General features: G+C 42.1%; 5 protein-coding genes across 5 annotated transcripts; all 5 read left to right on the forward strand.

The window, feature by feature from the left end:
• Positions 1-9,452: 9,452 nt before the first annotated feature.
• On the forward strand, positions 9,453-12,971 carry LOC128060257 (olfactory receptor 52H1-like). Its single transcript, XM_052652611.1, has 2 exons — positions 9,453-9,501; positions 12,022-12,971. The coding sequence occupies exons 1-2, from the start codon at positions 9,453-9,455 to the stop codon at positions 12,969-12,971; spliced, it is 999 nt and encodes a 332-aa protein (XP_052508571.1).
• Positions 12,972-23,993: 11,022 nt separating this feature from the next.
• On the forward strand, positions 23,994-24,953 carry LOC128060226 (olfactory receptor 52H1). The gene has a single exon (XM_052652572.1). The coding sequence runs from the start codon at positions 24,006-24,008 to the stop codon at positions 24,951-24,953; it is 948 nt and encodes a 315-aa protein (XP_052508532.1). The 5' UTR covers positions 23,994-24,005.
• Positions 24,954-38,570: 13,617 nt separating this feature from the next.
• Positions 38,571-39,464, forward strand: LOC128059865 (olfactory receptor 52D1-like). The gene has a single exon (XM_052652137.1). It carries the CDS (start codon positions 38,571-38,573, stop codon positions 39,462-39,464), a length of 894 nt encoding a protein of 297 aa, XP_052508097.1.
• Positions 39,465-51,467: 12,003 nt separating this feature from the next.
• Positions 51,468-53,273, forward strand: UBQLNL (ubiquilin like). Its single transcript, XM_052652138.1, has one exon. The coding sequence runs from the start codon at positions 51,468-51,470 to the stop codon at positions 53,271-53,273; it is 1,806 nt and encodes a 601-aa protein (XP_052508098.1).
• Positions 53,274-57,925: 4,652 nt separating this feature from the next.
• Positions 57,926-59,738, forward strand: UBQLN3 (ubiquilin 3). The gene is given in 2 exon segments (XM_052653231.1): positions 57,926-59,710; positions 59,712-59,738. Coding segments are annotated over 2 exon segments (1,812 nt in total).
• The last annotated feature ends 12,351 nt before the right edge of the window (positions 59,739-72,089 follow it).

Here is a 72,089-nt window from a genome sequence, read left to right on the forward strand (position 1 = left end):
AAATACCACTGGGGGAAGCTCAGAGAACAAGGCACTGTGTTGGTCACTGTTTTAGGGAAAGGGCACAAATTCCTCCCTAGAGACAGGGAGAGATTTCAGTAGGGAGAACAGGGGGGAAATGCAGAGTCAGACAATGAAAATATAGGAAAAAGCTGTCGAAAAAGTTCACTCTAAAAACTCACTTTACCTGCTGTCCATATGGGCAGGCCACAGACACAGAAATGACTTCTTACAATCTAGGTGGTTACAATCACTGCTCTGTGTCTCTGGCCAAGATCCCTGGAAATGTCTCACCTAGTTCACTCAACCCCATCCATTCCCTTGGCCTCGTAAGGGAGATTCCCACTCCACGGAAGGCAGAGTGAAACTGGGATTATTTATTGCTCCTGGAAAGTCCCAAGGGAATGACCTCTGGGCCGTGGTGTCTGCTCTGGCCTTCAGCTAAACAACAGACAAATAAATGAATAAAGAAAATACTTAACTCTTTTCTGCTGAACTGGCAATAATGTTTTGATTGTCCCTGTACTGAGCAGGCAAGCCCTGGAGAGGTGCGCTTGGCAAAAAATCTCAAACCAACACTTAAGACCTTGAGAATGAGCAGCTCCTTAAATTTTGCATTCTAGAGACCGCCAAGCCCTGGAGGGAGCATTATTTAATTCATTCCTGCATCCTCTTAGCAAATATAACTCCTCATCATCTCTGCCTAGACTGCACTGAAAGTTCTCAAACTAATTTTGTTGCCTCTATAGCTTCAATCTAAGTGCATCTTACTTGATTCTAGTAGCAAGTCCACACAAGAGCAAGAATGAACTTTCTAATATGTTAGTTTCATTTTGTCATACTCCCAAGTTAAACCTCCCATCAGCTCCTTTATTCGTTAGCCTATATAATAAGATCCAAGTTCCAAAGCACAAGGAATAGGTTTTTGCTCACCTCCCTAAACTCTTATTCTGACCTCTGCCTTCCTGCTTCTCAGCCTCAGCCACATTCAGTATGTGCCCATATCAAGATTCAGACAGTTCCCCAGATCTCATCATGTTCTCATTTGCTTCTTTGCATTTGAAATAATGTTTTCTCTGCCTAGCATGTTTCTATTCCCATGATTTCCCTTGAAAGCTCCTATTTTTCCTTTAAATCACGGCTGTGATAAAAAATTCTTGACTATCCTGACCTTTCCCCAAATTGTATCAGCACTCTCCTCTGTGTTCTCACAGCTCCCTGTTTTTTTAAGGTCATATCTCTTGTCACTTTGAGTTGGAATTGCCTGCTTCCATGTGTGTTTTCCCTACTAATCTATGACATCCTTGAGGACAGTAAAACATGTCTTAGTCATATCTGCATCCACAGCACCTGTTACATGGTAAAGTAAAATCAAATTTAAAAATAATTGTCAAACAATGTGCAAAGTGCCTTTCAAATAATATCACCATCAATTCTCAAAACTTGTGAGATAGGTAAGAGCTCCATGTACTCATAAGGAAACTGACGATTGGATAATTAAAAAACTTTCCAGTTTCATCCAAAGGGAACTGGTGGAACTGATAAATTGCAGTCAACAGTCAGGATTCACCCATACATCTTTTCACCTTAGTCCCGCTTCTAATCATCCTGTAGATGCCTCAATAAATCGTGGTTGGATGAATATATGAGTGAGTGAACTGTAAACTGGGGCAGGGAATATATTATTAAGCTGAATGTTGTCTTTCAAGATGGTTTCTTGGGAAGGTCAGTTCCTTACCAAAAAAGTCTTCTGAGGCTCATAATTTTTTAAGTATATAAAGAGTTTATATCAACATCTTCCTCCTTCTCACCTAAAGGACTTTGCACATACTTTTCTTTGTATCTAGAATATTCTCCAACTTTTCTTTAGCCTGCTGGAGAGAACATAGTATAATGTGAAGTAGAAGCAGGGTTCAGGAGTCAGACTACCTAAGTTAGAAAATTCTCCACTAAACAGCTGAACAATCTGGATCGACTTTCTACGTATCATTTGTCTCATCTGTAATGTGGAAACAACAAGGATACCTACCTCATTGGAAGAGAGTAAGAACTAAATCTGATAATGTTTTAAGTGTTTGACTCTGTGACACATTGCAAGACCCCAATAAACACTATTTTATTAGCATTTAGTTAGAATTCTTTCAAATATCTTCCTCAGAAAATCTTTTTCTATCTTTCCCAGGCCTGATCAGATATCTTTATTATACTCTATATTCATATCAATTATCAAAAGAAGTGATTATTTTTACACATAGAATTTGTTGGTGATTTGAATAATGTATGCCTTCTTCACTAGAGTGACCAGTCCGTGAGGAGAGGCACTGTGTCTGTTTCCCTTTTCACTGTGTTCTCGATGTCTAGCTTCGTGTCTTGCTGGTACTCCATGTTCAATGTATCTGTATGAAACGGTTGATGGCCTGCATGCATGAATGGAGAAGACCTTTGAGAGTCCTTAGACTGCCAGGAAATCAAACCAGTCAATCTTAAAGGAAATCAACCCTGAATATCCATTGGAAGGGCTGATGCTAAAACTGAAGCTCCAATACTTTGGCCACCTGACGTGAAGAGTTGGCATACTGGAAAAGACCCTGATGCTAGGAAAGATAGAAGGCAAAAGAAGAAGGAGGTGGCAGAGAATGAGATAGTTAGATAGCATCACTGACTCAAGGAACATGAATTAGAGCACACTCTGGGAGACAGTGGAGGACGGAGGAGCCTGGCATGCTGTAGTCCATGGACCACAAAAATTTGGACACAGCTTAGTGACTGAGCAACAACAAAATGCGTGAATGAATGACTGGTTGCCTGCCTACCTCAGCAGTTTCATTTCTCAGCACTTCACTAAATATACCTGGGTCTCCTAAATGACAAACATTTCCAGAACACATCATAACCGCTGACACTGCTGAACCTTTGCACACACTAATCTCTCAGCACCAAATATCTTTTCTGTGTCTTATTCTAATCCTTATTCATCCTCAGGATTTATATTAAGTTACCTTATTTCTCAAGATCCTTCTGATCCCTAGCCTGTGGTATTACCCCTGTACTCAGTTTCCAAGGACTTCTTTGTATTTCCTATAATACTCTCTGTATATTAAAATTTTATTTTACAATATTGACCTTAGTAGTTTCTGTCTGCAAGTAAATGGACTGACATTTATCTCTGAATAGCAGGTGTGATGTGTGTGATGTGATGAAACTGATGTGATGCCTGAGTTTCCAGGACCTGACAGATTATTCCTAGTTTTAGTCAATGGTTCTGGTGTGAAAGAAGTGATTTCAAAATTATTTTACAGATATTCATGATGATTACTGCATTTCACACATATAGAATAGGGGACCTCTTCTGTTGAAGTTTGATAAAATTATAGTGGAATATCTTTAAGCAGCCCAAGTGGCCAAGACCTATATACTCTGCCTTGACCTTCACTTCTTCATCCTTCTGCTACTGCTGCAAAGTCGCTTCAGTCCTGTCTGACGCTATGCGACCCCATAGATGGCAGCCCACCAGGCTCCTCCATCCATGGGATTTTCCAGGCAAGAGTACTGGAGTGGGGTGCCATTGCCTTCTCCTCATCCTTAGGTGGAGCTATATAATGATAACCTGCATTCCTTTTCATAGTAGTCATCTATGCTGTATAATAAATTACATCAGAAATTAACAATTTCTGGACATATAAAATGTCATACAGAATGAAGTAAGTCAGAAAGAGAAAACCAAATATCATATATTAACATATATATGTAGAATCTGGAAACATGGTATAGATGATCTTGTTTGCAAAGCAGAAACATAAGTAGAGAACAAACAAATGGATACCAATGGGGAAAGGGAGGGGTGGGAAGAATCGGGAGACTGGAACTGACATTTAAACACTACTATGTATAAAACAGATAACTAATGAGAACCTATTGAACAGCACAAGGAACTCTACTCGGTCCTCTCTGGTGACCTATATGGGAAAGATGTCAAAAAAAGATATATGTATATGTATGACTGATTCATTTTGCTGCACAGCAGAATCTGACACAGCAATGTAAAGCAGCTATACTCCAATTAAAAAAAAGTTAGCAATTTCAAACAAACAACATTTATGATCACAAACTGTCTGACTGACAAGAATTCAGGAGTGCTCTACCTAGGCATTTCTGTCTTGGGTCTCTTATTAGGTTGAAGTTAAGATGTTATTGGGGTTGTAAGCATCAAAAGGGTTGGCTGGAGCTGAAGGATCTGCTTTCAAGATGGCCACTTTTGTAGTGCTATTTGTTAGTAAGAGGCTTCAGTTTCTCTCTACACAAGATGCTTGTCCTCATGGCCTGTAGGTTGGTTCCTCCCAAATTGGACAATTCAAGAGTGACAGTGAGAAAGAAGCTTCAGTGTCTTTTGTGGCCTAGTTTCAGAAGATACACACAGTTTACATGCACGTGTACTATTTGTTAGAGTCGAGTCACTAAATCCAGGTCATATTCAAGGGAAGGGAATTAACTCCACCTGTTGAGATAGGACTATCACTTTTTAAAGCCACCTTACCTAGTTGTTTATATATATATATAATCTGAATTCTCATCTTTCTGATGTTTTGTCATTGGACCTTAACAATATGCATACTGCTCCAGTATTTTTCTCTGGAAAATTCCATGGACAGAGGAGCCTGATGGGCTACAGTCCACGGGTTGCAAAGAGTGGGACGTGACTAAGTGACTGAGCCCACAGCAGGCATACATACGTGCTAGGCTATCAGCATCACAATGCCCTGAAATCTATATACGAACCACAGAGCTCATATTATCTTTGTCACCATTGATTCTTAACAGAATAACAATAGTTTCTCCCAACATTCTATCTGAATGAATAAAGAATTTACAGAAAACATGGATAAACCCCTCCCTAAAGAAAAAGGTAAATTGAGGACAGGTGTTAGGGTCCTCAATTCTTTGTTATCTTCTTTACTAACCATGCTTGTCATGGAATATGAATTTTTTTCTAAAAATTAGGGTTAGAGGTAGAGTTTGAACTGAGAGAAGACTACAAAAATGTTACAATAAAAATGAGGTTTTAATCTAAGATACACTTTGTCAAATTATCCTAGTTGGATCTGAATTTTTGATATCATAAACTAATAAAGCATTAAGATTTAGGATTAAGAATACCCATGGACAGAGGAGCCTGGCAGGCTACAGAGAGTAGGCTGTACCCACAGAGTTGTACACAGCTGGGCAACTAAGCACAGCACAGCACAGCACAGCACATTGTGCTCTTACTTCAGAAAGTTTTAGGTATTTTTATATCAAATAGTATAAAATTATTTTCTAATTAGACTTTTACTAGTAATTTCAACATGCAAAATATTATATAAACAAATATGATAAAAACAGGTGATGCTCTTTCTAATACTAGTAATAGTTGAGAACACAAATTGAATGCTTAGTTTGTGAACAACAATGGAAAGGCAGTGATGAGCATAAAGAGTGAAGCTTTCCATTAGGGAATTTGTGTTTTGAAACTAAAGACAGAGAACTACACAGATAATTGCAACATGGTGTGATTAGTGCTATGGCGGGAGTAAACACAGGGGTGAGTGAGGGATGACTGTCCAAATGAAATGATGCTAGAGTTTAAGCTGAGTCAGAAAAGAGTAGGAAAGATAGTCTCAAAAGAGAAACAACATTTGTGGAAGGAAGATCCTTGCAAAATTTTGTGTATGTGAAAATACAGAGAGAGTGGTTGGAATTTAGAGTGTTTTAGAGATGCGTTGAAGAAGATGCAATCAAAGAGGATTAACTTCCTCTTCAGCCTGAAATTGCTAGAGTTTCTAAGCTACTTACTTTATCCTAAACGTTTTTCTGCAGAAATAACAATCACATTTCTATTTTAGAAAGATTATTATGGTTTCTTGGTCTTCCTAGGTGGTGCTAGTGGTAAAGAACCCACTGGCCAATGCAGGAGAATTAAGAAATGTGAGTTCTATCCCTGGGTCAGGAAGATTCCCTGGAGGAGAGCATGGCAACCCACTCCAGTATTTTTGCCTAGAGAATCCCACGGACAGAGGAGCCTGATGGGCTACAATCCACAGGGTCGCACAGAGTCGGACACGACTGACTTGACTTAGCACAGCATGTTATGGCTTCAGAGGAGAGGATGGATTGGTGGGGTGGAATTGAATTTTAGATCAATAAGGGCCCAATAACAGAAGCAACGAGAGACAGAAGAGTGGTTATTGAAGGAGGAACATGACTGTAAAGATATTTTGAAGTAGATTTCAAAATCAGCAGGACTGGCAAGTGTATGTGTAAGGAGTTTTATATGAAAGCTCAAGTGTTTGATCAAGATGAATGACTTGTGATAACTCGACCATTTCCTTTTTAAGTATCAGAAAGAAGAATCCATGTATATTCTTTAAATTTATTTACATTTTATGAAAATAACCTTTGAAAATTTATAGCATAAACAAAATATCACTCAAAGACATGCAAGTTCTCTGAAACACAGAACGCACACACACACAAGAAATACAGAGAGTATCTCGATGGCTTTCCCAGCCATTTTGAAAGCCCAAGGAGATTCTGCTCCCTGAGACATTGCTTGTCCAGAAAGATCTGAGCCTGCAAGGACTCAGTCCACCCCAACCGTTGGGACCTCAGAATGTCATGAGCTAGACCATCTGGGAAGAGCTTCACTGTGCCTTCCGCAAGTCAACAATTGGATTAATGCCTGCTGTACCTCAGGGGCTCACCAGCCTGAATGTCTCCTCTGAAATCCCAGGAAGATTGGCCCCTTAAGGGTGCTGTTTCTGTCCATTCTTATGAAGGAGCTGGGGATTGGTGAGTGTTGGTTTGGGGACAGGTCAGGTATGATTAGAAAGCCACAGTCATGACTCAGGCCAGATCCTGGGGTGGGCTGACTGAGGGACACACAGAGGACCTGAGAGGAGGAACAAGAAAAGATAAGGTGGGCTCAGTGCAGCTTTCACCATGAGATAGTCCACAGGCTAGGGAGCCAGATTATAAAGTCTAAGGACTGAAATAAGGATGGAGAAATAAAGGAAGCAAGCAGGACTGGAGCTGTCACGAGGACAATTCAATAGCTGAAACAAAATTGGCTAAGAACTTGGATCAGAACACTGGACCAGCACTCTGTATTTTTTGTGATTTGACACTTTCTGCTTTATCTGTGCATTTTCCTCCATTTGTTGTCATACTAGTTGGTATTACATACTAGTTGCTATTTATTGAGCGCCTACTATTTTCCAGTCATTGAGGTGAGGACGTTTCTCCTGTAGAAAATCTCTTCAGAAAATGCTATGAGGAAACAGGCATTTTAAAGAAATCAAATAACGTGTTAAGTATAGTGAAAAAAGAAGCAGAGGTTAAGTGCAAATTCAGAACACTTGACTCTAAAATCAGAGTTCTTAAGCAGTGTCTGTACTGTGACTTTGTGTGGACTTTCCCTATGTTCCATGTGCTTCTAGGTAGATGTACAAAAATATGTTGTGTGTTTGTTAATTAATTAATTAACCCATTATTTTAGCCATTGATTCATTAACCTGCACTTTAATGAATACAGGGTGACTAGAATAAAGGTAGGATGGAGAATGATGTGGCTGCACATGCACAAAAGACCCATGTCAAACAAGAGCTTGTGTGTGTGTAGTAACGTAAACATTACTCATTTATTCAGTAAAACTTTAAGCTAGAATAAGGAGATAAAGCTATGAACATGACAGTCTTTACCCTCAAGAAAGATGGATGATAGACAAGTAAATGCAATAAATTGTGATGCATCCTTCTAAAAGGCTTACATACATGATCCTCTGTGTGTGAATAAAAGGACTGTCTTGTTTTTTCTCTTACTTTTTAAAATTTATTTATTTAGGGCTGTGCTGTGTCTTCCTTGCTGCATGGACTTTCCACTATACATCATTTTCAGTTATCGGTTCAGTTCAGTCTCTCAGTCATGTCCGACTCTTCACAACCCCATGGACTGCAGCATACCAGGCTTCCCTGTCCATCACCAACTCCTGGAGCTTACTCAAACTCATGTCCATAGAGTCAGTGATGCCATCCAACCATCTCATCCTCTGTTTTCCCCTTCTTCTGCCTTCAGTCTTTCCCAGCATCAGAGTCTTTTCCAGTGAGTCAGTTCTTTGAATTAGGTGGCCAAAGTATTGGAGTTTCAGCTCAGCATCAGTCCTTCCAATGAATATTCAGAACTGATTTCTTTTAGGATGGACTGGTTGGATCTCCTTGCAGTCCAAGGGACTCTCAAGAGTCTTCGCCAACACCACAATACAAAAGTGTCAATTCTTCGGAGCTCAGCTTTCTTTATGGTCCAACTCTCACATCCATACATGACCACTGGAAAAACCATAGCCTTGATGAGATGGACCTTTACTGGCAAAGTAATATCTCTGCTTTTGAATACGCTGTCTAGTGTGTCTATACATGATTTACATGTGAAAGTGTTAGTCGCTCAGTGGTGTCCGACCCTTTGCGATCCCATGGACTATAGACTGCCAGGCTCCCTTGTCTGTGGAGTTCTCTAGGCAAGAATATTGGAGTAGATTGCCATTCCCCTCTCCAGGGGAACTTTTCGACCCAGGGATTGAACCTATATCTCCCGAATTGCACACAGATTCTTTACCATCTGAACCACAAGGGAATACCTAATGGTTCTAATTTCTCTATGAAGTAAAATAAAACATTATCTGTTGAGAAAGAGGAATTTGGGGATGGTGAATGTGCTTAAAAGAGAGTAGGGAAAAAAGCCAGAGAATTCCCTGGTGGTTCAGTGGTTAAGACTCTGTGCTTTTACTACTAATGGCCTGGGTTCAATCCTTTGTCAGGGAGCTAAGATTCCACATAGTGCAGCCAAAAAAAAAAAAAAAAAAAAAAGTCATACAGGAAGATTGAGTTGTACAAGATCATGTTGTTGGACCATTGGATAGCACTGAGGATTAAGTTTAAGGCTGATGATTATAAAATTTGGGGGACACAAATATACTTAACTAAGAAGTACTTTTCCATCATGACCTAGAGTACTTACTAGGTTTTTAAATCTAGGAACTATATTTTGCCATTTATATATCATGGAAGCTCAGTGGAGGGAGGGCAGCAAAATATTTTAAGAGAATAGTTGAAATGATGACTCTTAGATGTTAACCTACATAAAGAGGGATGCAAAGACACATGAATACTGAAGGAATAGTGACAAAGTCAATGCTGTAGAGGCATTGAGGTTCTTGAGGACCAGATTGGCAATAAGTGACTCACATCATAGAACAGATATAAAACCATATTTGTGATTTATGAGGTTAGTCAATCTGGGGTTACAATACTTCAAAGATATGGCCCTGGAATTGGGTGGGCTGATCATCAGTAACAAAATAAAGTCATCCAGCATGATGCTGTGCTACTTTGAGAAGAAAATTTTGGGTAGGTAAAGGGCAAGGATGTTAAACTTGTTGCAGATAATGGCCAGATATATATCTTCAAATAATAAAGGGAATTACAAGGAAGTCTGTGACAGATAATAATAAGAAAATAAAAAGTTGGGTAAATGAATAGGTTATTTCTAACAAACATTATTTATGCTAAATGAGTATAGTGCAAAGTATTTGTTGTTTCATTTAATACATTGAAAGGTAAACTTTACTTTTTCTTATTTTCATTTTATAAGATTTGTGTTGTTTGTCTATAAAGTTGTCTGATGTTCCCTGGTTTATCCTTTTGTTTTACCCTTTGTGGGTACTTTGCTTTAGATCTTTTTCATGTGAGCAACATATAATCAGATTTTATTTTAAAAGACTTCATTGATACCTATGCTTTTAAGTATAGGAATTCAGAAAGCTACATTTACAAAAGTTTTAAATTTCTTTATATTATTTTTGGCTGTGCTGGTCTTCGTTGCCGTGTCAGGTTTTCTCTAGTTGTGGTAAGTGGAGTCTACTCTTGTGTTGTGGAGTACCAGGCTCTAGGGCATGCAGGCGTCCGTAGTTGCAGCACATGAGCTCAGGACTTGTGGCTCGTGGACTCTAGAGCACAGGCTTAACAGGTGGGGTGCAGAGGCTTAGTTACTCCATGGCATGTGAGATCGTCATGGACCAGGGATCGAATGCATGTCTTCTGCATTGGTAGGCAGATTCTTTACCACTGAACCACAAGGGAAGCCCCAGACATCTACATTTTAAATCGTAAGTGATGTGCTCAATATTACACTAATTTGCTATATGCTTCCAGTTTGCTGTTTTCTTTATGTGCCAAAATTTAAATCTTTTGCTGTACAGATGTCATGTATATACAATTTTCCATAGACTGTTTAGAGAATTTTGGTCATATATACAGGAGTCTAGGAAAAGACTCCTAGAGTTTGAGTCCCAGCTCTGCCATTTCCTCATTGTGTGGCAGTGGCAAGTTACTTAACTTCTCTCTGCTTCAGTTGCTACATCTTTAAAATGTGGATAATGCTTTTATCTATGTCATTGTTAAGAGGAGCATAGAAATGATTTCATGTAAAGAGCTTTAGTTTTGTGTAGTATAATGAAAGTTCTCAAAAATTGTTAACTCTTACTATGGTAGTAGTAGTGTCGGTTGCTCAGTTGCATCTGACTCTTTGTGACTCCATGGACTGTAGTCTCCCAGGCTCCTCTGCCCATGGAATTCTCCAGATAAGAATATCGGAGTGGGTTGCCATTTCCTTCTCCAAATGAAAAGAACTCTTACAATAGAGGTTGCTTATTTGCTTTTATCTTGGTTCAGAAATTAGAATATATTAATTCTATATTTCTTTCAGTAGAAATCATCTCTGTCTTTATCCAAAGCACATTTGAAATAACTGCCGTATTAAATCCTAAGGGTGTGTTGGAGGCTGGCTACATATCCTCCGTGGTGAGATATTAAACACAGCCTCAGAGCACATTATGGTCTGCAAATCCCAAGACTTTCTCGAGTCAGGGAAATCATTGCAACTACAATAGGGTTGGTGTGTCAAATTACAGTGACAGGTTTATGTCTTTCCTTAAACTCTACGCCCACTACCTCTTCTCAATTCTTCTCATCTAACGGAGTGTTGAAGAAGTCACCTGAGGTAGAGTGTTGCTGTTTGCGGACTTTAATGTTCTTGGCTCTGCCAGTTACTACAGATGAGATCTTGGGTAAGATAGCTCTCAGAGTTTTAGTTTCTGTTAAAAGAAAATCAAGAGAATAAAAATAATCTCAGAAGATTGTTCTAAATGAGATAATACTTTATGAGACTGGTCTATGGGAGGAGCCTGTAATGATAAGTTGCCTCCTTATTTTTCCGATTGAAATGCCTTACTTTTTTGGACTTTCCTGGTGGCACAATAGATAAGCATCCTCCTGCCAATGCAGAGGACACATGTTCGATCCCTGGTCTGGGAAGATTCCACATGCCCTGGAGCAACTAAGCCCATGCGCCACAACTCTAGAGCCCAGGAACCACAACTACTGAGCCCACATGCTGCAGCTGCCAAAGCCCATGCACCTTAGAGGCCATGCTCCGCAAGAAGAGAAGCCACCGCAATGAGAAGGCCATCCTTAGAGGCCATGCTCCACAAGGAGAGAAGCCACCGCAATGAGAGGCTCATGCATCACAGCTAGGAGTAACCCCCATTTGCCGCAACTAAAGAGAGCCCATGCGCAGCAACGAAGGCCCGGCACAGCCCCAAATAAAAAATAAGTAAATAATTTTTAATAATGCCTTACTTTTCTAATTTTCTTTTTTCTCAGATTATAGTTAGATTATTTTTCTCTATACTCATATCTATACAGCAACATATTACATTAACCTAGGCAAAACTCAGTCATTAAAATGGAAATAACATTTTATGCAGTTTGAAGAAGACTTTGGAGAGACATGGTGCTTAGTATCAGGAGAACTAGTATTTTAGAATCTTTTTAGAGAAGATAAGCATTGCTCTTAATAGCAAAGGGAGGTTTTTTCTTGGCATATGTTAATTATATATAATTTGTTTTAGGACACAGAACCTGTTAATCAGATTTCAATGGCCATATACAACCTAACTGGCTACAACACGGGTGCCTTCACCCTTTTGGGTATCCCTGGACTCGAGCAGTACCACGTCTGGATCAGCGTCCCCTTCTGCCTCATCTATCTTGTGGCCATTGTGGGGAATAGTGTCCTTCTCTACCTCATTGCAGTGGAGCACAGTCTTCATGCACCCATGTTCTTTTTCCTTTCCATGCTGGCTATTACTGATCTTACACTGTCTACCACCTGTGTTCCAAAATCTCTGAGCATCTTCTGGTTTGGTCCCCAGGAAATCAGCTTTCCTGGCTGTCTCACACAATTATTCTTTCTGCACTACAGCTCTGTTCTGGACTCAGCTATACTACTGGCCATGGCATTTGACCGCTACGTGGCCATCTGTTCACCCTTGAGATACACCACTATTCTCACCCCCAGGACCATTGTCAAAATTGCTGTGGGAATCACCTTCAGAAGCTTCTGTGTTTTTGTCCCATGTGTTTTCCTTGTAAATCGTCTACCCTTCTGCAGGACACATAACATCCCTCACACGTACTGTGAGCACATAGGTGTTGCCCGACTAGCTTGTGCTGACATCTCCATCAATATCTGGTATGGGTTTTGTGTTCCCATCATGATAGTGATTATAGATGCGATTCTAATTGCTGTTTCCTACATCCTTATCCTCTGTGCTGTATTTCGCCTCCCTTTTCAGGATGCTCGCCAGAAGGCCCTAGGCACCTGTGGTTCCCACGTCTGTGTCATCCTCATGTTCTATATACCAGCGTTCTTCTCCATCCTTGCACATCGCTTTGGACACAACGTCCCTCAGACCTTTCACATTGTGTTTGCCAACCTCTATGTTGTCATCCCACCTGCCCTCAACCCTATTGTCTATGGAGTAAAGACTAAGCAGGTACAAGAGAAAGTCATTCTTCTGCTCTTACCTAAGAGGTCCTATTGATACATGCCTGAAGTCTAGGGGCAGGGGCAAGTCCCTAGTCCACCTTAAAGACTAAATCTGTCACTTTGACACCAGAGAAGCGAATGATAAAAAAAATTTCTTATTAATCAAAAGTGTGATTTTTTTTTGTTTCTTTATTATTTTAAGCAGAAATCTTCTCTGCCATTCCAGCTACAAAAAAAAAAAAAAAAAAAAAAAAAAAAAACACACAAATTTTTAGTCTAGGAAACTTTTTGATTTTAGGAATCAAAAAATTTTCAATTTCTTTTTATTTCTCCAAGCTGATTATAAAACTTTAAATGAAAACAATAAAATAATCAACATCTTTTTTTCTCTATAAAGAGGTTTCTAAAGAATCTGATTTTTTTAAGATTTATACATCATAGTAGTTTCTACAACTTGCAGAGCAAAGGACTTCTACCATGATGACTCTGTGAGGTTCTGGATTTTTAGCTTGGATACTTCAGTCCATTTCTGGATGGCATCAAGTATGGGTTCTGGCATGTTCTTGGTGTATAAGCAATGTTTATCTAGGAAAAAATGGCAAATAATCATGAATGACTAAATTGAGAGTGCAGATGTTTATTTTAGATCAAGGGAGAAGGTAATAATGAAACCCAAAGCTCATTTTTCACACAATCTCATTAAAAAACCAAACGAGTTGGGGTGGGTACAGTCCTCTAATTAGGAATATACAGAGGAAGCTAAATTCCCATGGCCAATAAGATGAAAAAGTATGTACAGATTAAGATGTGGTTTGAAACTTGACCAGTCATAAATATTGCTAGCTCTGAATCTCTTCTTCATTCTTATATCCCAAAAGACATGTAGTCTGATGCGAAAAATGTATCTCTGTTTACATTATTCATTGTCTTTTCAAATCCAGTATGCTTAAGTTGGTTATAGTGAGTCATTCAGTCACTGAATCCGTCAAGGAATAACTATTTTTGGTGTTTGATGGGTGCCAATGGTAGCTAATGTCTGATATCCTCCCATATTTACTGTGACCTTAAATCCTACTGCTTTTTCTAGGCAACCTCTAGATTCATCAGTCCAGAGTGAGCATTCCCTCCCCTTACTACAGAGGGTCAAACACTCATCACTCTTCATCTGAATCAAAATATCAGAGCTCTACATGGTTTCTCAAATTCTAGATTGTGTTCTCACCTCGATGTTACCCCTTCACTCACATGTCACTAGATTTACATTTTTATATAATTCTCAACATAGAATTTGAGTATGAAAGATACATTCTTTGGACTCAGAGACTCAAGTTTGCATGCTCTTTTTACTGTGGGACACAGGCACATATGTTGTTTCCAAAATTATTTGCAGAATAAAAATACTATGAAGTATAAGTAGCAGAGAAAGTAAAGGTAAAATTAAAAAAAAAGAAAGATATTAAAAAAAAATAAAAAAAGATAGCTAATACAGTTTCCAGATACCATGAATCCCCATTCTCTTATTGCACATGGGTCAAGAATTCAGTTTTGGTTATGTGAGAGTTAAGCATGATTTAGTTCCACAATTCACAGTGTCTATAAATTAGAAGCCAGTCAAGTGTTCTGAGAAGTAAAACTGCTTATTTCTAAAAGGAAGAGCAGAAAATGGTATCTTCAGAAACCTTTTAGAGAAAAGACACCAAGTTATGTAATTAATCACATTCTTTTGGAACAAGTAATTTCATGGAATAATTCAGTCCCTTATTCCAGTACAGGTCATTAGAACACCTTAACTTACCATTTAATAATATCTAACAATTTAGTGAGGAGGTAATATAATGCTAGTCTCTTTAAGCCTGGTTTAGTCCATATATTCTGGGACATTCAGACTACTAAGTGGACACTAGCAATCATTATTCATTTATTCATGTTTAGCAAAATGCTTGACACACAATTCAATATCTGAGACATTGGGCTAGGTATTCTTTCCATCATATTGAACAAAATCGATATGTCCCCCATTTAGTGGAAATTGTAATCCAGTGATGGAAACAGGCCTCGATCATATAAACACCCAAATGAACATGTAATTTCAGATTGCATTAGGTTTTAAAACGGACAGACACAAACCCAAATGTTAAAAGCAGTGCCTTTGGAGAGAGACTATCAAAGGAAAGCAGCTTCAAATTAGGATTTTCGGAAGGCCCTACCTGAAAGAAAGAAAATTTTCTCTAAGAACAATGAGAATTATGAGAAGTCAGGCAAGCAGGGGAAGGTGGATGGCATGATTTAAGCAGAGGAAGTGAAAGATCTGTACACTGAAAACTATAAAATGTTGATAAAAGTAATGAAGACGCAAACACCAGTTTCCCCATTATCCAAAAGTACAGCATTTCTATAAAACTTTGCATAAGCCAAAATGGCTTAAAGCAAAAATTACCTTAAGACACATCTTGCCAAGAGGTGCATAAAATAAATTGAGATACAGCATAGATGCTCACTGACACAGTTCAAAGTTATGATGACTTGATGCTGAGATACTGAGAGAAATTCCTGGGAAATGAAATTGGTAGTACCACTCTTGCTGCTCTGGGCAGGCACTGTTCTATAATATCTGGTTGGAAAACAAAAATGTTGAATATGATTTTCACTTTTTTTTTCACAATATAATGGTTCTCTTCAGATTTCTTTCAGTTAATGAAAATAGTTACTAAAGTAAGTCTTTTGTAAAAGTAAAGGGGTGTGAAGCAAAGTTTCAAAAACTGAGGAATATGAAAGATACCTCATATTCTTGCATGGGGAGAATAATATTGTTATAGTCTTCATACAACCCAAAGCCATCTGTAGATTCAATATAATCTCTATCAAGATTCTAATGGCATTTTTCAGAAATATAGGAAAACTCATCCTAAAATTTGTATGAAACCACAAAAAACCTGAAGAGCCAAAGCAATCTAAAGAAGGAAAAACAAAGCTTAGAGACAACACAATTCCTGATTTCAAACTATAAAGCAATAGTAATCAAAACTGTACAGTGATTATAGAATGGGACAAAAACAGATACATGGATCAACTGAACAGATAAGAAAGCCAAGATATGAGTCCTTGCATATATGGTCCACAAGGGCACCAATAGAGAAAGGATGTTGCCATTATTTTTTAATGGCTAAGTCATGTCCAACTCTTGAGACCCCATGTACTATATAGCCTGCTGGGCTCCTCTGTCCATGGGATTTTCCAGGCAAGAATACTGGAGTGGGTTGCCATTTCCTCCTCCAGAGCATCTTCCTGACCCAGGAATTGAACCTGCCTCTCCTGTGTCTCCTGCATTGGCTGGCAGATTCTTTACAGCTGTGCCGCCAGGGAAAGGATAGTCTATTTAATAAATGGTATTGGAAAAACAATATCCACAAGCAAGATGATAAAACTGGATTCTGATCTTGCATCATTCACAAAATTGAATTCAAAATAGATTGTTTTAAAAGTATGAGCATAAATTATAAAATTCCTAGCACTTGTACATTGATCCTGACCCTGATTTTTTAGATGATAGCCAAAGCACAGGTGAAATCGGCAAAAATCAAAAAGTGAGATTACACTTACACAGTGAAATACTGTTCAGCCACAAAAGGAATAACATTTTACTATTTGTGATCTACACAGATGAAAGGTATCGTGCTAAGTGAAATTAGCCATACAGAAAACAAGAAAAATACTGTGTAATTTCACTTATAGGTGAAATTAAAAAATTTTTTTCTTTAAGTTGAACACATAGAAACAGAGAGTACAATGGGGATTGGGGGGCATGGATCAAAAGGTACAAAGTTTCAGCTATAATCTTGTATATAAATAAGCTCTGGAGATCTAATGTGCAGTATTATGACTGTAGTTAATAATACTGTATTGTATACTTGAATTCTGCTAAGGGAGTAGGCTGTAAATATTTTCACCACACACACACACACACACACACACACACACACACACACACAAATATGTAATATTATGGATGTGTTAATTAACTTGATTGTGGTAAATATTTTATAATGTATATTATATCAAGTTACCATGTTGTACACTTCAAATATATACAGTATTTTTTTTGGCCACATGGCACAGCTTGCTGGATTTTAGTTCCGCAATCAGATTGAACCTGGGCCATGGACCACTAAGGACTTCCCTAAATATGTACAATTTTATTTGTCAGCTATACCTACATAAAACTGGGAAAAAAGGAAAGCAGACATTTATGGATGAATAAATGCTTGTTATTTTTATGTCATACATAAAATGTATGCTTGTTTTTTGAAAACAAACAAACAAACAAAGGGATTAGTATGTACAAAGACACAGTTGGAAAAAGGCTCAGCGTTTTAAAAGAACTGGAAACTGATGGGGATGGGGTGGGCATAGGTAGAGGGAATAACGAAAAGTGAGACTGCAGAAGGTAGAAGAATCCAGAAAATTTCAGAAGTTTGTTTAATATTCTAATAAAAACTTAAAGCTATAGGAATTTTAAGTAACAACAAAGCCACCTTTAATTATAGCCACCACTATAAATTGCATTATAAAACATTATATATAAATCTTTTGTTTTAGTGATGGGGTTTGTGATAGTTTTGAGGGAGGAATGGAGGGGGAGGTCACTGGATAAAACAACCACGCATTCTCACGCACTGTAACCCTGTATGAGGGCATCGTTTGTGACCAAAGAAAAACCTACCCCCTTCAGTAGCCTGATGAAAAGGCACAGCCAATGTCAATTAGAAACGACCCAATAGAATGCCTGTCTCTGGGGCTGAGTCCTTATGAAATAACTCAGATTCACAGAGTTATTTTGTTGTACAAAATAGCTAAGTGGGAGTCCAAGTAATCGATAGGGGCCAAAATTAACATGTAAAAAATAATAAGACAGGATAAGGAAATTTCCACTTTCATTTAATTGCTTAATCTCTTAATCATTAAAAAAAAGTAACACAATTTCAAGTTAAGGAAATTGTTAATGTATGATAGTAATTGAATTTTGGAGCCTTTGATTTTAAAATAGTTGGTTTGTACTCCTGCATGTAGCAGGACCAGCTCTCTATTCAGGCAGCTCTCCTAGATCATGCTAACAGAACCATAAGATTTGTATGTAAAATAATAGTAGGTGTGTTACTGTTGTTTAAGTTGAGATGAAGGATGGGATGTAATTCAAATTTTTAGGGTGTGAATTAAAAATAAGGAGGGCAGAGACACCAGAGTGCTTTTAATAATATAAAATATAATATTTTAATTTTAATAATATTAAAGGTATTTAATAGTTTTAATAATATTAAAATATATTCCTATTTTAATTCAGTAGAAATCAATAACTGATTCACCATAAAATTCTTTTTATTACATCAGGTTATGGAAACATTAAGTTGAAAGTTCTACATAACCTTTTGTAAGGACTAAGTGTTCATATAAGACTCACTTAATCTACCTATAACCAGTTCTTTTGCACCTAATGAATAGCCAGAAATGACAGATAGATGTCTTGATAAAGGGACAGATGACTCCAAAGGTAAGATTTGGAATTTTCTGTGACTTAAATGTACATGCTTTTCTTATATGAATTCTGGTTCAAGAAAATTTAACTTACAGTACCTCAGAGAAAACTCTGGTAGGCATTTGACTGATGTTTTCAATGGTCTTTCAATGTTATATATAAAAAAATAGCCATTGAAAATGGAATTATTTGTACTCAGTGTCCAACCAGAAGGAAACCTGCCTAGGGATAAGATAAAAACAAAAATATGAGCAATTTTAAAGCTCACTTTGAGAGTTATTGCTGAATGTCTTTGTAAACTTAAGACAGAAAGACTAGATTTACCAAACTCAGGAAAATTGATCTGTCCCTTAGAGTTATAGGAGAAATGCTTCTTAGTTCCAAATTGAGATCTGAGCCCCCAGAATGCCTGACAGTATCAACAGGCAGATCGAAGGAAGACAGAGTGAGAATGGATTCAGAAGATGTTTAAGAGGAAACAATATTATACAGTAATTTGGTTAAAAAATTCATGTAAGTGGAGAGGTATGACATTCGCAGAGCTTAGGAACATTGAAAGGAATAGGTTTGGGGTGTTATGAATGCAGTCTGGGACACAATAGTTTTGAATCTAAAGTGGGATATTTAGCCAAAGATGTTCCAAATAGGATGCCCTCTTTGATACTCAAAAACCACCCTCATGTTGTCCTCATGTTGGAGTTCCAACCAACTTTCCTGTTTTCCAGTTTTTATGCTCTCATCTACATATATATGGGTCCTCTGGGGGAAAATAAAAGGCTCAAAAATTCACTAGAGAGTTTAGGGATGCAGATCCTGGGGCCTCACTATGGAAAGCAGTGATAGTTTACCTGAAGTGAGCCATCTCATCCTTCCAGCAGGTCCACTGTGTGTCCACCACTGTGCTAAGCATTTTTACAAGCACTGTCCCACTTTTTAGTCCTAACTTGTGAATCCTTACATAATCTTGAGATCTTTGGATCTTGGATCTCCTCGCCAAGATCTTAGAGGCCATGCATGCTCAGCTGGGGACTCTTTGTGACCCCATGGACTGTATGTAGCCTGCTGAGCCCCTCTGTTCGTGAGATTTCCTAGGCAACAGTACTGGAGTGGGTTGCCATTTCCTTCTCCAGGGGATCTTTCCAAACCAGGGATTGAACCTGCGTCTCCTGCATTGGCACTGGCAAGCAGATTCTTTATCACTGAGCCACCAAGGAAGCCATAATCTTGAGAAGTGGGGACTATATTATAGATGTTAATTTCCTGTTCAAAGTCGTTTGTATGGTAAGGGCATGACCTTGAAACCTAGGTGGTCTGATAGGTGGGCACATGTGGCCACATACCCATAGGCACAGAGCTCACATGAAAATGTAAAAACAAAAATGTACCCTGAGGCAGTGTCAGTTCACAGACCCAGGCAGGGTTAATATAGTTTTCTTTATACTCTTCCCTTGAGAGTGAGAAGAGAAGGTGTTAGAGTCCCTCAGGCCCTGACTTTTTACCTCTTCGCCTCATTGAACAATGACCAGGAAAAAATAAATAAATAAGGAGATCAATCTGTCTATCAGTCCTTTCCTTCCTCCTTCACTTATTACTTTGGCTGGTGTGTCTGGTCCTCTTGCAGATTTTCTGTTTGTCTATCACCATAATATTTCTTCTCTCCATTTGACCCAATAACCAAACTTGGTGAGTGCTGGTTATTTAAAGAGGGTTGGTTGGAATTAGGAGAGAAAGAGAGATTGAATGAAAAGCTCAGGATTCCATTTTCTAGGAGTCACAGACCAAGCACTACAAATTTCTTTCCCGAGAAACTCAGGTTTTTAAGCTGAGTTTATGGTCTCCTGTACTTGGATATATGCTTCAAATGATTAGAAAGATAAACAGCTGGGTTAAGGATGGCCAAGGTAACTGTTGTTCAGGCACTTCTGTTAGATTTGTGGCAAGGACCCACAGCCCTAACTTGAGTAGTTTTAAGTGTTTGGATACTCTTGTTAGCTTTTATGCCTCTGTCTATTTCTGTTTTCTTCTTCACTGTGTGATTTGACTGTTGAGGATCACCCAGATGATATAAAATATAATCCAATAAAAAAGTAAATCTTATTGTGTGCTTACTATGTATCAGACACTGGACTAAAGCATAGTTTGAGGGGCATGTCTTGTTTTGTCCTAAAAGTAACAAAGAATTAGATATTAGGCCCTTTTCAAAAATGAAGAATCCAAGGATTATATAGTTCAACTAAGTTTGCCCAAGTTCACACAGCTAGAAAATTATGGAATTGAGATTAAAACCATCTGGTTCTACTGCCACTTTGTGCCAATATGCTATTAAAATAATTTGGGTACATGTATGTGTGTGTATCTATCATAATTACATTTAACCAAATCAATACTGTTTATATCTTCTAATGCCTAGTTTGAGTTTAAATTTCACCAGTTATATGTTATCTTCTATTTCTGGTTTATTTAACTAGAATTCAATCAAGAACTGCATTTGCTTGTGCGTCCTCTAAAATTTATTTTACTTTAGAAAAGTATTTTCCTCATCCAAGTACCCTACCCTTTTAATGGCATTGACATTTTGAGAAGACCAGGCTGTTTGGTAGATTGCCCCACATTGTAGATTTGTCTGAGCTGTAAAATGACAAGCCTCAGAACTAACTTTGTGTGCCCATGTGTGTCTGTAAATGTTTCTGAATGACTGTAGAAACATGACTGTTGTGTTTGAGTGCATGAAAATATAAAAACTAGAGAAGACCTTTCCTCAGACATGTCTGAAGAAAAGATGATTTCAGACCAGCTGGAAGAGCTGTGATTCAGAGTATATGGTTTCCAGGTGCTGGTGCCATGTATTGTTTGAGTATGTGAGCAGCACAGAAGAGGGATTTTCAACACAAAGGCTGCATAACCTAATTAAATCTCTACCATGGCCATGGGTGAGTTCTAGGCCTCCGGTGGATAAGAGAACTGAGTGAAGGTGTTGACAGAAGATGCACAGACTAAGCATGCAAGGGGTTGGTCTGTGGGCCGCTGTCTGAACTCTGCACTGTGTTCCCAGAACCCAGAACATATGAATTCCGGAGACACTAGAGGAGAGTTTGAGTTTCTGTAAGAAATGAGATTTTGCTTATAGATAAAGGAAGGTCAGAAAGAACAGAGCACCTGATTTTTCTTTGGCAAAAGCAGAAGAGTGACGACACTAAGTGCTGGCTTGGGAGATGGAAGGCATGGTGAACTGGGCCTAAGAATGTGGTAAAAAGTGCCTGTAGGGATAAAGCTGAGCATTAGTTTAGACCTTGTCAGGTTAGGAGTCTGAGGCATGTAGCTATCACAAGCTTTCTCTTAGTGCTGATCCTGGAAGTCCCTGGCCTTGTTGTGGTTAGTTATCCCTAGAATAGAAATCATTTTCTACGTAGATGCATTACTGTATCAGGAAGGTTGAAGAACCTAGCATTATTTTTGTGCATAATGTCCATTTGTTCATTAAGGATAATTTGAGCAGCTGAGTCACAAACATCTTTGTCCTGCAAACAGTGAGAGTCTACAGCTGCCCCACTACCTTCACTGCTCTCCTCTCCTGGCCTCAAGGGAACAGCTCATCTTTATTCCCACCTGGGAAGTGAATCAATTTTTATACTATCTTTAAAGATTACAATTCACTTTCAGTTATTACAAAATATTGGCTATATGGGGACTTCCCTGTTGGTCCAGTGGCTAAGACTTCTCCTTCCAATGCAGTGAGTGTGGGTTTGATCCCTGGTCCAGAATTAAGATCCCACATGCCTCTCAGCCAAAAAACCAAAACATAGAACAGAAGCAATATTGTAACAAACTAAAAACTTTAAAAATGGTCCATGTAAGAAAAAATATTGGTTATTTTCCCACGTTGTACAATATATCCTTGTAACCTCTTATACCCAATAGCTTGTACCTCCCACTCCCCAACCATCATATTGCCCCTTCCCCTACTTCTCCACACTGGTAACCATTGGCTTATTCTCTATATATGTGAGCCTGCTTTACTTTTATTATATTCACAGCTTTGTTGTATTTTTCAAACTCCACATATAAGTGATATCATACAGTATTTGTCTTTCTCTGTCTGACTTATTTCACTTAGCTTAACACCTTCCAAGTCCATCCATGTTGCGTCAAATAGGAAAATTTCAAGGACCTAGTCTTTAAAAGATTTATTCCCAGAGTAAAGATTTTGGTAATTTACAAAGAAAATGGCAATGATCCAATCCCATCATGCAGTATTTTTTATATTATCATTGGTGTTTGTTATAGGTGTGTACGATGTGTGCATATGAGTATATATGTGTAGTAATGTGTAGATATGAGTATGTTTGTGTGAGAGAAAGGAGGGAAGAGGGATTTCAGGTTTGTGTAAAATTGTGTGTGGGTAAATATATGATGGTAAAACATATGAAAGAATGAGTATAGATCAAAGCATTCTTGAAATTTTAAGTACTACGTATGTGTGCATCTAAGAGAGTATATATCCTGCAGTGGACATGTATATCAAATAGAATATGCATTTACAAAGAAATAATTCTTTTGGATAGAAACCTTGTTTCTATTTTTATTCAAAATTGTTATTAAGTCCAAAGCATTAGGATAGTATAAAGCTGTAGAATTTACTGAGTTCTGAAAAACAGTATTTTTGGAGGAACAAGAATCCATGAGCTCAAGTGTGTGGGATTTTAAAATTTAAATTTAAGTTGCACCTGTTTTTCAGCATAGTCTAGGAACTCAGACAGTGTTGGCTAAACTGAATTAGGATTTTGAATCTAAAAAAGTGATGTGGACTTCACAAATTGAAGAAGCACAGTCACCATGAAGCTTGAAAAGAGTGAATAATTGCTTGGGACAATGACAGAAGGAATTGATATTAACTAATGATAACTATGCATGCTTGCTAAGTCACAATCTTCAGTTGTGTCTGACTCTGTGTGACCCTATGGACTGTAGGCCACCAGGCTCCTCTGTCCATGGGATTCACCAGGCCAGGATACTGGAGTGGATTGCCATGCACTCCTCTAGGGGATCTTCCCGGCTTAGGGATCAAACCCGCATCTCTTAAGTCTCTTGCACTGACAGTCAAATTCTTTACAACTAGTGCCACCTGGGAATCCCTTAATGATGTCCATAAAGTCATGTAACCTATAATCCACCAACTCATGGAAAAATATGTCCTGTAAATTGGTAGTTTGTAATAGAGGTACACTGCATAATCAAAAGAATGATGGATGCCAATATGGAAAACTGCCTGGAAAAGCTGTATAAATCATCAGCGATGGCCAGAATAAATAAGATAGTCTCTTTAGGTAAAGTAACTGTATGTTCTATTATATATGAGACTGTGTGGCTTAAGCATGTTACCTGCCAACTTCCTAACAATCTTTCTTCACTACAAAGGATCTCACTTTGAATTATAATTAGACAGCCACTTTATTTTTTGGGATATATAATGAGCTGTTGGAAGTGAGGGTGACTCAAGTGAGCCTAACATTTACCACCCTCTGTCCTCAGGAACTGGGACTTGTGCCATCCTGGTCTGCCATGGTCCTTTTGAACCTGAGCAGTGACAACGCAGGACCCTTCATTCTGGTGGGGATCCCAGGCCTGGAGCAAGCCCATGTGTGGATTGGAATTCCCTTCTGTGTCATCTATATTGTAGCCATTGTGGGAAACTGCATCCTTCTCTACCTAATCTTAGTGAAGCGTAGCCTTCACGAACCCATGTTCTTCTTTCTCTCCATGCTGGCCATGACTGACCTCACCTTGTCCACAGCTGGTGTTCCTAAAACACTCAGTATCTTTTGGCTTGGGGCTCGAGAGATCACATTCCCAGGGTGCCTCACACAAATGTTCTTCCTCCACTACAGCTTTGTCCTGGATTCAGCCATCCTGACGGCCATGGCATTTGACCGCTATGTGGCCATCTGTTCTCCCTTGAGATACAACACTATCTTGACCCCCAAGACCATCATCAAGATTGTGGTGGGAACCTCCTTTCGTAGTTTTTGCATCATCCTGCCTGATGTGTTCTTGCTCACACGACTGCCTTTCTGTAGGACACGCGTCATACCGCACACATACTGTGAGCACATAGGTGTTGCCCGGCTCGCCTGTGCGGACATCTCCATCAACATCTGGTATGGCTTTTGCGTTCCCATCATGACAGTCATCTCAGATGTGATCCTCATTGCTGTTTCTTACACACTCATCCTCTGTGCTGTCTTCCGCCTCCCCTCCCAAGAAGCCCGCGAGAAGGCCCTGGGCACCTGTGGTTCCCATGTCTGTGTCATCCTCATGTTTTATACACCTGCCTTTTTCTCCATCCTTGCCCACCGCTTTGGACACAATGTCTCCCACACTTTCCACATCATGTTTGCCAACCTCTACATTGTTATCCCACCTGCACTCAACCCCATTGTTTATGGAGTGAAGACCAAACAGATCAGAGAAAAGATCATCATTTTATTTTCCATCAAGGGTACATTATAATGTTCCACTGTGCAATGGAAAAGTTAGGAGAAGTTTTTAACATATATTAATGTATAAGAATTTGTTTTAAAGGGAAATGTTATTTAAAGTAAGAACAGTCTACAAGTGATTTAGTGTTTTATGAATATGTCATGATTTATATGAAAGAAAGATTTTTATGTATTAAAATACTCCTTGATGACCTGATTGTTTTTGGAATATGAAACTGTGCAGGATACAACCTGAAATAAGGAAGGGAAAACAGAGTGCTGAGTTAGTCTAAATAGAAAATAGCAATAACAATTTAGAAACTGAATTTTGCAGTTATAGAGAGAGAAAAATATGTGAAATCGGACAAAGACTCTGAAGAAAAGGATTAAAACTGAAAATATAAAATTGAAATTTTTCACTCAGAGGATTATTAGATGGATTTAGGACATTTTTAATAATATATATTCTAATTATTTTCTATGTTATGTTATGTAGTTCACTTTAAATGTTCAATCCTTAGACACAAAAGACCTTCTAGTACAAGTCTGTTATAAATAATGAGTTCTATCTGCATTGCTATAATAGGAATAAGAGAATATACTTATCAATGGCATGGTTTTTGGGAAGGGAGAGTAGCTTTTAAGCTCCAAGACATACTGGTAAAGTGAACTTCAGAGATAGTGCTCAGGAGAAATGACCCCCTAAAATAGCTGGAGATCTGAGAAGAGGGCTGGACTTCCTACAACCTTCCTACAATACATAGGTGAGAACTCAAGCCAATATGAAAGTAAAACAAAACAAAACAACAACAACATTGGCTGGAAGACTTGTGGAGTTCTTATCTACAGAGTCTATTTCCTTGATTAAAAGACTCAATTGCAAAATACATTTCTTCGGTGAGGTATGGGGATGAAAATGGGAAAACTACAGTAAAGTAATACATTCAAGGTAAGATGCACCCAATGTCATAAGCATTAGAATTGAGAAGATACATGTTGTAATCAAAGAAAGATGTGGAGTTCTTTCAATATATATATATTTTTTGAAAATTGTCTATTCAACCGGGAATTGCTTATTTAGTACTAATATATTTCAAGTTTTGTCTTAAGCATTCAGGATTAATAATATGGAAGAGGCTCTGCTTTGCTTCTCTGGAGCTCATTTTCCAGGGAGAGTAACAAATAAGGAGCAAGAAAATAAATGTGTTACCTTCAAATAGTGATATAATCAATAGAAAAACAAAACCAAATAGAATGATGGACTAAAACTTGATGAGAAAGACAATGGCAGAGAGAACAGCACTTGCAAAGGCCATGGGGCTGGAAACAGCTTGACATGAGCTGAGGCCAAAAACAAGGTCTGTGTGGTCACAAGAGAGTGGGGTGGGCTAGGAGGTGAGGGATTAGGGGCAGGACCAGATCCTGGGGGACTGGAATCATCCAGACCTCATTTTTGGAAGAGGAAACTCAAACTCTTAGAGTGAAATGACTTTTCCAAGGCACATGGCAAGAAGGTCATAAATGTGGACTTAGAAAAGAATCTGCTAAGTCCTATTGATATTCCCACTGAACAAAACATAACCTTACTCATGTGAAAACAGACTCCAGAGGAAGGGGAAAAAAAAATATCTATGAGAATCAGAGCCGGTCTTTATTGTTTTTGTATGCTAAGCTGTGTTCGACTCTTTGAGACTCCATGGACCGCAGCCCTGCCAGGTTCTTTTGTTCATAGGACTTCCCAGGCAAGAATACTGGACTGGGTTGCCATTTCCTTCTCTCAAGGATCGAGCCCTGGTCTCCTGCATTATCAGGCAGATTCTTTACCACTGAGCTGCCTGGGAAGCCCATTATTGTTTTTGTGAACTGTATTTATCTTCAATTAAGCCATAGTTGACTGGGTATTCTGTATTTTTGTGCCAGTTTGCTTAAAATGCTGTTGGATATCAAAAGAGATGATCTCTTGTTCTTCTGGTTATTTACATCTCACTGAGAACATGGATTTTTCCAAGAGATGATATTTTTAAAAGTTTACTGATGGAAAAGTAAATAAATAGAGACTGAGCTGGGATCATTTAAAAATACATACTTCTTCCATCCTGTCAGGAACTGGAATCTGTGGTTATTCACTGACATGCACGAATGGCTCCCTTGGAAGCTTAATGACCCAGAAAAAACAACAAAGGAAGTGACTGTCTCCCTTTCCTTCTCCAGCCCTCCATCTTTGGGATAGTTATCTATTATAACTTTTCTAGCTTTCTCAGGAGAGTTTCTTTATTTCTATGACTTTATAGCCTCTTTGCTGATAACTCTATATCTTAGTTTTCATATGTAATCTTTCTGATAAATTTCAGCACTTTCTTACCTCATAGGGTCAGTACCAATATTAAAAGCAAAATATAAGTGAGTGTGGGTTGCAGATTGTAAAACATCATTCTAATGTTAGCTGTTATGCTAATATTTTCACTAATTACCACTAACATTCTCATGTCAGACTCATCCTATTCAAACCCAAGCTCATCATCGTTATTTAAAATCCTCCCCTTTACTGTTTATAAGAAGAGAAAACTGGTTAAACTCTGATTTGCTCTTCCTTTAAGTTTAAATTTACTCTCCTAGCTGCTAATGTCTCTTTCTGGTGAGGTGAGGTTGGTTATAAATATTCTATTCCATGTCAGACCATGAATGACATTACATGTTCCGGTTTGGATGAAAAAAGAATACTTATACAAAAATTATCAGGTGACTGTCTCACACATAAGTTGCCTTGTCCTGTATCCATTCCTTTTTGCAAATTCCCATCTCTTATATTAAAGATATCTGAAACTAGCACAACATTGTAATGCAACTATACTCCAATAAAAATATTTTTAAATGACATTACCAATAGAGGCATTAGTTCTTTTATCTTCCTACACTCAGAATTTAGAACTGGACTCTACAGATTGTTTAGTTGCTAGGCTATCCAACTCTTTGGTGACCCCATGGACTGTAGCCCAACAAAACTCCTTGTCCGTGGGATATTCCAGGCAAGAATACTGGAGTGAGTTACCAATGCCCTCCTCCTGGGGATCTTCCTGATCCAGGCATCAAACCCACAGTTCCTGCATTAGCAGACAGATTCTTTACAGCTGAGCTACCAAGGAAGCACGCTCCGCAAATAGTAGGAATTGATAAATGTGTCCCTGACACCTTTAGTAACTTAGATTATTAAATAAATTTACAAATGGTTTATGTCATATTTTCAATATCATTCACAAAGTACATGTTATGTGAAAGGAAATACATATAAACTGGGAGTAGAGACACTGAGCAAGTACACAACCTGCTAAAATCAAGAGGCTTATAATTTAGTAAAAGGAGTAAATCATATAAATTGGTAATTTACTCAGATAATCTTATGTATCACAAGGTACCACAATGATTAGGTTAAAGTGCTAGGGAAGCATAAAGAAGCAAACTCAGTTAATTGGAGTCAAAGACAGCTTCCTGGAAGATTTCTGTAACTGTCTTAAAGGAGAGTTCATTTCTGTGATTGCCTTAAAGAACACAAAGAAGGTGGACCACAAGAATAAGGAGAATTGGATGTGCCTGACAGAAGGGATGGTCTAAGCCTGCTTGGGAAACGATGTGTTCCAAAGGTCTGCAAGTGTAAATTGATGGAGGCATCATCCCTGGTGGTGGTGCATTGCTCAGGGGCTGTAGGGGCTGTGCAGTGAGAAATATGGGAGCTTATAAACTAGTCTTCAGTGGACATAGGGAACTTACTGGAGTATCAGCAAATGAAGAACAGTCCTGTAGATTGATGCTATAATTGGTATTTGAAAATTAAAAATCAGTCATACATTTGCTACTTCCTTTTGCAACCTAGTTGAGTTAAGCATAGGACTCAGATGGATATAGAAATGTGAGCTTTATCTTTGGTAGTGTTGGATTTAAGAATATGGTATGACTATATATTCAAATTGGCTTTTACTGTTTTATCTCCAAGTCTAAACTTGGGAAGAAACAACAAGAATGAGTCAGAATTCAGAGAACAATAATTCTAGCTCAGTTGGCTGTAGAATCACAAATGTGGATGTACATATATGAAGACACATATAGAGAAAGACCTCTAGATCAGCTCTTCTCAAAATGTCAGTGAGGAGTCACCACTTTTTTAATGCCCCCAAACTGTAGATTAATACTTTTGTTAAGTACAATAAAATTAATTAGTAGAAAAAATTTAAATGTGTTGAATATACAAGCCTTGTTTTTATTATTATATTCAAAAGGCATAAGATATATTACAATGCATAAAACCAGAACAGACAGAGGAAGAAAATAAAGAACTTACAGAAATTGTACATACTATTTCTTGAAGAATGTATACAGGTGACTAATGTAGAGGACTTAAATTATTTCATTAGATTTTGCCATTCTGCAACTATAGTTAAATGAACGTTATAAGTGAAAACTGAAAGCCTTATATTAAAAGCTGATATATACCTTTTGAAGCAATGCCAGGTATATCAGTATTTAAATTCTAAATGTATCAAATGAGCTTACATTGATTTTGTTAATTTAACAGGTTTGATTGATGACAATACTGCTTCTAGGAAATAATTTCTGTTTAAATCATATTTTGTGTGTTGGTTTGATTAGTTTTTTTGCTAATGTGAGTAGTCAGAAAACCTATGTGACAAAAGTTTATTAAGTAAAATGGCAGAGATAATTTTAAAGCAATGACACCACTATAATTACATTTGCTTATCTTTTATTTATTTATTCCAGCAAAGCTATGCTTTCATTATTTTACCTTCAGTTTTATTAGTAGACAGTTTCAATAATTTATCCTATACTTTACAGTTGAATTCAAATGATCTTTCAGTAGAAAGAGTAAATTCTGAATCCTGGAATTTCCTATGTTCCTGGAGTTTCCTATGTTGGATTTTGTTTTGATAAAAAAATGAAATTCAAAACATTCTATTAAATGTGTAAGGTATTCAGTGATAGTCTTTGTAGATGTGCAATATATAGCTCATAATTTATTGTAAATTAGTTTTCCTTTAAGGATTATGTCACAACATTCTGGAGACACTTTGACTTCCCAAATTTCTAACTTCCATATTTGCCTCTAAAACTTACCTACTATTGGAAAGTATGTTGCATAAAAGTATTAGGATGTTAATATTGCCATAGAGAGTCAAGTTAAAACAATCTGTCTGACCAATTTAATTCCTTAAGAAGTGGGACCAAAAGGTCATCTTATGGTAACGACGATCCTATATGCGAGACAGCAAAAGAAGCGCGGATATAAAGAACAGACTTTTGGACTCTGTGGGGAAAGGCAAGGGTAGAATGATTTGAAAGAATAGCATTGAAACATGTATATTACCATATGTGAAATAGATCACCAGTCCAAGTTCGATGCATGAGGCAGGGCACTCAAAGCTGGTGCACTGGGACAACCCAGAGGGATGGGATGGGGAGGGAGATGGGAGGGGGTTTGGGATGGGGGACACATGTACACTCGTGGCTGATTCATGTCAATGTACGGCAAAAATTACCACAATATTGTAAAGTAATTAGCCTCTAATTAAAATAAATATATATATATTTTTGAAAAGGTCACCTTCTTTTGCGGAAACAATGAAAGTTCATTCCATAGTTCAAACATCTCAACAGAGCTTTTCACTACAATAACCATCATTCCTCATAGGTAGAAGCTTGTTTTTGATCAGCTTCCATACTATCACACAATAAAGAGAATAACCTTGAATTTAACACAGTAAGTTTTATACAGTTCCCTGTTTAATTATCTAAGCACATCATTCAGTTTAGCTTTTATTATCCCTAGCAAGCCTTTAGGTTTACATTCTGATATAATTAAGCTCATTAATCTTGCTAGCTACTCCAGTGTATTTACCCATAACTATCACTGTTTCTATCAGTCAGTTCAGTCTCTCAGTCGTATCTGACTCTTTGTGGCCACATGGACTGCAGCATGCCAGGTTTCTCCGTCCATCACCAACTCCTGGAGCTTGCCCAAATTCATGTCCTCCCAACTCAGTGATGCCATCCAACCATCTCATCCTCTGTCGTTCCCTTCTCCTCCCACCTTCAATCTTCCCCAGCAGCAGGGTCTTTTCCAGTGAGTTGGTTCTTTGCATCAGGTGGCCAAAGAATTGGAGTTTCAGCTTCAACATCAGTCCTTCTAATGAATATTCAGACTGATTTACTTTAGGATGGACTGGTTGGATCTCCTTGCAGTCCAAGGGCCTCTCAAGAGTCTTCTCCAACACCACAGTTCAAAATCATCAATTCTTCAGTGCTCAGCTTTCTTTATAGTCCAACTCTCACATCCAACATGACTACTGGAAAAACATAGACAGACCTTTGTTGGCAAAGTAATGTCTCTTCTTTTTAATATGCTGGCTGTCTAGGTTGGTCATAGCTTTTCTTCCAAGGAGCAAGCGTCTTTTAATTTCACGGCTGCAATCACCATCTGCAGTGATTTTGGAGCCCCCCAGAATAAAGTCTCTCACTGTTTCCACTCTTTCCCCATCTATTTGCCTTGAAGTGATGGGGCCGAATGCCATGATCTTAGTTTTCTGAATGCTAATTTTTTTTTTTTTTAAGCCAAGTTTTTTACTCTTGTCTTTCACTTTTATCGAGAGGCTCTTTAGTTCTTCACTTTCTGCCATAAGGGTGGTGTCATCTGCATATCTGAGGTTCTTGATATTTCTCCCGGCAAGCTTGATTCCAGCTTGTACTTCATCCAGCCTGGCATTTTGCATGATGTACTCTGCACATAAGTTAAATAAGCAGGGTGACAATGTATAGCCTTGATGTACTCCTTTCCCAATTTGGAATCAGTCTGTTGTACCATGTCCAGTTCTAACTGTTGCTTCTTGACCTGCATACAGATTTCTCAGGAGGCAGGTTTCTATTAGGACATATTTTTATACCAAGCTTAAACCCTAAACTACATATTGTATCCTTTGTTCATAGCTTTACATATAGGTCTAAGTTGGTTGTATTTGTCAGCAAGAATGCTAAAAGAATGATTATTCCTTCATATCAGTTCAGTTCAGTTCAGTCATTCAATCGTGTCCAACTCTTTGCGACCCCATGAACCGAAGAACACCAGGCCTCCCTGTCCATCACCAACTCCCGGAGTCCACCCAAACCATGTCCATCTAGTCAATCATGCCATCCAACCATCTCATCCTCTGTCGTCCCCTTCTCCTCCTGCCCTCAATTTTTCCCAGCATCAGGGTCTTTTCCAATGAGTCAGCTCTTTGCATCAGGTGGCCAAAGTATTGAAGTTTCAGCTACAACATCAGTCCTTCCAATGAACACCCAAGACTGATCTCCTTTAGGATGGACTGGTTGGATCTCCTTACAATCCAAGGGACCCTCAAGAATCTTCTCCAACACCACACTTCAAAAGCATCAATTCTTCGGCTCTCAGCTTTCTTCATATTCCAACTCTCACATCCGTACATGACCACTGGAAAAACCATAGCCTTGACTAGATGGACCTTTGTTGACAAAGAAATGTCTCTGCTTTTTAATATGCTATCTAGGTTGGTCATAACTTTCCTTCACATCACTTTTATATTTAAATCACACATAAAATAATTATCATGTTGGTAATATCTGTATATTCAAGTTGCAATTATAAAAGAAAAATTTGCCAGCTTTACTTGTCCTGTGATTTGGACTTCCATATCATTAAACTCTTAAATATATGAGATTATGTTGTGTTGACAAAAGGGGAGCCTGCTTAGAGCAGGTGCTCTCACAAGAAGTAGTGAAGTTTGGATTCCTCACTCAGAAGTCCAGTCTCCTTTGCACAGTGGGCTTGTTGTTTATGGTTTCTGGGCCATAACTTAGTAACTGCTTTCAGACACTTCAGGTTGGAATGTGTATTAACATGCTCCACAAGGAAAAGACCTAACATGAAATGACTTTTCTGGAATAACAAAAAACACAACTACAATAGTATATAATATTTTTTATTTTTGATAAACTATGAATTTTTTCTGTAATGGTATAAACACAAAATAATTTTATGTAAACTAAAAGCAAATATAAACTGTACATGAGATATTGTGAAATACCTCTCATTACTACATTCTATTAGGGTTTCCTAGGTGGAGTTAGTGGTAAAGAACCCTCCTGCCCATGCAGGAGACATGAGAGACACTGGTTCCATCCCTGGGTTGGGAAGATCCCCTAGAGGAGGGCATGACAACCCACTCAAGTATTCTTGCCTGGAAAATTCCATGGACAGAGGATCCTGTACAATCCACAGGGTCACAAAGAGCTGGACACAACTGAAGTGACTTGGCAAGTACTACAGTCTATTATGTACCTCTGAATGGAAAGATGTGTTTTTTTGAGGAGGGAAATGTTATGAAACTAATAATGTTTATTATTAGAGTCCAAAAGTGATGTGGATCCAACAGTTTTTCCTCAGGATGACTCTAAGCCACACAGCCTTGAGTAATGCTGTATTAATTCTCCTTAATTAAGTCACCCTACCAGGTGATTTACTCCTGTTACGGTTATCTTCACGAGCTTCCCTGGTGGCTCAGATGGTAAGGCGTCTGCCTGCAATGCGGGAGACCCGGGTTTGATTCCTGGGTGGGGAAGATCTCCTGGAGAAGGAAATGGACGGAGGAGCCTGGTAGGCTACAGTCCATGGGGTCGCAAAGAGTCGGGCACAACTGAGCGACTTCACTTTCACTGTTATCTTCACAACCATTTCTTTGGGAAGATATACCAACCACCACAGCACAAAAGAAAAAAAATCAGGATCAGAAGATCTAAGAAACTTGTTTAAGGCTACTTAGCAGTGGAATTTTATTCAAACCAGGTCTGCCTGATTCAAAAGCCCAGGCTCTTTCTACCCAGCTGGTTTGTCTGTTTATAGGGGTAAGGCAGAAACAATGCTAAATCAAAATGACTGTCCTTGTCCATTTCTAGATAACAACTAGGCTTGTCATTTTTGTAGAGCATAGCTCATCTCCATCTGAGTTTGCTGCTGCCCATCCAATGGGTTTTCAGAGACCTCTCTGCTCAGTCTGTACCTTTGCCCAGGTTCTGAATGTGTGGGGCATATAAACCTGGGAACCAGGAAAGTCAGCGGAGATGATTACAAATCTCTGCTAATTCCTCATTAACACCTCACAGCTTCGACTAGCAGGTTCTCAATCCCTGTAGGGGCTCAGGGTCCATGGCCCTCTGAGGGGCACAGAGAAGAAATTCATAAATTCTTCTCATCCCCACCTGCTTTCTCCCAGGCTGACCATAGGAGCATCTTTGGAATCTCCTAGGTTCTGGGTGTGCTGACTGCCGAATGGATAAGCTAGAGCAGCAGGGACTGAAGAAGTGTTGGATAGAGGGAGGCTGGATGCCTGTTTCTCATCTTTAACCTCTCTTTCACAGCAAAGAGGTAATAGAGTCCTGTTCCATCAGTAGCATGAATTCATCAGCCAAGACCAGTCACATCCTAGAAAGAGTTTGAGGGCTCTTGAAAAGGTGTCTTTATCCCCTACCCAGATTTACTACATATTAAGCCCAATACTATGGGGAAACAGTGGAAACAGTGTCAGACTTTATTTTTTTGGGCTCCAAAATCACTGCAGATGGTGACTGCAGCCATGAAATTAAAAGACGCTTACTCCTTGGAAGAAAAGTTATGACCAACCTAGATAGCATATTCAAAAGCAGAGACATTACTTTGCTGACTAAGGTTCATCTAGTCAAGGCTATGATTTTTCCAGTGGTCATGTATGGATGTGAGAGTTGGTCTGTGAAGAAGGCTGAGCGCCAAAGAATTGATGCTTTTGGACTGTGGTGTTGGAGAAGACTCTTGAGAGTCCCTTGGACTGCAAGGAGATGCAACCAGTCCATTCTGAAGGAGATCAGTCCTGGGATTTCTTTGGAAGGAATGATGCTAAAGCTGAAATCCAGTACTTCGGCCACCTCATGCGAAGAGTTGACTCATTGGAAAAGACTCTGATGCTGGGAGGGACTGGGGGCAGGAGGAGAAGGGGACGACAGAGGATGAGATGGCCTGATGGCGTCACTGACTCGATGGACGTGAGTCTGAGTGAACTCCGGAGTTGGTGATGGACAGGGAGGCCTGGCGTGCTGCGATTCATGGGGTCGCAAAGGGTCAAACATGACTGAACGACTGAGCTGAGCTGAAGCCCAATACTGAAAAGTCCCACTAAACTGCCCATATTGGAGGAGATGCTCCCAGAAGCCCCTCAGCTTTGGTGGAAATGAGGTGTTCAGACTTCTTCTCAGAGGACAACTTCGGGATGCACAGGAGAGTACCATGCAGTGGAAGTCCAGTGTGGACGTCAAGTTTGAGAACTGGGACTAAGGCGCCACCACTCCCTTTCTCCTGCTCACCATTCCTGAGCCAGAATAAAGTGAGAATGTGGAGGTGATGGACTAGGAGTTGGATTAGAAGACAATGCTGTCATATTCCTCATTTTCTTTAGAAATGGTCTTGTATTCAATCTCCTTTGCCTGGATCTGCTATCGGCAAAGGAAATTTTGTTTTCCTTTGGTCTAATCAGATCTAATCTGAATCTTTCAGTCTCCTTTTAGCCGCACCACCCACCACCTACCCTCTGCCCCATCGCCTTTTTTTCTAGCCTTAAGACCATTCTACTTTTAAATAGCCTTAGTTCAGTCCCTGCCCACCTTATTTTTTTAAGATTTGATAAAGGACTTTTTGTCAGATTGTGAAATTAAGAACTAAGAATGCAGTAGAAAGGAACACGAGAAGAATGGATTCCAAGAGTTACAAGAGGGTTAAGGATAAAAATATCAGTAGTGCCTAATTTATGCTGGGCATTTACTGTTTCAACTACTACTGTACCTTATGTTATTGCTTTATATATGCTAATTATTATCCCTGATTTAGAAACAAAGAAACTGAAGCATAGAGAAGTTGAGTATTTGATTTAAAGTCAGAGAGCTTTTGTGTGGCAGTACAAGGATTGGAGACTGGGTAATCTGGCCTCAGGGTAATTAATCACTGTGCTCAAGTGGGAATAAAGAGAAGCAAGGATGTGTTTTTCTCTTACTCTTATCTCCTCATAAATCAGGAAGGGGATCACAAACTGTTTAAAGGAAGTTGCAAAGTGATTAATCAATTCACTCCCAAATCATATAAGAAAACTGAGACTCTATACATGTTGTTTGAGATCATTTCTTGAACTGTTTTGCACTCTGCCTTCTTTTTTTCTTAATGCTTCCTGCTACATTTTATATATTTTTTGATGTTCTACCCTTTGCTGGAGGGAATACCTTGTTATAAGTTGGAGATGAGGAGCAGGACTTGGCAGGCAAAGTAGAGCAGGCAGATGGAGGATAAGAAGGGTGCAGCTGTGCCTGCAGAGAACCCGACACAGAGCAGAGGCTGAGGCTAGAGGGTGGGAGGAGGGGGAGTGCCCGGCTTCCTCCTCTTCCCCTTCACTTAGCCCATGAAAGGACATTAAAAGGGTAGAAGTGTGGGCTGTAGACGTAGAGGGAATGGTGTCTTTGGGGTTTTTTCCAAGAGGAAGTGGGCTAGTAGGGCCCACAGATCCTAAGTATAGGACTTTCTTATAGGCCCCATCTGGGAATGGATTGTGCTTGCTCTGTGGTTTTCTGAGAGATGTTCTCAAGCCCTGAGGGAGTTGGCATCCTCCTTCCCCTGTCAAGGGTGAGAATGCCCTGTGGGTCCTGGCAGAAGTTTTCCAGGATCTAAAGGAGCCGTCGTGTCAGTTCAGTTCAATTCAGCTTGGAGTTTCAGCTTCAACATCATCAGTCTTTCCAATGAACACCCAGGACTGATCTCCTTTAGGATGGACTGGTTGGATCTCCTTGCAGTCCAAGGGACTCTCAAGAGTCTTCTCCAACACAGTTCAACAGTCTCCAGCACCACAGTTCAGAAGCATGAATTCTTCGGCGCTCAGCTTTCTTTATAGTCCAACTCTCACATCCATACATGACCACTGGAAAAAGCAGAGCTTTGACTAGACAGACCTTTGTTGGCACAGTAATGTCTCTGCTTTTTCATATGCTGTCTAGGTTGGTCATGGCTTTTCTTCCAGGGAGCAAGTGTCTTTTAATTTCATGGCTGCAGTCACCATCTGCATGGGTTTGGGAGCCCCTCAAAATAAAGTATGTCACTGTTTCCATTGTTTCCCCATCTATTTGCCACGAAGTAATGGGCCTGCCCCATGGTAAGAAGTAAAATGAGTCCCCGTGACTTGGCAAAGCCTTATCTTTCGGGAGAAATCTCTGGTTTATACACAGCCAAGAGTTCCATGTGGGAAAGTCTAGCCTGGTTTCTCACCTGCCTCTAATCTGCAGGAGTCAGTGTGGGGATGTGAGAGAATGTCCAAAAGGCATATTGCAGAGAAAGCTAGAGCAAACGCAAATGGTGTGGAGCTTGACAGCTTCGCCCAGGGTCAAACCTTATTCTCTGCTAACCTGACTGTGCTCCTCAGTCCCAGGACCAGGTTAAGATACTAGTCACTATGTCTCATAAAATTCAAGGGTATAAATTGGCCTCAGTCAGAACACGCAAAACCCGAGCTTGGCTCCTTCTTCCAGATTGTTCTTTACCCACTTAAACCCAAGCAAGTAAAATCCTCCTCCCTCCACTATTTTAACGTGACTACTAGTTGCCTTGTGGCATCTGATCCCGGTCCCTTCCACTGCAACCCGACCTTGATGCTCTGCCGTGTCCTCAGTGAGATCAGAACTTCCTCAGACTGAGTTTCTGTAGAACCAGAGGATGTCCCTCTGGACAAGGGACAGAAGAAAGAAGAACCCCACAGCAGAATCAGGGGATGAATATCTGCCCTGGACAAAGAAGAAATTAAGTTCCATGAGCCAGGTATATAAGTTATGGTACATCAGAGCTGGGAGTTGGGGGAGGGATGCCACAGGCCTTGGGCAGCTCGGGAAAAGTACTGGACAGACTGGGAGGACTGTGATGTTGGGAGAGTGGGTCTGAGCTAATTAAGTGTCCTCTGGAAAGGGATCTAGGAAGATGAGTTTTATCTAAGCACTTGTCACTGAATGGAGTAGAAAATGGCCATTCCATATTTCCTTCCTTCTGACTGATATCTCCCCCAGGGTGGAGGGAGCATGGATGCTTAATCCCATTAACATCAGTTAATATTAAAGGGATTAGGGTTAGATAACAGGAATGACTTTTTCTGGGACATGTGATCAGGAAAAGCATATTCCAACATCTGTGAGCCTGGGCTGATGAAGAGACTTTTGATCCGGAGAAGACTGTTGGAAGAGCATCATCTTTAGTCAGATGAGTTTTGATTCAAATTTCACTTCCTTTATGTACCAGATGTATGACTTGGAGTAAGTTTTTTAGCTTCTCAGAAACCAGTTCCTTGATCTGTCACACAGAGGGGAACATTGACAAAGTCACAGACAATTAGGGAATTGTAGGTCAGTGTATGCCAAAGCCCTGTAACAGTGCCTGACACAATGATAGCTCTCAGCAAATGCTGTAGCGTCCTCAGTCCCCATCCTCACCTCCACCTGTCTAAAATCTCTGTAGACCTGGCGATTACCCCAGAAAGATCTCTTTTGTTTCTGCAGTGACAGAGCCAAGTGCAACCAGGAAATGGGACTGGATCCCACACTGTCTGCTCTCAACCAGACCTGGGTTAGCTTGGGGCCTGGGACCTTTGTCCTGCTGGGGGAACCTGGAATGGACGCCTTGCATGCCTGGCTTTCTGTGCCTGTGTGCCTGCTGTACCTGGCAGCTCTGGTGGGGAACACCCTTCTACTGGGGCTGGTGGCAGCTGATAAGGCACTTCAGAGACCCATGTACCAGTTACTGGGGCTTCTGGCAGCAGCTGACTTGGTTCTGGCTACATCCACAGTGCCCAAAGCGCTGGCCTTGCTGCAGGGCCTGTCAGGTGAGATCTCCTTCCAGGCCAGCCTAGCCCAGCTCTTCGTTGCCCACGTGGCCTTCATTGCCGAGTCCTCGGTGCTGTGGGCCATGGCTGTGGACTGCTACATGGCCATACCCCAGCCTCTGCGCTATGGGGCACTGCGGGCTCAGCGCGTGGTAGGCATCGTGGCTGTAGCTGCTGTGACCCCTGGGGCCTGTGTCATGGCGCCCCCGGTGGCCCTGCTCCGGAGACTGCCTTACTGTGGGCAGCGGGCCCTGCCCCACACCTACTGCGAGCACCTGGGCGCGGCTCGATTGGCCTGTAGCTACACGCGCCCCACCGTCTGGTACGGGCTGGCCACCACGCTGCTCTCTCCAGTCCTGGACCTAGGGCTCACAGGTGCTTCCTATGCCCTCATCCTCCGCACGGTCTGTCACCTGCCCTCCCACAGCACCCAGCGCAAGGCCCTGGGCACCTGCGGGGCCCCACCAGTGTCATCACCCTCTTCTGCCCACCCGCCGTCTTCTCCTTCCTGGCTCACCGTTTCGGCCGCCACACGGTGCCCGGCCACGTCCACATCCCCCTGGCTAACCTCTACGTGGTGGTGCCCCCTGCCCTGAACCCCGTGGTCTACGGAGTGCGGATCCAGCAGATCGCTCAGAGTCTCAGGCGCTTGTTTTTGGCTCTGCTGGGCAGGACCAGTGAGGGGTGTGGGCCCTGGGAGGGCCTCCCCCAGGATCAAATGAGCACCCTGTTTTCTGCCGCGTTTTCCCTCAGTTGGTCAAGCTGGCCGCTCTAACCAAGGCATCGCCATCATCTGCCACTAGGTGGCGCTATGCTCACCCCAGCTCTCTTCCCATAAAGGGAGAGCGTCTGGTACTGAGGGCACATTGAACTGACCTCTCCCTGCCTGAGTCTATCATGCCAAGACTGTTCCTCCTCTTTCTAACTCTGTATGATCTCCATAGATGCACGGCACACACTGGGCCTGGGCTGGGGCAGACAGGGATGCCCAGGACTCAGGCTGGTCATCAGGGTCTTGTCTTTTTCTATCACTCTGTCCAGCCAGATCCAGATGAATGAAAGAAAGGTGGCTCTGAATGGGGCCTGTGTACAAGGTGTGACACTGAGCAGGAGCTCTGTGTTGGCTGAAGGGATGAAGACAGGGGAAGCTGGGGAAATGCCACAATAGGAATAACAGAGAGCTCAGCTCTGGAAACTGACACGGTTTCTGACCTGTTTGATTCATATCTAAATATTGAGAGATATTGTCTCTGGGAGCAGAAGGGAATGGACAATACTGTGGCTGTCTCCCTAAGGTGTTTCCCAGCTTTACTCAGAGGCTTCTCCTGCTTTTCTGTCTAGTACCACACATCAGCTTTAGTTGACTAAATATAGGGAGATGACCCAGCGGCACAAGTTGTCCTGTTCACACTCGAGTTCTTCTTCCACTTTTCCTTGCTCCCCAAAGCTCTACTAACATCTGCCTAGACACTGATTCTGGATAGGTTTCCCACTCCGTGCAACTTAGGGCTTTCAACTCATTCCTCTTTTATCTCCCTAACCTCTATGGTCCCTTTGGACCCCATGGTTATAGCAAGGCCCAGCCAGGGGAGTGGATGGGAGATGGATCCCTGGCCTTGACCAGAGAGCCAGAGGATGATAATCTGTAAGTAAGATTTGAGGGTATGATCCATCATTGAAGATTTCCCAACAAAGCCCTGGGCATGTCTTTCTGGAGTTATACATTCACCTAAGCTCTTGGATCCTTTCCTTAAAAAGGGAAGTGGTTCCTCCATAAGCTAAAGCAGTCTTCCCAGACATGCAGCTTGGCTCTCATCCAAGAGTGCTGCTGCTGCTAAGTCACTTCAGTCATGTCCAACTCTGTGCGACCCCATAGACCGCAGCCCACCAGGCTCCTCCATCCCTGGGATTCTCCAGGCAAGAACACTGGAGTGCATGGCTAAGTAAATGAAGTCAATAGGAAGACCATAATCTCCTCTGAAAAGAACTCATCTCAAGGTCCACACAGTATGTCTCAGGTTTGCCTTAATCTTTTTGAGCAGGGGGCCCAGCAGGACTGGTCAGATCTCAGCTTGGAACGGATGAGAAAGACCATGTTTTTAGTGAGAAGCTCACTCCCACCCCATCTTTGGAGGCACATGTCTGGCTGTCACAGCCCTTTTCTTCCACACTGTACCCCCAGATCCTCTGCACACCCTCACTTACTCTCAGTGCCTTCAGATGCCCAAACCTGGACTCCTCCTTCTGGGACTGTTTACTCTGACCAGAGATAGAGCCTAGGGATGTTCCAAGGTCTTACTTCACTTCTACAGCTAGTGCAAGAGGCAGCCTATCCCAGCCCTCCCGACCATGATGCTGTGGCTGCCCCAGGTGTCCCGAGGACAGCCTCAGGTATAGGTGGAAGGGAGAAATGTCATGAGCAAGTAGAAACAAGGCTCTGTGCTTTGGGATTGCTTTCTCCATTGCCCTAATCCTTTTCAAGAAGCTACAGGTTGTGGGAGAAAGTGAAGGTGGAGAGACCTAGGGACATATGGAAGGGGTATGAGATACCCTGCCTGCTCTGACTATCCTTTGGCTTGGGTGGGCATAGGGTGAGAGAGGGAAACAAGGAGGGAGGGACAGAGAGAAGGATTCTCCTTTGTGCCCCTGCCATTTTCTGAGGCCTTGTCTTTTGCAGAGGTCTTCCGCCCCTTCCCTGAGCTCAGGATGCTGGACATAAAGGAGGCTCCCTGGGCTATTGTAGGCTATGTAACCTCTGCTTCATTATCTGAAAAAGCCAAGCTACTGGGCTAGGGTTATAAGCTGAAGACATAGCCAGATTAACTACCAGGGCCATAGAAGCTTTGGGTGTGACTATCCAGAGAGCAGTGGCCACACATATTTTTAAAGGTTCTGTAAGGAAGCGCCAGCTGGCAACACAGGACTAACCAACAGTTTGGGAAGGAGTCTTCCATCTAGTGCTGGTCCATCTAGCTTCAAAGTGGGACTGGAGAGATGAGCATAGGGAATTATAATAAATAACATAAGTGACTCCAGTCTTTTTAAAATTGGAGTATACTTGCTTTACACTGCTATGTTAGATTCTGCTGTACAACAAAGTGGGTCAGCTATATATATATATACATGTATTCTCTCCATCTTAGATGCCCCCCTCCCCATCCCACCCTTCTAGATCATCACAGAGCACAGAGCTCAGCTCTTCGGGCTATGTAGCAGGTTCCCACTAGCTATCTATCTTACACATGGTAGTGTATTTACTCAATCCCAATCTCTTAATTCATCCCACCCTCCCCTTCCCCTATTGTCTCCACATGTCTACCTCTCTATTCTTGCCCTGGAAATAGGTTCATCTGTACCATTCTTCTAAATTCCATATAGTACGTCAAGGCTGTATATTGTCACCCTGCTTATTTAACTTCTATGCAGAGGACATCATGAGAAACGCTGGACTGGAAGAAACACAAGCTGGAATCAAGCTTGCCGGGAGAAATATCAAGAACCTCAGATATGCAGATGACACCACCCTAATGGCAGAAAGTGAAGAGGAACTAAAAAGCCTCTTGATGAAAGTGAAAGAGGAGAATGAAAAAGTTGGCTTAAAGCTCAGCATTCAGAAAATGAAGATCATGGCATCTGGTCCCACCACTTCGTGGGAAATAGATGGAGAAACAGTGGAAACAGTGTCAGACTTTATTTTGGGGGGCTCCAAAATCACTGCAGATGGTGACTGCAGCCATGAAATTAAAAGATGCTTACTCCTTGGAAGAAAAGTTATGACCAACCTAGGTAGCATATTCAAAAGCAGACACATTACTTTGCCAACAAAGGTCCATCTAGTCAAGGCTATGGTTTTTCCTGTGGTCATGTATGGATGTGAGATTTGGACTGTGAAGAAAGCTGAGTGCCGAAGAACTGATGCTTTTGAACTGTGGTGTTGGAGAAGACTGTTGAGAGTCCCTTGGACTGCAAGGAGATCCAACCAGTCCATTCTGAAGGAGATCAGTCCTGGGTGTTCTTTGGAAAGAATGATGCTAAAGCTGAAACTCCAGTACTTTGGCCACCTTATGCGAAAAGTTGACTCATTGGAAAAGACTCTGATGCTGGGAGGGATTGGCAGCAGGAGGAAAAGGGGACGACAGAGGATGAGATGGCTGGATGGCATCACTGACTCGATGGATGTGAGTCTGAGTGAACTCCGGGAGTTGATGATGGACAGGGAGGCCTGGCGTGCTGCGATTCATGGGGTCGCAAAGAGTTGGACATGACTGAGCGACTGAACTGAACTGAACTGGTGTGTCAATATATGATACTTGTTTTCCTCTTTCTGACTTACTTCATTCTGTATGACAGTCTCTAGGTCCATCCATGTCTCTGCAAATGGCACAATTTTGTTCCTTTTTATGGCTGAGTAGTATTGATTGTATATAGGTACCATACCTTCTGTGTCCATTCATCTGTCAGTGGACATTTAGGGTGGTTCTATGTCCTGGCTACTGCAAATAGTGCTGCCGTGAACATTGGAGTAAATGTGTCCTTTGGCGTAATGGTTTTCTCAGTAGTGAACCTGAGAAATGGTATGGTATATGCTCAGTAGTGAAACTGCTGGGTCCTATGGTAGTTCAACAAACATAGTCTTTACATACATTTATAATTCTTAAAATAAAACTGATCATCCTCATTTACACACAAGGACACTGGAGCACAGAGAAACTAAGTGATTCACACAGTGTCATGGAGCCGGATGTAGAACCCAATTGAACTGGCTCTGGAGTCAGTGGGTTTGGACTCTGAGTGACAGTGTAAGTAAGATGATAGGCAAGGGAGAGAAGACCTCTAGATATGCATCTCTCATCTCTAGAAAATTCTCCTCTCTCCCTATTCTGCTGAGGCAAGAGAGCTGCCTCCCACAATCACCATGCCTGCTACATCACACTCCTCCCTTAACAGAGCTCGGAGCTCTGCTCCTCAGGAGTGAAAGTACAGGGCCTAGACCTGGGGGCACTTGTAGCCTGGTCACCTACTAGTCATGTGGTTTAGTAAAGCTGTTTTTTAGATTCTCAGCACCTCAGTTCATTCAGCTATAAAATGTCAATTACAAGTCATACCTTGTCACTTTCTTGTGAATTCTAAGTGTTGCACAGACCCTGGTGCCCCATGGTGCTTTCCTTCTTTGACAATAGAGAACTCCTGCCATCTTCAAGACAAAGTGAAGTTGTGGGAATGTACTAAAAGTCTATAATGGGGTTGCTGACGCCGTTACACTAGCTAACTTTCGGTGAACGGTGTCGGATTCATGATCTTTGAAGAAGATTTAGCTTTAGGACCAGGGACCAGACTTGGTCACTCAAGAGCTTTTGTGCAGCAGAGTTTTATTAAAGTATGAAAAGAGAGAAAGCTTCTGACACAGGCATAAAAAGGGGGCCAGAGAGTGCCCCCCTTGCTAGTCTTAGCAAGGCAGCTAGATATTTTTTTAACTGGTTATTACAATAAATTGAAAGAATGGCTCAAGGTTTTAAAGGTTTTATGAGACCCACTCCCACAATATACATTTTAAGATAATGGGATTACAACTAACAATAGCAAGATCTTACCAGAGCCCCTCCTGCAACATACATTTTAAGATGACAGGATTATTCAGAAGGTTCTTAAGAAGAAAAATGTCCTCAAACAGGATACACTGTCATATAATCCTTGATACAGAGTTTAAGGGAAAACACATCCTTGAGCAAGATGAGTTGTTTATTGTGCAGTTATCAGCTCGGGACTTATTTGTCTCTTTCTCCTCCTTGAGAACTCCAAACCCCTATCTCCTCTTCAAGAGCCCCAGACCCCTTTCTCCACCTTGGGGACCCCGGACTTCTTATCAACCTGTCTAGGAATTGATTCTCTCATACTGGTCCCCTAAAACGTTTCTTTAGATCAGTTTTCCACTCAACTACAGAGCATCAGGAAAAAGTCTACTTCCATTATGTGAAGATCCAACCAGTACATGAAGTAAGGTGAGGGTGGCCCTACCAATAAGCTGGAAAGGAACTGCACTTTAATTCCAAGAAATCACGCAAAGGATCTCTCAGACCCATGGCAGAAAGATGCCTGGATAGTCAAGAGCAATTTCCTATGGTCTCAGGCACTTCAGAGCAGGGTCAGGCTTCTCTCCCACTTTTTTTATGTTTAATGTACTAGTGGCCACGTTTTACAATGGCTGAGTAGTATACCAGTCTGTGTGGATAAGGATGGCTTATGCCATGGTGTGGTTTACCTGCCGAACTACCTCATCCCCCTGCAGCGGCTGGAGCAGCTACAAAGTACAGCCCAGGAGCTTATGGGCATGTATGAGAAGCAGCTGTCCAAGGTGAGTGCTGGAGCCTCGAGCTGGGGCAGCCAAACTGTAAGTTATACAAGCACAGCCTCTCCTGGACCCAGCATGGGTATGAGTCTGGATTATAGAGGAAGAGCTGAGCATGGATCCTGAGTACAGTTTTGGGATCCTCACTGGTCATATTTTATAGAAACGCTTATGCAAGAAGTACTTTCTATGCTAATAAATAAATTAATGGCTAGAATCCACTGGGAAATGGAAAAAGCATACAGAACAAGAGGAGGCTTGGAAATGGAAGGACCGCTTCCCTGGTGGCTCAGATGGTAAAGAATCTGCCTGTAATGCAAGAGACCTGGGAGAGAGGAAAGTTTGATCCGAAAAGTTAAAATAGGGGCAATGTGTCAAGAGACTTGTGAACCAGGCCAGTGAGCTCGGAATTGATGCTTTGAGGATGAGTGAATAAAAATATTGCATCAGCAGTGTGATATGGGCAGTTGCTTTCTGTAATGGTTACTCGTGGACCTTCTGGAAAAGGCTGCTGAAATAAGATCACATTGCAAGCTACAAGTCAGTGCATTCATTAAGAGAGTGGGGCTATAACCAGATAAAAGAAGGGAGAATGTGGGTGGTGCAGGAGCAAGAGCTTTTTTTTTTTTTCCCCAGTGAAAAGAATATGAGTGTTCTCAGCTATGAGATGGGAGCAAATTAGGTGGCAGATAAGAGGGTGTTTTGTAGACTGTGCGGCACCAGAAGGAAGAGCCGCAGTGTTCATCTCCCCATGTCCAGGTCAGTGAGCATGCATTCGCCACTGAAGATCAGAGTAACCAAGTCTTGGAGATGAACCACATCCTAGAACCCAGGAATCCTGCTGCCCTTGCTGCCTGCTGTGAGACTCCAGCTTTCACTCTGCTGTGCCTGGAGCTGGAGGGAGCCGAGGAGTTGGTGATCCAGCTTAAAGTCAGGGGAGAAGAGGGTGGGACTAGGGGCCTCCTCTATCAACTGGAGAGCCAAGTGTGTGGATGGATGAATAAATTTTTGTTGTCTCTACAGCCTTCCGTTTTATCTAATCTCAAGAGTCCGACAATTTCCAAAATCTCTTCTTTCTAGGGAAGAAAACCCTGGAGCTGAGAAATAAGGGAAACTGAGTTCAGTTCTGAGTAACACTCTGTGACCCACCTCCCTGGCTTTGCATTTCCATAGGTAGCTAATGTCAAGCTCACACTCAGGCTTCTGGCTGACTCTGACCAGTGCAGCTTTCATGCTGTCCGCCAAGATGTGGATGTCCTTGAGAACCAGCTACGGGAGTGTGAGAGTGAGAAGGAACAAGAAAAGACCTCCAGACACCTTGGTTCACCCCTGCACCCTAGTGAGGCCTCAGACTGAATTTCCCAAGGTCTCCTCTTCCCAAGGGCAGAGTTGGGGATATAGGGTTCACTATGACGTACTGAGGGGACTGAAAGGTGGGCAGTAAAGGTCCTGATGGAGAATAAAGCTTTCATTTCCTTGTTGGTATGTCTCAAAGGGATGCAGACTGAGACAGATGCACTCTTGAATGTAGCACACCTAGCTCATACCTTACCTGAACTCTTCTCTAGGTTCCTGTGCCCACAGAGGCCTCCAGAAAGCCAGCAAACCCCTTGTGGTGGTGGTTTAGTCACCAAGTTGTGTCTGACTCTTGTGACCCCCTGGACCTTAATCTGCCAGGCTCCTCTGCCCATGGGATTCTTCAGGCAAAAATAGTGGAGTGGGTTGCCATTTCCTTCTCACGGGGATCTTCCCAACCCAGGAATTGAACCCAGGTCTCCTGCATTGCAGGCATATTCTTTACCAACTGAGCTATGAGGGAAGTCTGTCAAACCCCTTGTGGTACAGCTTAATTGGAGAGACTTCTTGTATACGCCAAGTGCCTGGGGCCAAGACTCGACACCCAACCCAAACTCTTCCCTCTACTGGGTGGCCCCTCTGCCTGCAGATGCCAGGTGAGTCCAGGATAATTTCTCTTCTGCACCCAGGTTTATTCCAAAGGAGCCCTACTGTACCCTAAATGCAGGTTTCTTTGGGGCCCCAGCTCAGCTTCCTCTATTTTAAGCATGCCCCTGGATAATCTTAGCCAAGACCTGACAGGTCATCTCCTAATGATCCTTTCATGAATTAAGGATGGTGTAAACTGCCCCAAGCTTCCTTCATAAACCCACTGTCTAGAATTTCTAATCCCATCATAATCCAAAGCAGTTGTATCCCCAGCCTGGTCTTATCTCAAGAACAAATTCTTCTATACCCAGGGCTCTTTAAACTTTACTTACAGTGCTTTTACTATAATTAAATGAGATAATGCATGTATAGTGCCCACTGGGCATCATTGCAGTTGATTTTAATATTATTACTGTTAGCACTTTTTTTTTTTTACAGATATGTGTTGTCATAATATATTATAAGTAAAAGAAAAGAGATTACAAGTCAATTCTGGTTGACTCCCAAAGCCCCGACTGTTAGGACACTCACTTGGTCTTTTTATTTTTAGTATTTTATTTATTTATTTATTTGGTTGCATCAAGCCTTATTTGGGATCTTTCGTTGTGGCGCTTGTGCTCAGAAGTTGTGGTGCACAGGCTTAGCTTCCTCGGGCCATGTGGAATCATAGCTCCCTGACCAGGGATCAAACCCATATCCCCTGCATTAAAAGGCAGATTCTTAACCACTGGACCACCAGGGAAGTCCCAGGCTTCTCTTTCTCTCTCTTTTTTTTTTTTAGCTTTTTTTAACCCTGATGATCTTGGTGTGAGGCTTGGCCTAGGTACTTTGACTACTACTGGCTATACAAATCCTATGAAGATCCGGTACTGCTGCAGAACTCTGAGGAGAGGAAAATGGGCTACGGCGATGGTGGTGGCAATACTTTACAAGAACTTCATGTGCTTTAACTCAGTTGGCACAGCCTCCATGGCCAGGTAGGCCTTTCTTCTAACACCCTGGTGCTACTGTGTCTGCTGTCCAGTGCCACCTACAACTGCTGCTCCCATGCTGGTGTGCCCTGGAAAGATTTATATTTTGCTAGTGATGATAGGGGCTGTGGGTGCCCTGTGCCACTCAAGTGGCCAAGGTTTACCTGGTGTGAGTCATTTCAATGCCAGCACTCTACAGGTAGAGGAAACCTGGCACACCAGCCAGTGCAAGCCAGCCGTGTCAGGGACCTGCGTGGCCTGCAGGGTGCTATATGCCTTACGCCCCCTGAGCATCGGCCAAGAGGAGAGTTTTTATGCTTTTGATACCACTGGGAGTGCTGTTTCAGCATCATGCTGGATAAGATGCTGGAAACACCATAAGGCATTAGTTACTAACCTTCTGATCACAGGTTCTGTGTCTACAGTGATGGTTTCCTGATTATTTATGCTTCTTGGCTTCCTGGAACTGAAGCATAGGTTACCAAGACCACTATCCAAAAGGCCCTTTGGGGCTTGGGAACCTCCCAAAACTGTCAAACTGAAAAAACCCTCTAGACCCTGAGACCTCAAGGTAGAGGATTTATAGAAGTGTGGCCTTTTCCTCATCCTCCAGGTGGACCATTCCTCAAAATAGCCATCAGCTCTAATGATTGGGATTATTGATTATATCTAGTTAGTTCTTGACAATAAATATCTCAATCTGCACATTAAAGTTCTCTTTAATAGACTATTGATCTGATTGAAGTTTCATTTGGAAATGAAACATTAGCTGGGCAATGTTACCCCCTCTTTACCAGAAACCTAGTGTAGGAGCTGGATTCATAGTTTTTAAAGAAATCTCATCTGTGTTTTGAAAACTGTGATTCCAACTCTTCCATTTGTAGGAGTCTGTTGAGCTAGGTTTAGAATTCTCTGTGTCTGAGGCTGAGATCCTCTGGTTCCAGTGCTGAAGATACAAGGGAGTTGATCATTAAAGTGAGACGTGGAAGTTTCTTATCTTATCCCCAACCTCCTATGCTGTACTTGGGGAGAATAGAGGCAGTATCTTTGTGTGAAAATTCATGCTTCACTGTCCTGATCAATTTCACTTTGAATGCAGTTGAGAGAAGGTCTTAGACCTGAATCCTGTTCTAGGAATTAAGCAATGGAAGGCTGAGACATGAAGAACGTTGACATGGACGGGGCTAAAGATCCAGACCTTCTATAAAAGGAATCATTTGATATGATAGCAGAAAGTCTGCTGGCTGACTGTCATTAGTTTCTTTGCTCAGGCCAAGACTATCTGCTTGTACTTATCTGATGTATGTATCTGATGATGATACAGTGTACTTTCTGTCCATGCAGGTACATGGAATGTTCAAGATTTCAGACCCTAAAGTCTTCTCAATCACACAGAGGACACCAGAGCACTTCACACACACTGTCTTATGCTTACACTTTCACATATACTTACATTTACAAATATTGTATCCAAATCAGACATGCATTCCAACTGTTACATATACAATATTCCCATCCATACCCAAATATCAATAAACGTAAAAATGTTTTAATATGTCCTTTAACAGAAAATTCACCTGCTAGTCAAATAAAAAGTAAACGATGTTGGCTTTTAGATGCCTAATGCTGCCCTGTTAGGAATTTCACTGCTAAGTCAACTAACTCTATGCTCACCTCTTGATTTACAGACAAATTTCCCCCTTAATGCTTCAACGCGAAGGTATGCAACTCAGGACTGGGCTAGGACATGGCAAGGAATTATTTTAAAAGTTCTGCTGTAGTACTGTGTAGAAAAGACCAAGTGATAAGCAAATAAAAATACTTAGCAAGGAAGGTTTCATTCACCTTCAGTTTGTTGTGCCTCTAGGAGGATTTTCCCTGTTTAGCCCTACTCCTGATTCCAGGATAGAGGAAATCTTTTCCCACTGCATGGGAACACTCTCAGTTAAGTCTAGAATCCAAGAATCTCAACCCAGAGAAAAACAAGCTTTCTCTTCCACTTAAGAAACTTTTGTCTTGCTCCACTTTCCTTGCTATGTGCTAAGTCGCTTCAGTCATGTCCAACTTTTTGCGACTCCATGGACCAGGCTCCTCTATCCATGAGATTCTCCAGGCAAGAATACTGAAGTGGGTTGCCATGCCCTCCTCCAGGGAATCTTCCCAACCCAGAAATCAAACTCACATCTCTAACATCTCCTTCATTGGCAGGCAGGTTCTTTACCACTAGTGCCACCTTTCCTTTCTAAGGCCTCACTTTTTCCAGACCCCTAAAAAAGGAATAAACTCCTTCTTGTGGAAGAAATTTCTTTCTTACCTATAGGTATGTGGTTTTGCTTATGATTTTAATAGACTCAGCTTTTCATGGAGAAGGCAATGGCACCCCACTCCAGTATTCTTGCCTGGAAAATCCCATGGATGGAGGAGCCTGGTGGTCTGCAGTCCATGGGGTCACTAACAGTCGGATACGACTGAGCGACTTCATTTTCACTTTTCACTTTCATGCGTTGGAGAAGGAAATGGCAACCCACTCCAGTATTCTTGCCTGGAGAATCCCAGGGATGGGGGAGCCTGGTGGGCTGCTGTCTATGGGGCTGCACAGAGTCGGACACGACTGAAGCAACTTAGCAGCAGCAGTAGCAGCAGCTTTTCATTCACAAGCCTGATATCCCCACAAGGGACTCACACACAGCACCACAGAGAAACATATGGACTTCGTAAGCAGTTTGTTGGAGAAGAAAATGGCACCCCATTCCAGTATTCTTGCCTGGAGAATAGCGTGGGCACAGGAGCCTACAGTCTACAGGGTTGCAAAGAGTCGGACAGGACTGAGCGACCACAACTAAGCAGTCTGTACTTTTAATAGTTGTACTCTGAGAACTTTGCCCTCTATTTCCTGTAAAAGTGTCTTATTTTCTTTTAGTATGAAGACCCAGACTCCCCAAATAGGTTTCCTTTCCCAACTAGTTCAGCCAGAAACTGTGAGGCTTGGGTTGACATCACAATATCCCTTTTCTCAAGAGCTGTGCTTTCGGTGGGTGGGGCCGGGGGAGGGGTGGCCCTGGCAGGAGTCATCTCCACTTAGCCTACTTTATATCAAGAATGAATTAGTAGCCACAACAGGCCTCAGCTGGGCCATATCTGGAGAACTGGGGTGGGGGTACAACATCACAAAATACCTGGCCCCAGTCTGGTCACTCATCCCCTTTGGGGCAACAAGAAAACCAGCCTGTGGCCTGAGAACGCAACGCCTGAAACAGAGGCCAGAGGAAGTATTTGCCCGCCCTCACCCCTCTGCCCCTGCTTCCACCTGCTCCCCATCTGCCCACCCACTAAGGTCCATGCCGCATGTCATCGCTCAAACATCCAGGATGGCCCAGTGTGGGCGTCATTCAGGGCTGCCTGCAGAGAAGAAGATCTCTCTGGGTGTCACTAGGGTGATAGTGAAGACACCAGGCAAGCAGGAAGACTTTGTGATAGCCAGTGATACCTCGGTGAGGCAGTTCAAGGAGAAGCTATCGGCTCACTTTAAGTGCCAAATGGACCAACTAGTGCTTGTCTTCATGGGCTGCCTTCTCAAAGACCATGACGTGCTGAGCCAGAGGGGCATCCTGGACGGTCACACCATCCACGTGGTTATCAAGTCCAAAAATGGCTCCAGATCCCTAGCCCATCCCTGGCACCAGGACAAAAACACCAAAGGAAACAGCAGTGGGGTATACCAATCTGCTGGTATGGGTTACACCCCAGTGGAGTCAGCTCTTTCAGAGGATGTGCCCAACGTGCATACCCAGGACTTGAAAGTGGGTAGTCCAGAGCATGTAGCACAGACACTGGAGAATCCTAGCATCCAGCAACTCCTGTCCAACACAGACTTCATGAGACAGTTCATCTCAGAACACCTAGACACGCAGCAATCGATGCAGCAGAACCCAGAGGTCTCACACATCCTTGACAATTCTGAGATCCTGTGGCAGACTCTGGAGCTGGCCAGGAACCTGGCAGTGATTCAAGAGATAATGCAGATCCAGCAACCTGCACAGAATCTTGAGAGTCCACCGAACCCACAGTCATATGTAGGCTTAGAGAATATCCCAGGATGGGACAATGCCTCGGGTCAGAGTTCTGCTGATTTCAACGATCAGATGCTCAACAACACACAAGATCCATTTGGGGGCAACATTTTCACAGCTCTCCTGGGAGGACAAGTGCCAGAGCAAGTACAGTTTTCATTCCCATCACCACCACCATCCCAGGAACAACAGGAACATCTCCCACAGCCCCCTACAGCCCGAGTCATCTATGCTAGTTCTCGAGGTGTATCTTCAATCACTTCAGCCAGTTCTACCCCCAGCATGGCAAATCATACTTCCAGAGCCAGTACTTCTAACTCCACTAATGGTCAGAGTCATGCTTGTGCAGTGGAGCAGCCAATTGGGATACCAGCCTTACCTGGCAGAGAGCTCAACCAGCTGCCCCAGACAGAAGACAAAGATGCCACCATTTCTCTAGATAGCTCTAACCAGAAACCAGATGATCTCCAGCAGTCAAATGAGCAGACCAGCTCCCAGATCACAGGAAACATGATGCAACTGCTTTTGAACAACCCTTCCCTGGCAGCCCAGATGATGTTGTTCATGAGTGTGCCCCAGCTGAGTGAACAGTGGAGGCAGCAACTGCCTGCATTTCTGCAGCAGACTCAGTTTTCTGATATACTTATAGCTCTAGCCAACCCTAAAGCATCACAAGCAATACTTCAGATTGAGCAGAGCCTGCAGCTGTTGGCCACTGAGGCTCCTGTTCTTCTACCCTGGGTTGCGCCCTACCTATGGGGCCTGGGCTGGCTTGCTGCACCCAGCTGCAGCTACCCTGACACAGTGCCCTGGACCTGGGATGTGTCCAATATGGCTGAGCCTAAAGGACCTGAGTCCTGTCCCAAATCGAGAACAGTCCTACAGAGGCTACAGTCCCTAGCTGGAGACCCTTCCCACCCTCTACAAGCCCCTGAGACTCTTTTCAGCAAGCAAATGGAATATCTCCAGGCCATGGGATTTGCAAACCATCATGCCAATCTGCAGGCCCTCATTGCTACCGAGGGAGACACCAGCGCTGCCATCCAGAAGCTCAGAAGATCCCAGGGATCCTAACCACTGGGCCTACCTATCTGCTTTGCTACCTGCCTGCCAACCCATTTGACTACCTCATCTGCCTTCATCTTTTCTGGTGCTTCTGGTTAGCAGAAGTCCTAGAATGGGAAAAACCAAACAGTGCTTTCCTTACTGAATTGGCCATAGCTGAGAGATCTGTCAATAAAATGGCTACATCAACTCGATCCCATCTGAAGTTTGGCCATTTTTTTTTCACAAAAAAGTCAGCTGTCAATGTGTAATAACCCTACCTCATGTACCATACATGCATGAGCACACACAGACACAACTGCATGCATGTATTAAAATAGAAAAGCATATTTGCACCCACAGAATTACATATACAGACATCATGGCATTCTCACATATCCAAGAACATGCACATATAACCTCAAACACATATGCACACATGGCTAACAGCCAAAGATTCACATATATAGGCATATAAAGTCACCACACAGTGCACATAATAATGTGTATAGACAGCTGCACACAAATGCTTAGAGACCCAAATTAGACCCACATGTAGGGAAGACAGTCATAAGATACTCATATGAAAGAGGGAATTACATGCATGTGTGTTCAGTGGTGTCCAACTCTTTGCAACCTCATGGACCACAAATTGCCAGGCTCCTTTGTCCATGGAATTCTCAAGGTAAGAATACTGGAGTGGGTTGCCATTTCCTACTCTAGGAAATTCAGCTGAATGTATAGCTACATGAGGTGTTTATAAGTGCTATAAAAAAATGCAGTGGATAAGCTGTTCTAAATGGGGGGATCATCAAGGAAGGCCTCTCTGACAGGAGACAGTTGAACAGAAATCACAAGGACTTGGGAGAGCAAAACTTACAATTCCAGGCATTGCTCCAGGCAGAGGAGGCTGCATAAGAGGAAAAGCTGTGAGATAAGAGTACTCTTGTTGTGTTTGAAGAATAACAAGGGACAGTGGAGCTGGAGAGGAGTGAACTAAAAAATGAGGGGGAAAAGAGAATTATTAGAAATCATGAAGAGCTTTGTAGATCTGGTGATCACTTTGGATTTTACTATGAATACAAAACAAAATTATTGCTAGATTTTAGCAAAGGAATAGGGTAGTTCAATATGTCAGTCTGGTTGCTGAGAGGGGAATACTGTTGTAGAAGAGAAAGCTGGAAGCAGAAACACTCTTTCTAGCACGTGAGAGACAGTGGTGTCTGGGACTAGGGCAGGAGCAGTGGAGGAGGTGAGGGATATTCAGATTTGTGTGGTCTTTACAGGTCACCCATCCTTCAGCCCTGATGTGACCATCAGCAAGAGTAAAGGAAGCTCCATTAAGCTCCCAGTGCTTCAGTAAATCTGCTGCCAAAGGTCCCACTCCACCACCATGACCTATCAAAAATAAACAGGTCAAAGAAATGAAGTGAAGTGATAGTCACTCAGTCATGTCCGACTCTTTGTGACCCATGGACTGTAGCCGGCCAGGCTCCTCTGTTCATAGAATTCTCCAGGAAAGAATACTGGAGCGGGTAGCCATTCCCCTTTCCAGGGGGTCTTGTTGACCCAGGGTGTCCATCATTGCAGGAGGATTCTTTAACTATCTGGGCCATCAGGGAAACCTGACTCAGTGGGTAAGGAAGCTACCTGCAGTGGAAGAGATACAGGAGATGCAGGTTCAATCCATGGGTAGGGAAGATTCCCCTGGAGAAGGAAATGGCAACCCACTCCAGTATCCTTGCTTGAAAAATCCCCTGGACAGAGGAACCTAGTGGACTATAGTCCAAAGGGTCACAAAGAGTCAGACACAACTGCGTGACAAAGACTCAGCGTTGGAGAAATGCAGGGCAAATTCCAATCTAACTGAGAATACTGGAGCGGATTGCCATTCCTTCTCCCAGAGATCAAACCCGGGTCTCCTGCATTGCAGGCAGATTCTTTACCATTTGCGCCACAGGGAAGCCCCCTCAAGAAAGAAAATTATAGCTAGAAACAGATTTTTCACCTCCCCATTAAGATATCTCTATTAATCCAGTTATATCTTTTATCCTCAGTTTACATAAGGAGCCCAAATTCTCCAGATTATCTTCCTGATTCTCTCAATATGCTCTGAAATTCCCTCATGTGACTCAGTTTCCACTCGTCGGTTTTTCCCACCCTACCTTTCAGGATGCAGTTTAGCAACAGTGAAACTCATACCTACAACCTTACCTCTCAATGTTCCCTCAGCTTTTTGCTGTGACTAATATCTGGGTGTTCACTGAGAAGACTGCTTCTCCAGCAGTGATGACTGTTTCTTTCATTCTCTGTGGACTTAGAAGTGGGGTACATGTTCTCCATGTACCTACTTTAGGTTCCCAAACATAGTTTTCTAGCTTCAACACTACTCAATCTATTATAATTATTCTGATATAATACCCACCTAGCAAATTCACAATGGTTATAACAGTTATATCCAACCCTGCCTAATCTCTGTGTAGGCACAGAAAATCATATAACTGTGCTGACTAGTCTTATTTAAATTTATTACCAAGGCTTTAGTTGGTCTGTTTGTATGCCTAATACATTTTCTTATTTTAATGCTTTTTGTCTAGAATTTGCATCAGAAATCACCTGGAGGGTGTATTAAAACCCCCAGATTTCTGAGCTTCATTCCAAGGGTTTCCAATTCTTTGGAACTACAGGAAGGGCCCAAATTCTGCATAGCTGACAATTTCCAGGTGATGCTGATGATACTGATCGAAGGATCACACTTGGAGATCCAATGCTCTAGCCATATTCTTTGAGATGATTATTTCATACCTTTTATGCTCTCCTAAAACTTTCAACAGCCTTTTAATATCTATTCTCAGTCTCAGATGATATTTTCCTTATTCCAACAAGAAGACAAAATTGATCAAAAGTGACTTTCACCTTTGTCTGCCACTAATTCAACCAACTATCTTGCATCTATACCTGTATACTCCACCTTGCACCCTGTTTTAATGAGTAAACTGTCCATGATCCTAAATCAAGCTCTTCACTTGGGCATTTGATTCCAATCCCTCTATCTTTTCAACAATTTGCTCTTGGCAATTGTTTTCTCTTTCTCCTGCATCACTGTGCTCTTCCTCATTGGATTGTTTCCATTTGAATAAAAGTATATTATAATTGTCTCATCTTAATAAAACAAAAAAACAAAACCAAAAAATATTTATTCCCCATCTCTGTGCAGCCATCAGCCTTTTTTCCATTTACTCTTATTGGATCCACTTCCTTTTCAATCCATTTACTTTTAAACCCACTCCAATCAGGTTTTCTGGCCTCACCACTCTTCCAGACTTGGTCTCATCGTGGCCCTCAGTCTAACTGGTCTCTCTTGTTCAAATGCAGGAGCCAATTCTCACTTACTTACCTACCAGAATCATTTGACACATTTGTTTACTTTCTCTTCTTTTGAAACTTTGTCCTTTGACTCCTTTCTCTCTCTAGTTTCCTTTTCTGACTTAATGTTTTATTTCTTCTAAATTTCCTTTGCTGAATTCATCCAATCTTTCAGACTTCTAAATATCATACTGTCCATAATTCAGTCTTTTTACCTCTGTCCTTTTACTATATACACACACACACCGCTCCACATACTCTGTTGATGCTGATGAAGTCAGCCTCACAGTGTAGAACTACTGTCTTAACATTTTCATTTGGATATGAAATAGACTGAACTTAATTTTCTATTTAACAACCTTATTTCCTGGTCTTTTTGCCTTAACAAACAGCCAATCCATTCTTTGAATTTTTCTGGGGGATAATAATAATAGGGAAAAAAAAAGGTAAAATGAAAGTTTATTTCATCTTGAACCTCTCTTTCATACTCTACATCTTACTCATCAGAAAGTCCATATGTTGACTGATATATTGTGGCTAATGTTGAATCAGAGAGGACATAGGAATATAACAATGCCAAGAAGAGGCCCAACTAGCAAGTAGCTGAATTAGGGTCTTCGTAGGGACATAAGGGCTCAAGAAGCCTTTCTTAATTGTCCAACCCCTGTCTGAATATCCACATACCACCTACCAGGTTGTGTGAAAACAGAAAACTTGGCTTGAGAAGGAAGGGTCAGCCCAGAACCCTCATTATGAAGAAGGCAATTGAGATAAAGGAAGTAGAAGAGTTGAAGGGTGGGGGGAGATGAAGCCCCCAAGAATCCCAAGTACCTTGGAGAAGTCTCAGGAATCCATTGTATGAGGCCATGATGTCAGTGCTGAGGTCACAGAGGTGACCTGGTGGAGTGGGTTCTGGTGGAGAAGGCTTCAGGGGTGGCTGTTCAGCAAGATGAGGGCAGTTTGGAGTCCTATTTAAGAGGAAGGACGGGGCCACGGCTGCTTGGTATGTATTCCCCAAACCAAGTCCTTCAGGCTGCCCTTGCCCTTCATTCATCAACAATCAACCTCTTTCCTAGGGCCTCAGATTTCCCCTCCTATGATCATCACCATCTCTCCAACCCCAAATCCTCCTAAGGCATCCTATCCCATGCCCTCAGAGCCCCTTCTATGTGGACTCTCTAGTTCCCCCACCCTGAGACCTCAAATCCTCCCCCTGCTCACTTTTCCTTTCACCACTGCCCAAAAGGATGATTTCGGTCTCCCATCCCCCTCCCCCCAGCTGTGTCCCCACAGACCTGGGCCTCCTGCTGCCCACTATGGCCAAAAGTGGAGAGGCCCTGCCACAGGGCAGCCCAGCGCTGGTCCAGGATCCCCACCTCATCAAGGTGACAGTGAAGACGCCTAAGGACAAGGAGGATTTCTCAGTTACAGACACTTGCACCATCCAGCAGCTGAAGGAAGAGATATCCCAGCGCTTTAAGGCCCACCCTGATCAGCTGATCCTAATCTTTGCTGGCAAAATCCTCAAGGACCCTGACTCACTGGCACAGTGTGGGGTCCGAGATGGCCTCACCGTCCACCTGGTCATCAAGATGCAGCGTCGCACCATGGGCAACGAGTGCCCAGCTGCTTCAGTCGCTACCCCAGCCCCGAGCCCTGGGTCACTCCCTCAGCCAAGCTCCACTTACCCAGCGGATGGGCCACCTACCTTTAGCTTGGGTGTCCTCACAGGCCTCAATGGGCTAAGTCTGACCTCGGGTGATTTCCCTGACCAGCCAAGCTCACTGGTGTGGCAGCATGTATCTGTGCCTGAATTTGTGGCTCAGATCATTGATGACCCCTTCATCCAGGGTCTGCTGTCCAACACAGGCCTGGTGCGCCAGTTGGTTCTTGACAATCCCCGTATGCAGCAACTGATCCAGCACAACCCTGAGATTGGGCACATCCTCAACAATCCTGAAATCATGCGGCAGACACTGGAGTTTCTACGTAACCCTGCCATGATGCAAGAGATGATGCGCAGCCAGGACCGGGCGCTTAGCAACCTGGAGAGCATCCCGGGTGGCTACAATGTGCTCCGAACCATGTATACAGATATTATGGACCCCATGCTTAATGCCGTCCAGGAGCAGTTTGGTGGCAATCCCTTTGCCACCACTAATACTGCTAATGCTACCACCACCAGCAGCCAACCCTCAAGGACAGAGAATTGTGAGCCTCTCCCCAATCCCTGGACTTCCACATATGCAGGCTCAGCTGGCAGGAGGGGCAGGAGGCCTGGGGACCAGGATATATCTGAACTTAGAAATAGGGTACCCAATATTCTAGGGAATATAGGGCTCTATGACTATCTCCAACAATTGCATGAGACCCCCCAGTCCCTGGGAACCTATTTACAGGGGATGGCATCTACCCTCAGTTCAAGCCAAGAACAACCACCTTCACCACCAGGAAACCAAATTCCTCCAGCTTCACCCTCATCCCAGGAACCTGAGTCAGGCCAGGCTCTCCCCAAGGAGTCAGTTGCAATCAAGGGAAAGCCCTCCTGCTCAGCCTTCCTGAGGTATCCCACGGAGAGCAGTGCTAGAAAAGATGGAGGTCAAGATGGTGCAGGGAATGGTTCCGCTGGCCATAGCACCCACATGCCTGATCTTGTCTCCGGGCTGGGGCCTGCTGCCAATAGGACCCCACTCGTTCCTTCCCCACCTTTGCCCACAGCAGCTACTGCTGGAATCCCTGAGCATGTCTGGCTGCCACCACCGGCTTATCCAAGATCTCTGAGGCCAAACAGCATGAATCAGGCCCCACAGCTGCAGGACGAGATGCGCTGGCAACTGCCACTGCTGCTGCACCTTCAGGCATCCATGGCAAATCCGCGTGCCATGCATGCCCTGCTGCAGATTGAGCAGGGTCTGCAGATCCTGGCTACTGAGGCCCCTCGCCTCTTCCTCTGGTTCATGCCTTGTCTAACAGGGCTGGGAAGTATGGCGGGAGATACAGAGCCTCGAGAGAGTCCCCTTGTGCCTGAGGATACTTCGCCTCCCCTAGCTCCTGAGGTTCCCTCAGCACAGGGCTCTATGGAGCTGGGCCTCCATTCCACCCCCTTCCTCCAGATGTTGCAAGCCTTGACTGGCTCCAATCCCCAGCAGCCGACGCTCGAGACTCACTTCCGGGTGCAGCTGGAGCAATTGCGGGCCATGGGCTTCCTGAATCTGGAAGCCAATCTCCAGGCCCTCATTGCCACAGGAGGTGACGTGGATGCTGCTGTGGAGAAGCTGAGGCAGTTGTAGGAGCCGTAGTTGTTCAGACTGTATCTTTCCCTCTGTGCCTTTCCCCCCATAGCCCCCGTCCCTAACTCCCCTCACCCCAGCCATTCTTGAATGCAGCTGCACTATGAAGCAAATTTACTATGATACTCTTTACTGCAGAGACAATGTTGTTCCAGAGTCAATGAGGAAGAATGACAGCCAGAGCAGGGTGGGGGTGCTATAAGTGACCCAACCACCCCTGTCACTGTACCATCATGGGGTCACGGTCTGAGTTCTGCTAATGCCTATCGTGAGATGTAATTACATCCGATCTCCAGTGTCGTCTGCTGCCTGAGTCTGATTATTTGTGGGCTATGGGAAAAGAGGGACTGTATAGGAGGAAAGGTGGTGATAAGAGCTATCTCTGCATGGATGGGAGGGCTTGGAGGGGAAACTGAAAGGTATGAGGTTAGAAGGAAAAGAGGCACAGGGAACACAGGAGGGTGAGCTGAGAACTGCAGCCTTCCATGTGTCCTTCCAAAGGTTCCCTAGATTTGGTGTCCTGCTGGAGCTGCCACCACATACTCTGGGTTCTTTGGGGCTCTCTACCCCCAGCCAGACTGAAAAGTGGGCACAGCTTCTTATTTTTATTGTCCCTGAACTCTATCCCATAGTCGGCTCTCCATTTTTGGATTTGATCCTGATCCCTGAGACAGCAATAGAGCAGGAATCAGGCTGAGTTCCAAGATTCCCTGATCTTATCGAGTTTACAAAGCTACTGTTCTTGGTAGCCAGATTTGTAGTTGATTCCACTGCCATGGATCCAGATTTGTCTTTCTTATACTATCACACTCAGAAATTGATTACCTAACCTGCGCTAGGCATTCTGCTAGGGGTTGGGAATTCAATGTGAGTAAAAGAGCCATGATACTGCCTTCATGAATTTATGACGGTAGCTGGAACTGTTCAAACAGTACTCATTATATATAATCACAAGCTATGATAAGTGTGATAAAAGATGGGGATCTGTAAAATAGCAAAACAGAGGCTTGATCTACTCTATAGAGACAGGCAAGGCTTGTGAGTGTGAACTCTAAGCTAAAAATCTAAAAAAGTGGTAAGAGTTAAGTAGGTAAAGTCTTGAGGGAGGAGGGAAGAGTATTCCAGTAAAGAAGTCGTCATGTACAAAGGCGCTGAGAGAGGGTGCGCATAGCACACAGGAGGTGCTTTCAGCCTCTCAGACCCATTTGCACTCAGGGATGCTTCCCAATACCCACATGCATCTGGGGCAGAAGTGTTACAATTCACTTATCAAGTGAGTGAACCATGGCTTCCAGCCCATAAATGTGCCCGTGGGTTCACATGGGTAAATATATCATGGAGTAATGCACTAACACAAAATACATATTCACACTTTCACATGGTCAAACTTTTGTGCGTGTGTCTGAGCATACACACAAAACACAGTCTGTTACAGTTTTATCATAGATGTGCTAAAAAAAAAAAAAGATAATGCTATATTCCTGTCAGGGCTTACTAGGTGGTGCTAGTGGTAAAGAACCCTCCTGCCAATGCAGGAGACAGAGAGGCAGGTTCCATCCCCACATCAGGAGTATGTCCTGGAGGAGGGCTTGGGCATGGCAAACCACTCCAGTACTCTTGCCTGAAGAATCCTATGGACAGAGGAGCCTGGCAGGCTACAGTCCATAGTGTCTCAAAGAGTTGGACACGACTGAGCGATTTAGCAAGCACGCATGCATAATACAGTCAAGGAAAGAAAAGAGTCTTTGAAAGAGAATATCATTATAGTAGAAAGTGGCCATGGTGTGTATATGTGTTTAAATGTCAGAGACTCAGTATTGGGAGTCCTTTTAGGGAGAAACAAAAACTCTGCCTGGAACCTAGGATACTTGGATCAAGCTGTCTTTACCTGTGAGCTACCATCATGTGCCTTAGAGATAAAATGAGCTTTGAGGGCAACTTTCTCCCATTGTTTTAGGTTTTAATCTCCAGTGGAGCATGAGGCTTCAAGACTCCTTTCTACTCCCTCTGCAATTCCCATCAGTGAGGGGTTCTTGTCCACATCCAATGAACTGTTGTTTATGGTGGTGCTAGGTGAAAGGCAGAGGAAAGTCTTATTTCTTGTAACTAAGAAGGCTCCGGGCTGCTTTTGACTGCCAGAGTTATACATTGCAATCTCTAATTTCAACCCTGGGAAGTCAGATAGGTCTGAGAAAAAATTCAGGGAGAGAAATGTTGCTTTTATCTGCCTTTCATATGGGCCAAGAAAAGCCTGAAGGTTCATATAACATAAATTCCAGCTTACCAGAGAAGGCTGTAGGTGGAAATCTGGGTCTAAAAGTTCTGGGTAGGGAAGAGAGTTCTCATTTACTGCATTGTTTTCCTTTCCTGAACTATGGAGAGCCCTTTACAGTTGACTGGGTGTTTGGAATCTTTGCTTGGGCCTCATCAGAGACTGAACTCATCAGCCTGTGTTCTGCTCCATGGTAAGTCCAAAGGAAGCAGATTCCTGGGGTGGGGAAGGTCACTGTCCACCCAGCAGCTGATGTAGGAAACATTCAGTAAATTATTGAATAAATGAATGTTGAATGATGAGTGAAGAAGTGAATGACCAAATAATAAAGTGGTTGAGGAGGCTAGGTAAATAGGAATCAAATAAACAATCTTAGAGGAACAGGCCTTCTGCTTGGGAAAAATAGTTTTGGAGTTTGAGATAGAGGAGATGCCTGCAGGCTGAGGTTACTGAAAGGGCAGGCCTCCAGAGATGTCATAGTTGCAGTCCCTGCTCTGACTGTCACACTGCATCAGCTGGGCCTTGGAAGGACCCTACCTAAGAGGTTGGGTGGATGGAAGAGAAGCAGACTCAGTTTTGGTTATACTGGGCCTAGTATAACCTGAATATTCCCAAAGAAAATGTACCCTTTCCTCAGACCAAGAGATTTTCTAGAAGGCCAAAGAGCACTGAAGCTTGAAATGCTGATCTGCATAATAAATAGCCAGCCAGGTAGCGGGACAGCAATTTAAGAGAGAATTATTAAAAACCAGAAAGTGTTTTTATGCATTTATGGTTTTTTATTATTTGATGATGTTTCCCTAATATCTCTGTTATAAATACATGGGTACATTTTTTTCTGGATATCTTAGGGTTTTACTACTTACATTTAATTTTAAAAAACAATTGATGTTATTGAAGCTTTCCTCTAGCCAGCCACTCTTCCAAGCTCTTTACATCTGAATCCACACAATTATCTTTTATTCTTAACTTCAGATGAGAAAAACTGAGGCATAAAGAGAGAGGAAGTACATTGCTTAAAATTGTACAGTTCTTGCATAATAGAGCCAGGATTTGAAATTAGACAATGTACTTCCAGAGTCTACAACTTAGCTGCTGCAGTAAATCAAGTTAATTAATGCTTTAATTCTTACCCATGGAAAGTGAAAAGGGGCAGGATTTGTGGTGTTTGATTGGAATTTTTACACCTCTGACTCCTGCCACTATCTACACTTGATTGAAATATTTTCATTACCATATCCAGCGTATGTGTACATGTGTATTTCTGGCATTAAAAAAAATGAACAGCATGAGAGTCGCGAGATAGCCAGGAATTCAACATTTCAGATGTTAATCACTCTGAGAAATTGCTCCAAAGAGGTAGGGGGAAGGCAAGTATATAGGTGATTTTGGTGAATGGGTTAATGGTGAATTTGGTGAATGGTACATGCAAAATCAAGAACCTATTTTTACAGAGGGTCCGATAAGGGTTTCTGCTAGTCCTGAGGAGCAGGCATCATCATGAAGAAATTTAGTGCTTTTCTAGGTATGAGGAGATGCAAGAACTGGGCTAATTGGCTCCAGAAAACAGTTATGCGAAGACCTGTCCTGCCACTTTTTCCAGAGCACAGAGTGCCTCATTTCTGTTCTCCACCCTGAACTCCCTTCAGGGACTGTTGAAGGTCAGCAGCAGCACACAGCTTAATCCTTGTAGATGACATGTGCCAATGGCAAGTGTCCATTTGTAGCTATTTATGTTTTGGGTTGTTTTTTCTTTTTTAATTTAATCTGCTAGTTCTGCATGAAAGAGTTAAAGTTTAAGCCGGCAGTCCAAGGCCTTTTAAGGAGGAGGTGAACATTCTCACTCATGCTTTCCTAGCTTTGTACAGCAATATATCTTACCCAAGAACTGGTCTTTCTTTAGCTAAGGTCACACAGCACACTAATGATCACAAAGCACAATGTCTTACTTAGGGAAATACTTTTCTTAGGCTCCATGCTAATGATTATAATTGTAACAACCCTTGCCTGGGAACCTGTTTCTTAAGACTTATACCCCTGATTACACAGCAACAGTATATCTAGCCCAGAAACATTGCCTGGGACCGTTCTCCTTGGCTAATCTTGTGCCAAAGTTATCTCAGGATGTATGCCTTGGGAAAGGGTCTGGTGGAACTCTGACAATCTTGAGGTATTCTTTTTATCTATTCTCAGCAGCTAATTGAAAAGTATATAAGGCCCCGCTTAAACTAGTGAGGCAGGTACTCTCCTGCCTTCTTCTGATGTCTATGTCAGAAGCTTTCTTGGTCCTGGCACTCTAAATAAAAGTTTGCACACAAAGCTCTCAGTGATTGAGACCTGTCTTTGGTCTCAGAGTTATATCTTCTTCGGAGATCACGAATCCAGTGGCATTTTCACAGTTCACCATAGCTATCCTCTTGGGGACCCATCCAGGATCTTCAAGACAAGGTAAGACTACTCAGAGCTGGGACTCTTGCTCTTTCACTGTAAAGTCTCTCCTTTACTAACTTGGAAGCATACGCCCTGATCTTTTTTTCCCCATCAGTTTTTCCTGGTTTCTCTGACCATTTCATAACTGCTTGGGGAATTAAAGCTACTGACCCAACGTGCCAGATGATAGACTTTCAGGGGACTTGCAATCCATGCTGTTATTGTGTTTTTTCTAGCAAGACCCTCATTCCAAGTTTTATAGGACACTGCAGGCAGGAACATATTAGGGAACTAGCTGGAGCTCTAGTGCCAGGGACATCTCTCACCTGAAATTACCATCTTGACACCAGAGACCCAGAGGCAAATTCTCGTGATGGCTATGCCTCCGGACTGTATGGATGGAGACATTACTGGTGAGCATGAGATTCCTGAGGACACAGATCATGGAACCCCAGATTTGGGCAGGTTGGAAATGTAGCAGGCTTCTTCCCTTGGTAGCACTAGCTGTTAGAGGACCACAGAAAGCTCTCCAGCGGCTCTTGTCTCAACTCCCTAGGTATTCTTTTTGTACAATCTGCTGGACAGGAATAGAAAGATTGGCCTTGAAACTTCATGAATATGAAAGATTATTTTTTCCTCACAGGCTGGCCCTCCATCACCTCCTTTGTTATCACATAGACTCATGTGGCAACTCTCAGAAGGGACATCTTGGGTTTTCTCTTCGTCCCTTTGTGACTCCCTTTTTGACTTACAGCTTCGACTGTAGTCAGGAATATGCTCAAAGATGTGCACAGGCACATAAAAGATGGATGTTTCCCCTAGTGGTCTTAGCTTGGGAGACATTCCAGAAGGCTACTCTGTTCTACCCCGGGTGGCACCAGAGGAAAAGGGGAAATCAAGGCAAGGTTTTAATGGTGAGAAACTGGACATCACTCTGGGATGCCATCAGGTCTACCCCTGGTGCATCTCCACCCCTCCTCGTTGGTAGAACAGGGATGGATGATAGTGAGACACCTGTGTCAGTAAGAGACAGGTTAACTTTGTCCAGGGAAGGAAGCTGAGGTGGAAGACCTGTCTCCACACCCATCTAGAGCAGGGAGGGACGCCTCTGGTAGAAAAAAGCCACCGAATTGGGCACCGCTTTTTTCTCTCATACAAATGGGAGCTAAAAGTTCCAGAACCACCCCTTTGAATTGTATCTTAGAAAAACTGGAATAAGTTTGATCCCCGGAGCCTAAAAAGTCCCTTATATACAGGCTTTCCTTGCTATAAGAGATCTCACCTGCCCAGAGAGACAATCCCTGCTGGTACAACATCTCATCAGTCAGTCTACCCCTGTCATCAGAGCCAACTTTAACACTCTCTGGTTTAAACATTTTAGATATGAAATTATGACCACAAAAAGGAAGGATGACATTTTTGACATTGAATGGCCATGGTAAAGAAAACTGGTTAAAATGAAATCTTTTTGAAATTGCAAAGCTGGTTCTTTTTGCACGTGCAATTAGGAAAAAGCTGGCTTATTACAATAATTTTTCTGAAGCTCCAATCCTACCTGAGAAACAGAAACCTACCTGGGAAAAAACCTGACGTTACCTCTTATCATGTCCTTGAGATACACAGCCCACTCTGTCTGGGACTCCTGCCATGATCAAATTGGTAGAACTTAAATCCAATGGGGAAAAAAGGGGGGGTGTGTGTGCAAAGAGACATTTTAAATTTCAAGCAGAAAATTGCGAGGTCTCTGTCCAGATTTATGCGTCTTCGTGTATCTCCATTCTTAGACAAAATTGCTAAAGGTTAATTATCAGTGAGCTGTATTTAACTGGCCTAAAGAGAAGAGCTTAGAAAGCAAACAGTTCTAAATTCAAGAAAATTAAACAAAATGAATTTCAGTCTTGTATAAACTGGGAAATATTCACTATTGAATCGATACCTGGTATTGATGTCTGTTTGTTGATCTAATTAACACAGACATTGTGAAGATACTTTTAAAATGACATAACTTTGGGTGATTTATATTTACCAATCTACAAAATGATGATATAAAGTACTGTTCAAGGTTGCTAAAGGAAAGTAAGATGTGTGTTTTTAATGAAAAGGTATAATAAATGGAATTCCATTCTATTAAGGAAAAAGAAAGTAAGTCTAAACCTACAGGTGACTCATCTCTAAAATTGGCAAAGGATGTGATAAGTGCAGAAAGTATAAAATAAAAGGTTTGTGACAAGTGGAAGAGAGTTTTGTGCATGGTACATGTTTCTTAAGACATTAACCTGAGCTTTGAACTCTTTTATCGTTACTTTGACTAAGTATTGCTTAGTCAACTATTGCTTCACAGTGAATGTAAACTGGAATTTGGTTTTCTCTCCCTGTTAAAAGAACAAAGTTTTCTTGGAATATGGCTTTTGATAACAGACTATGTCACACATGGAAAAAACTCACTCTGCTTCTACAAAAATTAACCCCTCATCAGGGAGCTTAAAATGGATAAACAATGGCTATAAACCAAATAGCTGGGGCTATGGGAAATCCAAGATGGCCACTTGGCTTTTCCCGGCTCCCTGAAAAACTCACTTTTATTTGATAAGAAAAAGCCTTTCCTGGCTTCAGGGTTAATGTCTCACAATGGAGAAGACATGGTTAAAATGTGTTTCCTGTAATCTCAAGTGATTGGAGCACCCAGTTTGCTCGACAGATCATACCGACATTGACAAAAAAAACTTCACAATTTGGGAGACTACCGCTTTCACTGGCATCCTCTGTCTTTGGGCAAGGATGGCAGAACAAAGGGATTAGTTGCATGAGATTAAATAGACTGCTAAATATGATTGCAAGTTTCATGATTTTTTGTCTGACATATCGCTGGCTTCTAATCTTTGTTTTCATATATAAAGAAATTCTTCTCAAGTCACTGATGGCTTAAAACAGTTTAGTGATTTACACCTGTGGGTAAAATTAAAATATTTTTCTTTTCTCTCTGCCTTGTCCCTCTAGAAATTGAGACACTTGGGTTCTGAACAGCCTCATCAAGGTAAAAAAGACTGTCTCCTGACATATACAGAAATCTCAAAGTATACTGGGGACCTCTAAAAGAAAAATCCACCCAACTGATGTCAGGCCAATAGCATCTATTATGTTTCACTGCATATTAAGTTCTAGTTTTATGAATTAAGGATTGCATTTACTAAGATTCACTTCTGAGTTCCTTGTGGTTCTGTTATATTGCTAAGAGGTTTAATTCAGTTATTAAAAATAACACTCTGAGTTTGTTTCTAAAGCTTATTTCAGTAACCAGTCTTTGAATAAAGGTCAGATGCTCCAGGATCTAACAGCAGGCTATAGTCATTTAACAAACTTAAGTCGGATGACCTGGAGATGTCACTAGCCTATACCTGAGTTCTTGACTTAAGTCCTTACTCATGATTTTACTATTGCTACTGATATATTGTTTTCTATACTGCTTGTTTCAACATGTTGTCCCTTACATTATCAATATGTGACTGAGCCACTGATATAAAGATGGTATATAGTCCATATGAAATCCACAGCTATAATGGTGTGACTCTGTATATGAGAAGAAACAACAAGAGGGAATATTTTCCTGGACCGAGACTAGTGAGACAGGTGCTGTCCAGAGACTTTTTCTAGTCACAGGGCCTAGTCCGGTAACAGGACATTGAGAGGCCTATTGGTGAAATCTGTGATAGACTTGAGAACAAGCCTTCCCAGCACTGTAGGACAAGATGGTCATGAAATGCCCCCCAACCATGGTCAAACTCTTGGCCATAAAGGGGGCCTGTGACTGGAAACTGGCACTTGCTATCTGCCTCTACAAAGATTAATCATGGACACTACAGCTGCTGACCATCAACATCCCCTGAAAGGAGTTCAGGGTGAAAATCAGAAATTATGCACTCGCTCTGTGTTCTGGAAATAAAAAAATGGACAAAGCAGGCTTTTGGATGATAGTTAAGTATTTTCAGGTAAAGATTTTCTTGAACCCAAATTCTTGCATTTTCTTATTCTTAGAAAAACACTAAAATTGTTGATGGTGACAGCTACTTTGGCTTATACATTAATACCACAATAAGAGGCTAAAGCTTACTTGGACAAACTTAGACAACTGGCTACCTGGCTATGCTAAGTCACTTCAGTCGTATCCGACTCTGTGCGACCCCATAGACGGCAGGCCACCAGGCTCCCCCGTCCCTGGGATTCTCCAGGCAAGAGTACTGAAGTGGGTTGCCATTTCCTTCTCCAATGCATGAAAGTGAAAAGTGAAAGTGAAATCGCTCAATCGTGTCTGACCCTCAGCGACTCCATGGACTGCAGCCTTCCAGGCTCCTCCGTCCAGGGATTTTCCAGGCAAGAGTACTGGAGTGGGGTGCCATTGCCTTCTTCCATTACCTGGCTGTAAGTCTCGTTAAAACAGCTGTGTATGTTGTGGTTCAGATTAATTCTCCTAAAAAGAAATGGTAAGATTTATTTTATCTGTTAAGGCTCAGGTTGTCACTCTTTCAACTACTAACTGAATTTGTTATACCTATATTCAAAATGTATATGAACATGCCAGATGGCTTTATTCTTATAAACAGGGCAGCCCAAGTGTTGACTGTATCTAGACCAAGATCAAAGTTACTACCAAATGTAACCTGATTCCTATTATTGCTTGGACTGCTGATTACAATAGTTCTTTTACTGATTTTTGGTCTCTGCCTTTTAATCTACTTGTCTAGTTTGTTCCTTCTAAAGGATACAATGTCTTCAAAGACAAAGTAATGGTGATTCAGAGATTCTGGTCACTCTTCAAAATGGACTACCTTGATGTTCCACTCTGGTCGTAGATGCAATCATGGTTTACAAGCTCTCCTTGGTGGAAAACTATCTTGAGTGTAGTAATTGTAATTATCTTATTCTTGTTGTTTGCTCCTTATATCTGTAACTGTATAATGAATTTTGTATCTAAGCAGCATGAAGCACTTAAGTTACAAATGATTATTCAAGCTCCTATGATTGTCACAGACTCCTCCAGCTATTACTTGGGGCTCCTGGATCAGAGATCCTCAATATAAGGGTAAGGAGAATGTGCTGCCTCAACAATTTATTGTCTGTGCCGCTTACCAGCAGGAAGAAGTTATAGAATAATTTCTCTGCCCCTTTCCCTGGCAACCATATTCTCCTAAATAAAAAAATGGGGGATGAAAGAGCTAAAGCTTAGCCAGGCGGTCCAAGGTCCTTTAAGGAGGAGGTGAACATTCTCAAGATTTCTCAAGAGGCAGGTCAGGTGGTTTGGTATTCCCATTTCTCTCAGAATTTTCCCCAGTTTATTGTGATCCACACAGTCAAAGGCTTTGGCATAGTCAATAAAGCAGAAAGAGATGTTTTTCTGGAACTCTCTTGCTTTTTCCATGATCCAGAGGATGTTGGCAATTTGATCTCTGGTTCCTCTGCCTTTTCTAAAACCCGCTTGAATATCAGGAAGTTCACGGTTCATGCATTGCTGAAGCCTGGCTTGGAGAATTTTGAGCATTACTCAGGAAGCAACAGTTAGAACTGGACATGGAACAACAGACTGGTTCCAAATAGGAAAAGGAGTACATCAAGGCTGTACATTGTCACCCTGCTTATTTAACTTATATGCAGAGTACATCATGAGAAACGCTGGACTGCAAGAAACACAAGCTGGAATCAAGATTGCCGGGAGAAATATCAAGAACCTCAGATATGCAGGGAGAAGGCGATGGCACCCCACTCCAGTACTCTTGCCTGGAAAATCCCATGGACAGAGGAGCCTGGTAGGCTGCGGTCCATGCGGTCGCGAAGAGTCGGACACGACTGAGCGATTTCCCTTTCACTTTTCACTTTCATGCATTGGAGAAGGAAATGACGACCCACTCCAGTGTTCTTGCCTGGAGAATCCCAGGGACGGGGGAGCCTGGTGGGCTGCCATCTATGGGGTCACACAGAGTCGGACATGACTGAAGTGACTTAGCAGCAGCAGATATGTAGATGACACCACCCTTATGGCAGAAAGTGAAGAGGAACTAAAAAGCCTCTTGATGAAAGTAAAAGAGGAGAGTGAAAAAGTTGGCTTAAAGCTCAACACTCAGAAAACGAAGATCATGGCATCTGGTCCCATCACTTCATGGGAAATAGATGGGGAAACAGTGGAAACAGTGTCAGACTTTATTTTGGGGGGGCTCCAAAATCACTGCAGATGGTGACTGAAGCCATGAGATTAAAAGATGCTTACTCCTTGGAAGAAAAGTTATGAGCAACCTAGATAGCATATTCAAAAGCAGAGACATTGCTTTGCAGACTAAGGTCCGTCTAGTCAAGGCTATGGTTTTTCCAGCGGTCATGTATGGATGTGAGAGTTGGACTGTGAAGAAAGCTGAGCACTGAATAATTGATGCTTTTGGACTGTGGTGTTGGAGAAAACTCTTGAGAGTCCCTTGGACTGCAAGGAGATCCAACCAGTCCATTCTGAAGGAGATCAGCCCTGGGATTTCTTTGGAAGGAATGATGCTAAAGCTGAAATCCAGTACTTTGGCCACCTCATGTGAAGAGTTGACTCATTGGAAAAGACTCTGATGCTGGGAGGGATTGGGGGCAGGAGGAGAAGGGGATAACACAGAGGATGAGACGGCTGGATGGCATCACTGACTCAATGGGCGTGAGTCTGCGTGAACTCTGGGAGTTGGTGATGGACAGGGAGGCCTGGTGTGCTGTGATTCATGGGGTCGCAAAGAATCAGACAGGACTGAGCCACTGAACTGAACTGAACTGAACATTCTCACTCATGCTTTCCTTAAGCCTTGTGCAACAATGTATCTTACCCAAGAACTGGCCTTTGTTTCCCAGTGATCACATAGCACAACCTCTTACTCATGGAAATGCTTTTCTTAGGCTCCATGCTAATGATTATAATTGCAACAAACCTTGTCTGGGAATCTGTTTCTCAAGACTTGTACCCTTGATTACATAGCCACAGTATATCTCACCCAGAGATGTTGTCCAGAACCTTCTCCCTGGCTAATCTTGTGCCAAAGTTATTTCAGGATGTATGCCTTGGAAAAGGTTCTGGTGGAGCTCTTGAAATATTCTTTTTATCTATTCTCAGCAGCTAGTTGAAAAGTATAGGCCTTAAATTAGTGAGGCAGGTGCTCTCCTATCCCCTTCTGATGTCTATGTCAGAAGCTTTCTTGGTCCTGTCACTCTAAATAAAATTTTGTGCACAAAGCTCTCAGTGACTGAGACCTGTCTTTGGTCTTGGAGTTAAATCTTCTCCTTCGGAGACCATGGATCCAGTGGCACTGTTCACCATTCACCATAAGCTATCACAGACTTCAGTTTTAATTTTGAAATATTTAGTGACAAAATACTCAATGCTTAACTCGTTCCTTTGCATAATGCCATTGTCCAATTTTATTTTTTAAATATACTCTATATTCCATATAAGACCAAAGGAGATCTTCACTGGCT

The sequence above is a fragment of the Budorcas taxicolor genome, chromosome 15 (assembly GCF_023091745.1).
Source record: "Budorcas taxicolor isolate Tak-1 chromosome 15, Takin1.1, whole genome shotgun sequence".
Taxonomy (NCBI): domain Eukaryota; kingdom Metazoa; phylum Chordata; class Mammalia; order Artiodactyla; family Bovidae; genus Budorcas; species Budorcas taxicolor.

Bases quoted from the DNA above. Each gene is read 5' to 3' on its own strand.
- LOC128059865 (XM_052652137.1), top strand. From the start codon at position 38,571: ATGGGACTGGATCCCACACTGTCTGCTCTCAACCAGACCTGGGTTAGC.
- LOC128060226 (XM_052652572.1), top strand. From the start codon at position 24,006: ATGGTCCTTTTGAACCTGAGCAGTGACAACGCAGGACCCTTCATTCTG.
- LOC128060257 (XM_052652611.1), top strand. From the start codon at position 9,453: ATGTTAAACTTGTTGCAGATAATGGCCAGATATATATCTTCAAATAAT. The intron at 9,502-12,021 runs AAGGGAATTACA...TTAATCAGATTT, and splicing joins ATATATATCTTCAAATAATA to CAATGGCCATATACAACCTA.
- UBQLNL (XM_052652138.1), top strand. From the start codon at position 51,468: ATGCCGCATGTCATCGCTCAAACATCCAGGATGGCCCAGTGTGGGCGT.